This window comes from Oncorhynchus mykiss, chromosome 27 (assembly GCF_013265735.2).
Source record: "Oncorhynchus mykiss isolate Arlee chromosome 27, USDA_OmykA_1.1, whole genome shotgun sequence".
NCBI classification, from domain to species: domain Eukaryota; kingdom Metazoa; phylum Chordata; class Actinopteri; order Salmoniformes; family Salmonidae; genus Oncorhynchus; species Oncorhynchus mykiss.
The window spans coordinates 42,497,143-42,569,231 of NC_048591.1; the positions used below are offsets into that span (position 1 = coordinate 42,497,143).

A 72,089-nucleotide genomic window follows, 5' to 3' on the forward strand; every position below is an offset into this window, starting at 1 on the left:
GCGAACGGTTGAAAAGCATGCATTTGGTTTTACTAGCGTTTAAGAGCATTTGGAGGCCACTGAAGGAGTGTTGTATGGCATTGAAGCTTGTTTGGAGATGAGTTGAAACAGTGTCCAAAGAAGGGCCAGATGTAAATGAATGGTGTTGCCTGCGTGGAGGTGGATCAGGGAATCACCCGCAGCAAGAGCAACAACGTTGATATATACAGAGAAAAGAGTCGGCCTGAGAATTGAACCCTGTGGTACCCCCATAGAGTCTGCCAGAGGTCAGTGAACCAGGCAGGGCAGTCATTTGAGAAACTAAGGCTGTTGAGTCTGCCGATAAGAATACGGTGATTGACAGAGTCGAAAGCCTTGGCCAGGTCGATGAAGACGGCAGCACATTACTGTCTTTTCTATGGCGGTTATGATATTGTTTAGTACCTGCAACCGTGACCAGCTCGGAAACCGGATTGCACAGCGAAGAAGGTAAGGAGGGATTCGAAATGGTCAGTGATCTGTTTGTTAACTTTGCTTTCGAAGACTTTAGAAAGTTAGGGCAGGATGGATATAGATCTATAACAGTTTGGGTCTAGAGTGTCACCCCCTTTTAAGAGGGGGTGACACCGCGGCAGCTTTCCAATCTTTAGGGATCTCGGACGATACGAAAGAGGTTGAACAGACTGGTAATAGGGGTTGCAACAATGGCAGCGGATAATTTTAGAAAGAGAGGGTCCAGATTGTCTAGCCCAGCTGATTTGTACAGATCCAGGTTTTGCAGCTCTTTCAGAACATCTGCTATCTGGATTTGGGTGAAGGAGAAGCTGGGGAGGCTTGGGCAAGTAGCTGCGGGGGGTGCGGAGTTGTTGGCCGGGGTTGGGGTAGCCAGGAGGAAAGCATGGCCAGCCGTAGAGAAATACTTATTGAAATTCTCGAGTATCGTGGATTTATCGGTGGTGACAGTGTTTCCTAGCCTCAGTGCAGTGGGCAGCTGGGAGGAGGTGCTCTTATTCTCCGTGGACTTTACAGTGTCCCAAAACGTTTTGGAGCTAGAGCTACAGGATGCAAATTTCTGTTTAAAAAAGCTAGTCTTTGATTTCCTGAGTGCCTGCGGTATTGGTTCCTGACTTCCATGAAAAGTTGCATATCCCAGGGACTAGTGACAGTGATGAGGGGTGGTCGTTTGACCGCGGACCCATAGCGGATGCTCACTGAGATACTGATTGAAAACAGAAGAGGTGTATTTGGAGGGCAAGTTGGTCAGGATAATATCTATGAGGGTGCCCATGTTTACGGATTTAGGGTTGTACCTGGTGGGTTCCTTGATAATTTGTGTGAGATTGAGGCCATCTATCTTAGATTGTAGGACTGCCACGGTGTTAAGCATATCCCACTTTAGCTCACCTAACAGAATGAACTCTGAAGATAGATGGGGGACAATCAATTCACATATGGTGTCCAGGGCACTGCTGGGAGCTTACGGGGGTCTATAACAGGCGGCAACAGTGAGAGACTTATTTCTGGAGAGATACATTTTTTAATTAGAAGCTCAAACTGTTTGGGCATAGACCTGGAAAGTATGATAGAACTTTGCAGGCTATCTCTGGAGTAGATTGCAAGTCCTCCACCTTTTTGATGGAAAATGTTGCTGTTGGGTATGGAAATCTCAGAATTCTTGGTGGGCTTCCTAAGCCAGGATTCAGACACGGCAAGGACATCAGGGATGGCGGAGTGTGCTAAAGCAGTGAGTAAAACAAACTTAGGGAGGAGGCTTCTGATGTTAACGTGCATGAAACCAAGGCTTTTTCAGTTATGGAAGTCAACAAATGAGAGTTCCTGGGGACACGCAGGGCCTGGGTTAACCTACACGTCACCCGAGGAACAGAGGAGGAGTAGGATGAGGGTACGGCTAAAGGCTATCAAGACTGGTCGTCTAGTGCGTTGGGGACAGAGAAAAAAGGAGCAGATTTCTGGGCGTGGTAGAATAGATTCAGGGCATAATGAACAGGCTGATGATTTTATTTATTTATTTTTATTTTACCTTTATTTAACCAGGTAGGCAAGTTGAGAACAAGTTCTCATTTACAATTGCGACCTGGCCAAGATAAAGCAAAGCAGTTCGACAGATACAACAACACAGAGTTACACATGGAGTAAAACAAACATACAGTCAATAATAAAGTATAAACAAGTCTATATACAATGTGAGCAAATGAGGTGAGAAGGGAGGTAAAGGCAAAAAAGGCCTTGGTGGCAAGGTAAATACAATATAGCAAGTAAAACACTGGAATGGTAGTTTTGCAATGGAAGAATGTGCAAAGTAGAAATAAAAATAATGGGGTGCAGAGGAGCAAAATAAATAAATTAATTAAATACAGTTGGGAAAGAGGTAGTTGATAGGGCTAAATTATAGGTGGGCTATGTACAGGTGCAGTAATCTGTGAGCTGCTCTGACAGTTGGTGCTTAAAGCTAGTGAGGGAGATAAGTGTTTCGAGTTTCAGAGATTTTTGTAGTTCGTTCCAGTCATTGGCAGCAGAGAACTGGAAAGAGAGGCGGCCAAAGAAAGAATTGGTTTTGGGGGTGACTAGAGAGATATACCTGCTGGAGCGTGTGCTACAGGTGGGAGATTCTATGGTGACCAGCGAGCTGAGATAAGGGGGGACTTTACCTAGCAGGGTCTTGTAGATGACATGGAGCCAGTGGGTTTGGCGACGAGTATGAAGCGAGGGCCAGCCAACGAGAGCGTACAGGTCGCAATGGTGGGTAGTATATGGGGCTTTGGTGACAAAACGGATTGCACTGTGATAGACTGCATCCAATTTGTTGAGTAGGGTATTGGAGGCTATTTTGTAAATTACATCGCCAAAGTCGAGGATTGGTAGGATGGTCAGTTTTATAAGGGTATGTTTGGCAGCATGAGTGAAGGATGCTTTGTTGCGAAATAGGAAGCCAATTCTAGATTTAACTTTGAATTGGAGATGTTTGATATGGGTCTGGAAGGAGAGTTTACAGTCTAACCAGACACCTAAGTATTTGTAGTTGTCCACGTATTCTAAGTCAGAGCCGTCCAGAGTAGTGATGTTGGACAGGCGGGTAGGTGCAGGTAGCGATCGGTTGAAGAGCATGCATTTAGTTTTACTTGTATTTAAGAGCAATTGAAGGCCACGGAAGGAGAGTTGTATGGCATTGAAGCTTGCCTGGAGGGTTGTTAACACAGTGTCCAAAGAAAGGCCGGAAGTATACAGAATGGTGTCGTCTGCGTAGAGGTGGGTCAGAGACTCACCAGCAGCAAGAGCGACCTCATTGATGTATACAGAGAAGAGAGTCGGTCCAAGAATGGAACCCTGTGGCACCCCCATAGAGACTGCCAGAGGTCCGGACAACAGACCCTCCGATTTGACACACTGAACTCTATCAGAGAAGTAGTTGGTGAACCAGGCGAGGCAATCATTTGAGAAACCAAGGCTGTTGAGTCTGCCGATGAGGATGTGGTGATTGACAGAGTCGAAAGCCTTGGCCAGATCAATGAATACGGCTGCACAGTAATGTTTCTTATCGATGGCGGTTAAGATATCGTTTAGGACCTTGAGCGTGGCTGAGGTGCACCCATGACCAGCTCTGAAACCAGATTGCATAGCAGAGAAGGTATGGTGAGATTCAAAATGGTCGGTAATCTGTTTGTTGACTTGGCTTTCGAAGACCTTAGAAAGGCATGGTAGGATAGATATAGGTCTGTAGCAGTTTGGGTCAAGAGTGTCCCCCCCTTTGAAGAGGGGGATGACCGCAGCTGCTTTCCAATCTTTGGGAATCTCAGACGACACGAAAGAGAGGTTGAACAGGCTAGTAATAGAAAGAAAGGGTCCAGATTGTCTAGCCCGGCTGATTTGTAGGGGTCCAGATTTTGCAGCTCTTTCAGAACATCAGCTGAATGGATTTGGGAGAAGGAGAAATGGGGAAGGCTTGGGCGAGTTGCTGTTGGGGGTGCAGTGCTGTTGACAGGGGTAGGAGTAGCCAGGTGGAAAGCATGGCCAGCAGTAGAAAAATGCTTATTGAAATTTTCAATTATGGTGGATTTATCAGTGGTGACAGTGTTTCCTATCTTCAGTGCAGTGGGCAGCTGGGAGGAGGTGTTCTTATTCTCCATGGACTTTACAGTGTCCCAGATAAGAAAGGTTGCATCTCTGGACGTGCTAGTTATGCTGGGGGAGGTCCCCGCATGTGTGGGAGGTGGGACAAAGGAGGTGTCTGAGGCATGTTGAGTGGGACTAGGGGCTCCGCAGTAAACTAAAACAATGATAACTATTCTAAACAACAGTGTACAAGGCATATTGACATTTGAGAGAGACATAAAGCGAGGCATAAAGCAATCACAGGTGTTGATGGGGAGAGCCAGCTAAGACAACAACGGGTAAGACAACGACCACTAATTATCTTAGGCAACAACAACAGGTAAAATGGTGATGAATGGGCGGAGATGGTCAGTTAACTACACATAGAGCCTGAGTTCTAGGCTGGGGCTGAAAGATAAACAAAAAAATAAACAAAATGGAGTATTGTGACTAATGAACAGTCCAGCAGGTATCAGCTATGTAGCCAAGTGATCATAGGATCCAGTGAACAGCAACAGGTAGAACAGGGAAGCGTTACTACGCTAGCACGCGGGAGACACAGCGTTTAAAGTTTGCAGGCCGGGGTAAGTAGGAGCATCTGTTCCGACGTCCGGAATTGGCCGGTTGAGGGCACAGCAGATGGAGTTACATCGGTGGACCAGTCGTGGTGGTACAGGCCGGATGGCGAAAGAGGTATTGTAGTTGTAGTAATTTTGTTTTCTAGCCGGGAGATGCGCCTGGCTCGCGGCTAATTGGTGCTAGCGTTGGGGCAGGGACGTTAGCCAGCATAGCCACTCTGTAGCAGCTAGCTAGCAGCGATGATCCGATGCAAAGGTCTAGAGCTTATGACAAGGATCTGGTGGAGTAGTGGATTCTATCAGTGTTGGGGTAGAGTCCGGGAGGCATCGGCTGTGTAGCCGAGTGATCACAGAGTAGGCCAGGAGGTGGGCCTGGCTCAGGGCTAGCTTTGGGGCTGGGTCACTCTGTGGCAGCTAGCTAGCTTGTTATTGCTAACAAAAGCAATGCAAATCATGTTAAATGATGCAAGGTGATTCAAAGGTTTTCCTCAGTGTCTTCATTTTGCATGTTTTCGTATTGACTTAGGAAAGTCCTTGAATAAGTTCCTCATTTGGCAAACAATGGATTAGACTGAGATATTTCCATAACTTTTCTTCTCCCTTTTTTCAGATGCTACAATGACATCTAACCTGACATCCCCCCTGTTTCTTCTGGACTGTGGCTCTTTCAATTATCACGACCTAGATGTGGTTATCCCATGTCTGTACTTTGCAATGTTCCCACTTGCCTTGATGTTGAATGGGGTCGCGTCCTGGGTCTCCCTGCACCTGAGCTCAACCTCCACCTTCATGGTGTATCTGAAGAACCTTTTGGCCGCTGACCTTCTCATGACCCTGACCATGCCTATTGTGGCGGCCAGTAAACTTCCTACGTCATCTGTGGGGTTACGACTGTTCTCCTGTCGCTACTCAGGTGTCATCTTCTACACATGCATGTACACAAGCATCACTCTACTGGGCCTCATCAGTCTGGACCGCTTCTTCAAGATCGTCAGGCCCTGTGGCAGGTTGTTGGGTCAGAACCTGGTCTTCGGTAAGGTACTGTCTGTCTCTGTGTGGGTGGCGCTGTTTGGAGCCACTGCTCTCCCTACCATTATCCTGACCAATCAGGGTGCCAGCAACAAGACGGATGCCTCCTGTATGTCCATGAAGAGCCCAGCCGGGGTCAGACTTCACACAGTGGTGGTTGTGTTCATGGATGTCTTGTTCTGGGCCGTAAGCATACTGGTTGTAGTTTGCTACATGTGCATCACCAACAAGGTCCTCCAGTCCTTCAGAAATTCCGGCAGCGAAAACAGTCAGGGCAAGCAAAAGACAAAGGTCCGTGTCTTCCTGGTTCTGGTCGTGTTCTCTGTGTGCTTCATTCCATTCCACATCATGCGGATCCCACGGACCATTCAGCAGACCAACAATGTCAACGGCTGTTCTCAAGTCTCCATCAACATCGCTCAAAAGGTGACCCTGTGGCTGTCCACCGTCAACATCTGCCTGGACCCACTCCTCTACTTCTTCCTGTGCAGGGAGTTCAAAGAGAAACTTATGGGGATGCTGAAGAGAAAAGGGACACCTTCACAAATGACATCAGGCACCACATAGAACCGCTCAACATAGACAGGGAGGAGTATCATCCAATTAGACATTTCTCTAATTGAGACAAAAACACATTGTAGGCTAAATAGGGGATTTGAATAAAATGTCCTGAGGAAAACTAAATAACTTTGTCTTAGATTGGTTTTCTTTTGTTCTATACTTGTTAAAATGTTTCTACCCATAATTGTTGGAGAGCAAGTTGGATTACTGTGATGTGTGGTTGTCTCACCTAGCTACCTTAAGATGGATGCACTAACTGTAAGTCAATCTGATTAATGACTAAAATCTAAATGTAAAATGAATTAGGTCACACAAGCTGTTATTTCACCGTTACTTTAGCTTGTTATCACAGAGCATGTAAAACCACCCATTGGGTATAAACTGGTTGAATCAATGTTGTTTTAACGTAATGTGTCAACGTATTGTGATGTGGAATCTACGTGAACATTTTTACATTGGATTTGACGACCAGGTGCTTTCCCTCGCTGAGGCTGACTTGAGGAAAACTCTCAAAAGAGTGAATAATCACAAAGTCGCCATCCCAGATGACGTCCCCCGGGCCACGTCCTCAGTGTGTGTGCTGACCAACTGGCAGATGTCTTCTCAGATATATTCAACCTGTCCCTGTCCCAGGTTGTAGTCCCAATCTGCTTTAAATAGATCACCATTGTCCCAGTGCCCAAGACAAACAAGGTGACATGCCCAAATGAATATGGTGCTGTTGCCCTCACCTCAGTCCTTTTTTAAATGTACTTAACACTTATTTTACCAGGTAAGTTGACTGAGAACACATTTTAATTTACAGCAATGACCTGGGGAAGAGTTACAGGGGAAAGGAGGGCGGGTGAATGAGCCAATTGGAAGCTGGGGATCAAATCAAATCAAATGTTATTTGTCACATGCACATGGTTAGCAGATGTTAATGCGAGTGTAGCGAAATGCTCGTGCTTCTAGTTCCGACAATGCAGTAATAACCAACGAGTAATCTAGCTAACAATTCCAAAACTACTACCTTATACACATAAGTGTAAAGGGATAAAAAATATGTACATAAATATATATGAATGAGTGATGGTACAGAGCGGCATAGGCAAGATGCAGTAGATGGTATCGAGTACAGTAAATACATATGAGATGAGTATGTAAACAAAGTGGCATAGTTTAAAGTGGCATGTCTTACATAAAGATGCAGTAGATGATATAGAGTACAGTATATACGTAGACATATGAGATGAATAATGTAGGGTATGTAAACATTATATTAAGTAGCATTGTTTAAAGTGGCTAGTGATATATTTTACATCAATTCCCATTATTAAAGTGGCTGGAGTTGAGTCAGTGTGTTGGCAGCAGCCACTCAATGTTAGTGGTGGCTGTTTAACAGTCTGATGGCCTTGAGATAGAAGCTGTTTTTCAGTCTCTCGGTCCCAGCTTTGATGCACCTGTACTGACCTTGCCTTCTGGATGATTAGTTGACCATGACAATATGAGGGCCAGATTCGGAATTTAGCCAGGATACCGGGGTTAACACCCCTACTCTTACAATAAGTGCCATGGGATCTTTAGTGACCACAGAGTGGCAGGACACCTGTTTAACATCCCATCTGAAAGATGGCACCCTACACAGGGCAACGTCCTCAATCATTGCCCTGGGGTATTGGGATATTTATTTGAGGGACCAGAGGAATGGTTGCCTCCAACTGGTCCTCCAACACCACTTTCAACAGCATCTGGTCTCCCATCTAGGGACCAACCAGGACCAAACCAAGTTAGCTTCAGAAGCAAGCAAGCAGTGGGATGCAGGGTGGTATGCTGCTGGCGCAGGGCGGTCATGAAGTGCTTAGAGAGGCTGATCATGGCCCACATCAAGGCCAGCATACTGGGCACATAATTTTTCTACTGTCTAAAAGATCCATGGAAAACGTCATTTCCATCGCTATTCACACAGCCGTAAAACCTCTGGACAAGAGGAACACCTATGTGAGAATGATGTTCATTGACTATTGTTCAGCATTCAACACAATTGTTCCCTCCAAGCTCGACACCAAGCTCAGAGCCATGGGTCTGGACACCACCCTCTGCAAATGGATCCTGGACTTCCTGACGGGCAGACCATCACAGGCTGTGAGGATTGGCAAAAACACCTCCTCCCCACTGACTCTTAACACGGGGTTCCCCCAGGGGTGTGTCCTCAGCCCTCTGCTGTACTCCCGTAGGGTCCCCCCAGGGGTGTGTCCTCTGTCCTCTGCTGTACTCCCTGTTCACCCATGACAATGTTGCTTTGCACGACACCAACTCCACCAGTTTGCTGACGACACTACAGTTGTAGGCCTGATAACCGACGATAACAAGTCAGCCTATAGGGAGGGGGTAAGTGAACTGGCATTGTGGTGTCATGACAACAACCTTACCCTCAACGTCAGCAAAACAAAGTAGTTGATTGATGACTTCAGGAAGCAGAGGAAGGAACATGCCCTGATCCACATCAACGGGACTACAGTAGAGAGTCTCAAGTTTTAAGTTCCTCAGCGTCCACATCACCGAGGACCCGTCATGGACTAACAACACCACTCTTGTAAAGAGGGAGCAACAGCATCTCTACTTCCTGAGGCGGCTGAAGAAATTTGGCATGGCACGCCATGCCCTCTCCAAATACTACTGCTGCTTTACTTCTGTTTTTGTTCGTTGTCCTGTTGCATCACCCAACTTCTTTTGAGCTTCAATTGGCGGACAGATAGCCTTACATTCTCCTGAAAAATGTATTTATAGACTTGGGAATTCATTTCCCCGTCGATGATAGCAAGCTGTCCAGGACTTGAGGCAGCAAAGCAGCCCCAAACCACAATGCTCCCTCCACCATACTTTACAGTTGGGAAGAGGTTTTGATGTTGGTGTGCTGTGCCTTTTTTTCTCCACACATAGTGTTGTGTGTTCCTTCCAAACAACTCAATTGTAGTTAAATTGTTTTGCCAACAGCACTTTTGGACAGCAGTGGCTTCTTCCGTAGTGTCCTCCCATGAACATCATTCTTGTTTAGTGTTTCACGTATTGTAGGCTCGTCAACAGAGATGTTAGCATGTTCGGTAAGTCTTTAGCTGACACTCTTCTTAACCTCATTGAGTATTCTGTGCTGTGCTCTGGCAGTCATCTTTGCAGGACGGCCACTCCTAGGGAGAGTAGCAACAGTGCTGAACTGTCTCCATTGATTGACAATTTGTCTTACCGTGGACTAATGAACATCAAGGCTTTTAGAGATACTTTTGTAACCCTTTCCAGCTTTATGCAAGTCAACAATTAGGTCTTCTGAGATCTCTTTTGTTCGAGGCATGGTTCACATCAGGCAATGCTTCTTGTGAATAGCGAACTCAAATTTTGAGAGTGTTTTTTATAGGGCAGGGCAGCTCTAACCAACATCTCCAATCTCGTCTCATTGATTGGACTCCAGGTTAGCTGACTCCTGACTCCAATTAGCTTTCGGAGTCATTACCCTCGGGGGAATGCATGTTTCAAGATAGTGTGCAAAGGTCGCAGGTCTGTGAAGATCTTCCCAATCGCTGTAATAATCTGTGTAGAATATTGAACAGCGTTGATCACATCACACCATGTACTTTAATGTCATCTCATTCTCAACTGCAATCCAGGTTATTGGGTTATGCTATTAGATGAAACACAGTGATAACACATTGAGTTGATGTATAAATACAAAATATCTGACATTGTATTCCCATTTGAACTTTGTTGTGCTTTTAGATAGTTGAAAGCATAGTAGTAACACGTTGAAAATTCAACAAACTTTTGACTGTGTTTTTGAGTGGGTGATTATTATAAGGGCACAAGGCGAGACTCAAATGCAGACACAGGAGGCAGATGGTTGAGCTCCGATATTTAAACCAAAAGGGGGGAGGCAAAAGACAGGTCGGGGACAGGCGAGAGTTCATAAACCAGGTCAGAGTCCAAACAGTACCAGGGGATAGGCAGGCTCGAGGTCAAGACAGGCAGGTGGAGATGGTGTTAGGGCAGGCAAGGGTCAAAACCAGGAGGGTTTGGAAAAAACAGAGACTTGGGAAAAAAAAATAGGAGCTAGGAGAACAAGACAAACTGGCACAGAGACAGGAAACACAGGGATAAATACACCGGGGACTAATGGGGAAAAAAGGAGACACCTGGGGGTGGGAGGAGACAATCACAAAGACAGGTGAAACAGATCAGGGCGTGACCAACCTAAGAATGAGTCCATCAAAACAATGATAATAGTAGTGATAGTAAATGGTATTTCATATACAACACACACAACTGACCTTTTCAAGCACTTCTGTAAATAACCTTTAAACTTCAATGAAAGACCATAATAGAAGTGTGTCAGTTGGACTTTAATTTCATACAGGTTCCTCAGTGGTAGAGAAACTATTCTCATTATGGTTTTGCGTGGTTTGTAACAGTTGTTGGATATTTCGAAGGGAAGAAGTGTGTCACTCACTGCTGGTTCCATTACACATTCTGGCCTTCTTTAAAATTAAAAAAACTATTACACAGGAAGTCAGATATTTGATAACTAAACTGTGTAGCAAAATAAAGTGACAGTGGTGGAAAAAACGCAAGCTTCTGCAAGCACATTTCCCATTTCTCATAGCAGTGGTATGAAGTCCTTAAGTAAAAAAAATAAAAATTTAAAACTTTAAAGTACTAGTTAAGTAGTTTTTGGGCACTTTACTTTACTATTTATATATTTTACAACTTTTACTCCAAAAGAAAATAATGTACTTTTTACTCCTTACATTTTCCCTGACAACCAAAAGTACTCATTACATTTTGAATGCTTAGCAAGACAGGAAAATGGTCCAGTTCACGCACTTATCAAAAGAACATCCCTGGTCATCCCTACTGCCTCTGATCTGGCGTAGTCACTTAAACACAAATACTTTGTTTGTAAATGATGTCTAAGTTTACCAGTGGCTATTCGTGAATTTAAAAAACATAAAAACTTGTGCCGTCTGGTTTGCTTAATATAAGGAATTTGAAATGATTTATACTTTTTACTTTTGATACTTAAGTATATTTAAAAATACTTTTAGACTTTTACTCAAGTAATATTTTACTGGGTGACTTTCACGCATTCTTGAGTAATTTTCTATTAAGGTATCTTTACTTTTACTAAAGTATGACAATTGGGTACTTTTTCCACTAAAGATATCAGCCCTTAAACTCTCAGCCTCATGTTTCAGTTGCATGTTACACAGAGTTATGGTGGGTTTTAGAGATTACACAACAGAACAAACCCTCCAAGTCAAAGAAACACAGAAGCACTATAACACACAAACAACAAACAAATTATAATAGAGGACAACAAGGGCATTGAGATATCCTGCCTGCTGCATGCTTACTCCGACTCTGCATTGCGTGCATGTTGCCATGCACGCTACAACTCACACTACCATGCACACCACTACCATGCACACTACCATGCACATCACCGCCATGCACACCATTACCATGCACACTACCATGCACATCACCACCATGCACACCACTACCATGCACACTGCCATGCACACTACCATGCACATCACCACCATGCACACCACCATGCACACTACCATGCACATCACCACCATGCACACCACTACCATGCACACCACTACCATGCACATCACCACCATGCACACCACTACCATGCACACTACCATGCACATCACCACCATGCACACCACTACCATGCACACTGCCATGCACACTACCATGCACATCACCACCATGCACACTACCATGCACATCACCACCATGCACACGACTACCATGCACACTACCATGCACAATACCACCATGCACATAACCATGCACACTACCATGCACACTGCCATGCACACCACTACCATGCACACTACCATGCACAATACCATGCACAATACCACCATGCACACTACCATGCACACTACCATGCACACTACGCTGCACACTACCATGCACACCACTACCATGCACACTACCATGCACAATACCACCATGCACACCACTACCATGCACACTACCATGCACACCACTACCACGACCATGCACAGACTACCATGCACACTATCATGCACAATACCACCATGCACACCACCATGCACACTACCATGCACACTACCATGCACAATACCACCATGCACACTACCATGCACAATACCATGCACAATACCACCAAGCACATAACCATGCACACTACCATGCACACTGCCATGCATACCACTACCATGCACACTACCATGCACAATACCATGCACAATACCACCATGCACACTACCATGTACACTACCATGCACACTACCCTGCACACTACCATGCACACCACTACCATGCACACTACCATGCACACAACTACCATGCACACTACCATGCACACCACTACCACCACCATGCACAGACTACCATGCACACCACTACCATGCACAATACCACCATGCACACCACCATGCACACTACCATGCACAATACCACCATGCACACTACCATGCACACTACCATGCACAATACCACCATGCACACTACCATGCACACCACTACCATGCACACCACTACCATGCACACCACTACCATGCACACTTCCATGCACACTACCATGTACACCACTACCATGCACACCACTACCATGCACACCACTACCATGCACACCACTACCATGCACACTTCCATGCACACTACCATGTACACCACTACCATGCACACCACTACCATGCACACCACTACCATGCACACTTTCCTGCACACTACCATGTACACCACTACCATGCACACCACTACCATGCACACTTTCATGCACACTACCATGTACACCACTACCATGCACACCACTACCATGCACACCACTACCATGCACACTTTCATGCACACTACCATGTACACCACTACCATGCACACCACTACCATGCACACCACTACCATGCACACTTTCATGCACACTACCATGTACACCACTACCATGCACACCACTACCATGCACACCACTACCATGCACACTTTCATGCACACTACCATGTACACCACTACCATGCACACCACTACCATGCACACCACTACCATGCACACTACCATGCACACTACCATGCACACTACGCTGCACACTACCATGCACACCACTACCATGCACACTACCATGCACAATACAATGCAGCGTAGTAGACAGGGTGCTGAGGACTCTGGGCCCTATTCAATCAAAACCTGTCAGGAGATAAGAAGGCCCCACAGATACACAGTTGAAGACAGTAATCAATCAGCAGAGATGAATGATTTCTGCATGCTTGTCACTACACTGCCGCTTTGCTCTGGTTTGGCATCATTAAGACAGGGCTTTGAACATAGGAAAGAGAAATGGGTGGGAGGACTAGGCCAGGGAGAGTGAATGGGGTGTGGCCCTGGGGGGCCTCTTTAAGATCACAGTCAGGAAGTGTGTCCTGCCTGCTGCGTTCGCCGCTCGTTCACCAACTAGTGAAACTGACGCACACTGGCACTGGGAGACTGGCACCATGCCATACTAACCTCTCAGTGGACAATTAAACAGGAAGAGAGGAGGTACAGGCTCATTCACACAGGCAAAGTCACTCATTGGCAAAGTCATTGGGATTGTGACGAGACAGCCACACACAAGCTCTACGTAGAGACCCAGAGACCTCCTACAGAAAATACCATTACACGTGCATACAGTACGCTGAAATGGACCGGTTTGTTGGTCGGTGTGAAAGCCAATGTGACCCTTGAAAATAAAGAGAAATTGTTAAGTCTTGGAAAGATTGTAAGGAAAAAAACAGCTGAATTGGATATTTCACTTGTCCATATTGAGTGACGTTTGCTGAGTTTTTCTCTTCATATTGAGTGTTCCCTGTGAATTTCACATCTTCAACATTGAAACTTCAATCAAAGGAGGGTAAGGACATTTTAATTTATGCATTTAATGTAATTTATGATTATGTTTGACAGTGTATAACCATTCTGCATAACAATTGAATATTTTTTTATGTCACAGGGAAGAGTATACATTCAAGCATTTCAATGTAGTTTTTCGTTTAATGGCCTACTTCACAGCACATTCTTCGTGAGCTGTCCAAATCAAACTGAATGAATACAGATTCATGAAGGGACATCAAGTGTATTTTCAGGAATTTGGCTCAAATCTCTCATCAAGTTGTAGAAACATATTTTTAAAGGGATACATGTCTTCTGAGTATCAGCCTATAGACCCCTGAATGGATCCAACTTTGAAAATGTGCCTCGGTTGCCATAGCACCTGTTACTGCACTGAATGTGATTCTAAGCTGTTTAGACTTCTTATGTAAAGCGGAAGGCCAAGCGGATACAGAGACAGACGGACGGACGGACGGACGGACAGACAGACAGACAGGAGATTGTAAGAAACGACTGACACAGTAAATGTACTGTCTATCAACGGCATAAATTGAACCGCTCTGTACAGAGCACTAACCTACTTGATTTATTTATTATGTCCAAATAAATATTAAATACATTTTTAAACATACATTGTGAAGGGTCTTATGAAAAAGTGCATTCTAATTGTGCTGCATATTACACTGAATCTCTCTCTCTCTCTCTCTCTCTCTCTCTCTCTCTCTCTCTCTCTCTCTCTCTCTCTCTCTCTCTCTCTCTAAAGTACTTCTGGGCGTGAGGATGAACGGCAGCCAATCAAACCTGTCCCTGAAGTGTGTGCGTGACACCAGCGTGACGGCGGTGGTCTTCCCCTGTCTCTACAGCGCCCTCTTCCTGTTTGCGCTGGTACTCAACTGCCTGGCTGCATGGATCTTCTTCAACATCCGTAGCACCACCACCTTCGTGGTCTACCTGAAGAACGTAGTAAGGGAACCAGCATTTATTTTCTGTGATAAATCAATTTAGTTGTCTGACTGTCAATAATAGTTTAACAACATGACTGACGTGATGGCCTGTCCGTCAACAGGTGGTGGCAGACCTGCTGATGACCCTGTCCATTCCGTTGAAGGTCCTCGCGGACGCCGACGTGGGCTCCTGGCGTCTGCGTGCGTTCTACTGCCGCTACTCCGCCGTCCTCTTCTACACCACCATGTACATCAGCATCCTGCTCCTGGGGCTCATCAGCCTGGACCGCTACCTCAAGATAGTCAGGCCCTTTGGGAAGTGCGCCCTCCAGAGGGTCGGGGTGGGACAGGCCTTGAGTGCGGCCGTCTGGGCTGTGATGGTTTCTCTGGCTCTGCCCAATGCCATTCTGAGTGACCGCACACCGCTGTTCTCTGGTGGCCGGCTGAAGTGTACCTCTCTAAAGGGTCAGGCCGGCATGCTGTGGCACGAGGGCTTCAACTACTTCTGCCAAGTATGGGCAATATTCTTGTACACAACATGCAACCATTTCTAAGATTGTACTGAGTTCCAGTTCATATAAGAAATCAGTCAATTTATATAAATTCATTAGGCTCTAATCTATGGATTTCACATGACTGAGAATACAGATATGCATCAGTTGGTCACAGATACCTTAAAAAAATACAGTAGGGGCATCAGTATCTGATGTGACCACCACTTGCCTCATGCAGTGTGACACATCTCCTTCGCAGAGAGTTGATCAGGCTGTTTGTTGATTGTGGCCTGTGGAATGTTGTTCCACTCTTCTGCAAAGGCTGTGCGAAGTTGCTGGATATTGCAGGGAATTGGAACACGCTGTTGTACATGTCGATCCAGAGCATCCCAAACATGCTCAATGGGTGACATGTCTGGTGAGTATGCAGGCCATGGAAGAACAGACCTTTTCAGCTTCCAGGAATTGTGTACAGATCCTTGTCACATGGGGCCTTGCATTATCATGCTGAAACATGAGGTGATGGCGACGGATGAATGGCACAACAATGGGCCTCAGGATCTCGTCACCGTATTTCTGTGCATTCAAATTGCCATCAATAAATTGCATTTGTGTTCATTGTCCGTAGCTTACGCCTGCCCATACCATATCCACACCGCCACCATTAGGCACTCTCTTCACAATGTTGACATCAGCAAACCGCTCGCCCACACAACGCCATACACGCTGTCTGCCATCTGCCCGGTACAGTTGAAACCGGGATTCCTCCATGAAGAGCACACTTCTCCAGCGTGTCAGTGGACATCAACGGGGAGCATTTTCCCACTGAAGTCAGTTACTACCCTAAACTGCAGTCAAGTCAAGTCCCTGGTGAGGACGACGAGAATACAGATGAGCTTCCCTGAGACCGTTATCTTACAGTTTGTGCAGAAATTCTTCGGGTTGTACAAACCCACAGTTTCATCAGCTAGTGGCTTGTCTCAGACGATCCCGCAGGTGAAGAAGACGGATGTGGAAGTCTTGGGCTGGCATGGTTACATCTGGTCTGGGGTAGTGAGGCCAGTTGGATGGTGGAGGCGGCTTATGGTAGAGAAATTAACATTTAATTCTCAGGCTAAAGCTCAGCCCAGGACCTCCACATCTGGCGTCTTCACCTACGGGATTATCTGAGACCAGCCAACCGGACAGCTGAAGAAACTGAGGAGTATTTATGTCTGTAATAAAGCCCTTTTGTGGGGAAAAACTCATTCTGGTTGGCTAGGCCTGGCTTCTCAATAGGTCGGCCTGGCTCCCAAGTGGGTGGGCCTATGCCCTCCCAGGTTGTGCCCCTGCCCAGTCATGTGAAATCCATAGATTAGGGAAAATTTACTTATTTCAATTGACTGATTTCCTTACATGATATCAGTAAAATCATTGAAATTGTTGCATTTATACTGATTACATGTTGACACCCTGATGAAGGCGTTGGCCGGTAAGCGATAATAATGTATTTGAATAATGACTTAGCCAAACACATTAAAAGCTTTTTAACTTTCAAAAGCACACGAGTGCCTGGACTTAGCACCTATTTGTGATGAAAAATGTTGCTTTAGCTTTTCTGATGATGACGTTTGATGCCTTACGGGGTTTTCTCCTCCTCTTCCCAGGTGGTGTTTTGGGGAACACTGGCTCTGATGCTGCTGTGTTACACCTTCATCAGTCGGAAAGTCTACGAGTCTTACAAAGCCTCGCGTAGTGGTTCCAAAGCGGCCAGCCGCAGGACCAAGGCCAAAGTCTTTGTGGTGGTGGGGGTGTTTTTCGTTTGTTTCGCCCCTTTTCATTTCGCCAGGGTGCCCTACACTCTCACCCAGACCCGAAACATAGACAACCACTGTCGGGCGCAAAACGCACTCTACGTTGCCAAGGAGACCACTCTCTGGCTGTCTGCCACAAACGTGTGTCTGGACCCGCTGATCTATGTGTTCCTGTGCAGGGTGTTCCGGAAAAGATTGACTGCCACACTCAAACGCAAGCCCCTCCCCCAGGGCGGTTTGGAGTCGCCCACGGCAACCTCCACTCAGCTGGAGATGTCTCAGATAGTACATAACAGAATGTTGGATGTCAGTTCGGCCTAGAAGCACAACGGACATGTTTTTTTTTCCCAGCTCTATTAAATTGTAAATATATTTCGGCAAGATGTTAACCCCTGGACAGGTTGTGACCAGAGTAAAGCCATCAAATCATTTCTGGATAAGTGGCTCTGTTACTAAGACAGTGTTGCAGGTCTAATAGGCTATATAAACAGCAGTGTTCCCACATGACCTCTGTGATAGCCCATTGTGTGTGACGAGTATTTAGAAACAAAATGGCTGGTGTGACATCAGATAACTGCACCAGGGCTTTCTAAATATCATCACCAGACACAAGAGTCAACCCAGGCTAATGTGTCGGTCTCTAATGATCGCAAAGTCATCCTGTCTTTTTTTTCTCAGCGTAATTTACTGTCAGCTCTCACTTCCCTTTTCCTAATCTTCTCCAAAAATTACTTTCCTTCTTCTTAATTTCACCAGAAAGGAAAACAACTTGACTGAGTGCTTTTAGATAATGTGAGTGTGACGATGTAACATACACGCTTACGAAATGGTATGTTGTTTGTGTGTGTAGTATAGGGTGATGCAGTCTTTACATGTTGTTGGAAAGCAAGACAAAAGCACAGTTTCTCAGACATCTCATGCAAATACACTACATGTACAAAAATATGTGGACAGCCCTTCAAATTAATAGATTAAGCTATTTCAGCCACACCCGTTGCTGACAGCCATGCATTCTCCATAGACAAACATTGGCAGTGGGATGGCCTTACTGAAGAGCTCGGTGATTTTCAACGTGGCACCGTCATAGGACGCCACCTTTCCAACAAATCAGTTCGTCAAGTTTCTGCCCTGCTAGAGCTGCCCCGGTCTACTGTAAATGCTGTTATTGTGAAGTGGAAACGTCTAGGAGCAACAACGGCTCAGCTGCGAAATGGTAGGCCACACAAGCTCACAGAACGTGACCGCAGAGTGCTGAAGCACATAAAAATCATCTGTCCTCGGTTGCAACACCCACTACCGAGTTCCAAACTGGCCCTGGAAGCAACGTCAGCACAATAACTGTTCTTCAGGAGCTTCATGAAATGGGTTTCCATGGCCGAGCAGCCGCACAAAAGCCTAAGATCACCATGCGCATTGCCTAGTGTCGGCTGGAGTGATGTGAAGCTCGCCACAGTTGGACTCTTAAAGCAGTGGAAATTCCTTCTCTGGTGTGATGAATCACGCTTCACCATCTGGCAGTCCGACGGACGAACCTGGGTTTGGCGGATGCCAGCAGAAGGCAACCTGCCCAAATACATAGTGCCAACTGTAAAGTTTGGTGGAGAAGGAATAATGATCTGGGGCTGTTTTTCATGGTTCGGGCTAGGCCCCTTAGTTCCAGTGAAGGGAAAGCTTAATGCTACAGCATACAATGACATTCTAGACGATTCTGTGCTTCCAACTTTGTGGCAACAATTTTGGGAAAGCTATTTTCTGTTTCAGCATGACAATGTCCCCGTGCACAAAGGGAGGTCCATATAGAAATGGTTTGTCGAGATCGGTGTGGAAGAACTTGGCCTGCACGGAACCCTGACCTCAACCCCATCGAACACCTTTGGGATGAATTGGAACGTTGACTGCGAGCCAGGCCTAATCGCCCAACATCAGTGCCCAACCTCACTAATGCTCTTGTGGCTGTATGGAAGCAAGGCACCGCAGCAATGTTACAACATCTAGTGGAAAGCCTTCCCAGAAGAGTGGAGGCTGTTATGACAGCAAAGGGGAGACCAACTCCATTTTAATGGCCATGATTTTGGAATGAGATGTTCAACAAGCAGGTGTCCACATACTTTTGCTCATGTAGTGTACCAATCAGTACACAAATACTGCAGAGGAAGAATGGTTGGTTTAATAAAGAATGGTTGGTCTAATAAAGAATGGTTGGTTTAATAAAGAATGGTTGGTTTAATAAAGGATGGTTTGTTTAATAAAGAATGGTTGGTTTAATAAAGAATGGTTGGTTTAATAAAGAATGGTTGGTTTAAAAAAGAATGGTTGGTTTAATAAAGGATGGTTGGTGTAATAAAATATGGTTGGTTTAATAAAGAATGGTTGGTTTAATAAAGAATGGTTGGTTTAATAAAGGATGGTTGGTTTAAAAAAGAATGGTTGGTTTAATAAAGGATGGTTGGTGTAATAAAATATGGTTGGTTTAATAAAGGATGGTTTGTTTAATAAAGGATGGTTGGTTTAATAAAGAATGGTTGGTTTAATAAAGAATGGTTGGTTTAATAAAGGATGGTTGGTTTAAAAAAGAATGGTTGGTTTAATAAAGGATGGTTGGTGTAATAAAATATGGTTGGTTTAATAAAGAATGGTTGGTTTAATAAAGAATGGTTGGTTTAATAAAGGATTGTTGGTTTAATAAAGGATGGTTGGTTTAATAAAGAATGGTTGGTTTAATAAAGAATGGTTGGATTAATAAAGAATGGTTGGTTTAATAAAGAATGGTTGGTTTAATAAAGGATGGTTTGTTTAATAAAGAATGGTTGGTTTAATAAAGAATGGTTGGTTTAATAAAGAATGGTTGGTTTAATAAAGGATGGTTTGTTTAATAAAGGATGGTTGGTTTAATAAAGAATGGTTGGTTTAATAAAGAATGGTTGGTTTAATAAAGAATGGTTGGATTAATAAAGAATGGTTGGTTTAATAAAGAATGGTTGGTTTAATAAAGGATGGTTTGTTTAATAAAGAATGGTTGGTTTAATAAAGAATGGTTGGTTTAATAAAGAATGGTTGGTTTAATAAAGGATGGTTTGTTTAATAAAATATGGTTGGTTTAATAAAGAATGGTTGGTTTAATAAAGAATGGTTGGTTTAATAAAGAATGGTTGGTTTAATAAAGGATGGTTTGTTTAATAAAGGATGGTTGGTTTAATAAAGAATGGTTGGTTTAATAAAGAATGGTTGGTTTAATAAAGGATGGTTGGTTTAATAAAGAATGGTTGGTTTAATAAAGGATGGTTGGTTTAATAAAGGATGATTCAAAGTTATGTTTGTGAGCATCTAGTGGTGTTCTTGGTCGATTACAACAATCCAGCAGAAAATGCATTTCAAGTTATACAGATGTAGGCTCTTCATTTGATCACCCTTCTGCAGGATAACTTTCCTGCAATGCACGACATTTAAAACGTGCAGTGCATTTTAGGTTTAAAAATGATTATTTAGTTTGTCATTCCCACTTAGTAATTTCAGACTTGATTTTCCCTATATGAAAAATGTATCAACCCTTACAAAAATGTCCATTCATTATAATACACGTAATAATTCACATTTCCTTTTGCAGCAGGAGCAAACTGGCTCAAATTAAGATCCTACATCTGTAGGCTGCCCCTGGCTAATATTCAATAAATCGTGGCTACTACAGCAATGTTTCTGCATTATCGTGACACAACCACTACATGTAAACACACAGTATGTGCATTAAGTCGAGGGTTACTAGGCGTGGATGGACTAGATATCAGACAAAACAAATTCATCAGCAGACGTAAAACGTCAGAACTCTGTGGACCGCATTTAAATATGACTCTGTTGTACACTTTTTTCATGAGCTTCAGAAGGAAACGAGCAGAAAACACTAGGATTAACGGTTAATTAGCAGTTAGGAAACATTGCAAAGACCACATATATTCCTCGTCCTCCTCTTCCTCGCCTCTGGTCTCTCTTGCTTGCGTTGTGTTGTGTTGTGGAAGCTCTGTGTGTTGCTGGGTGGCTGTGTGTTGCTGGGTGACTGTGTGTTGCTGGGTGGCTGTGTGTTGCTGGGTGGCTGTGTGTTGCTGGGTGGCTGTGTGTTGCTGGGTGACTGTGTGTTGCTGGGTGGCTGTGTGTTGCTGAGTAGCTGTGTGTCGCTGCCTGACTTTGTGTTGCGTGGCAGGTTGTCAATGAGCTCGTAGAGGGTGAAGATGCTGAAGGAGATCTCATCATAAGCTGTGCTGGTGCCGCACTCAAACAGACAGGCGAAGGCCACGGCCGACGGGGCCCCAGCTGACGGCAGCTCCAGGTAGGCCAGGTCAGAGTAGGCACTGGGGCCCTCGTAGATCACCCACGGGCCAGACCAGCTGTCCGGGTCACGGGGGAACAGGCTGAGGTACACCCCCAGGTCCTTCCTCACGTTGGTCCACGTCGGGTGGGAGTACACCACCCAGGTGGGTGTAAGGAAATTCTGTGGGGAGCTGGGAGGGGGAGGGCCGGTGGGTGGGGAGGAGTCACCAGTCTTAGCCTCGAAGGATGTCCAGTGTCTGGCGTGGGTGGGTGGCCGAGGGCGGAGGTTGAGGTGTAGGGGGGCAGGGAACCCCACTACGCTACCGTGGCAGCCATTACGTGGCTCTGTGAGCCGCTGCACCAGCTGTCCATCCTGGAAGACAGCTCCATCATCCAGACTGAGGGCCTGGACCCTGCAGCCCAGAGGGCTCCGGGCGTTACAGTACAGCACGTTGGTGCCATCCTCCTGATCCACAGACACCATCTGGCACTCCACGCTCTCTGGCCCTGGCACCGCCTCCCCAAAACGCCACGTCCGCCCGTGGGTGTCGCTATGGAAACAGAAAGCGTGGGGTGTGGTCAGGCACAACTGGCCAAAGCACTCCTTGCAGTCGATGTGGTAGGCGTACGCTGGCACCAGCAGACGGCCTGACTTGAGCTGGATGCCGTGTCCCGGGCCCAGGGCGAAGGTTGCCCAGTCTGAGGAGGGGAAACACAACCAGAACCACAAACCACAAACAGAGAGATATGACACCATGTGAAATAAACACGTACTTCACCATAAAACATAGAACTTCATAACCTCGTGAGATCAACCTACCTGCTGTGACCGTGTCTCACCTTTGATGGTGTCTCCTATGACCCTCTTGGTGAGGTCAGTGGCAGGGCTCCAGGTGTTGCCCTGGTCGTTACTGGAGATGAAGCAGAGGCGCGTTACATTCTTACCCGTCACCAGCTGGTAGGACTCGGAGGTGTGGCCCAGCACAGCGATGAAGAACAGGAAGAGGGTGCCTGTGAACTCGTCATACAGAGGACACGGGTTCATCGACCGGTGGCCCGCCAACTGAGCCGTACCCAGAACACTCATGTCCTCCCACTGAGGAAGGAAGGGTAGAGACAGGGAGCGAGTTGGGGGGGGGGGGGGGGGGGGGTAGAGACCGGGAGGGAGTTGGGGGGGGTAGAGACCGGGAGGGAGTTGGGGGGGTGGAGACAGGGAGGGAGGGTAGGAGGGTAGAGACAGGGATGGAGGGTAGGAGGGTAGAGACAGGGATGGAGGGTAGGAGGGTAGAGACAGGGATGGAGGGAAGGAGGGTAGAGACAGCGATAGAGGGTAGGAGGGTACAGACAGCGATAGAGGGTAGAGACAGGGAGGAAGGGTAGAGACAGAGTAGGAGGGTAGAGACCGAGTATGAGGGTAGAGACAGAGTAGGAGGGTAGAGACAGGGAGGGAGGATAGAGACAGGGAGGGAGGATAGAGACAGGGAGGGAGGGTAGAGACAGGGATGGAGGGTAGAAACAGTTAGGGAGGGTAGAAACAGGGAGGGAACAGGGAGGGAGGGTAGGAGGGTAGAGACAGGGAGGGAGGGTAGAGACCGAGTATGAGGGTAGGAACAGGTAAGGAGGGTAGAGACAGGGAGGGAGGATAGAGACAGGGAGGGAGGGTAGAGACAGGGATGGAGGGTAGAGACAGTTAGGGAGGGTAGAAACAGGTAAGGAGGGTAGAGACAGGGAGGGAGAATAGAGACAGGGAGGGAGGGTAGAGACAGGGAGGGTAGGAGGGTAGAGACAGGGAGGGAGGGTAGGAGGGTACAGACAGGGAGGGAGGGTAGAGACAGGGAGGGAGGGTAGGAGGGTAGAGACAGGGAGGAAGGGTAGAGACAGGGAGGGAGGGTAGAGACAGGGAGGGAGGGTAGGAGGGTAGAGACAGTAATGGAGGGTAGAGACAGGGAGGGAGGGTAGAGACAGGGAGGGAGGGTAGAGACAGGGAGGGAGGTTAGGAGGGTACAGACAGGGAGGGAGGGTAGAGGCGGGGAGGGTAGAGACAGGGAGGGAGGGTAGAGACAGGGAGGGAGGGTAGAGACAGGGAGGGAGGGAGGGTAGGAGGGTACAGACAGGGAGGGAGGGTAGAGACAGGGAGGGAGGGTAGAGACAGGGAGGGAGGGAGGGTAGGAGGGTACAGACAAGGAGGGAGGGTAGAGACAGGGAGGGAGGGTGGGAGGGTACAGACAAGGAGGGTAGAGACGGGGAGGGAGGGTACAGACAGGGAGGGAGGGTAGGAGGGTACAGACAGGGAGAGTCGAGACAGGGAGGGAGGGTAGAGACAGGGAGTGAGGATTGAGACAGGGAGGGAGCAGGGAGGGAGGGTAGGAGTGTACAGACAGGGAGGGAGGGAGGGAGGGAGGGAGGGAGGGAGGGAGGGAGGGAGGGAGGGAGGGAGGGTAGAGACAGGGAGGGAGGATAAAGACAGGGAGGGAGGGTAGGAGGGTACAGACAGGGAGGGAGGGTAGAGACAGGGAGGGAGGGTAGAGACAGGGAGGGAGGGTAGGAGGGTACAGACAGGGAGGGAGGGTAGAGACAGGGAGGGAGCAGGGAGGGAGGGAGGGAGGATAGAGACAGGGAGGGTAGAGACAGGGAGGGAGGATAGAGACAGGGAGGGAGGGTAGGAGGGTACAGACAGGGAGGGAGGGTAGAGACAGGGAGGGAGGGTAGAGACAGGGAGGGAGGGTAGGAGGGTACAGACAGGGAGGGAGGGTAGAGACAGGGAGGGAGGGTAGAGATAGGGAGGGAGGGTAGAGACAGGGAGGGTAGGAGGGTAGAGACAGGGAGGGAGGGTAGGAGGGTACAGACAGGGAGGGAGGGTAGGAGGGTACAGACAGGGAGGGAGGGTAGAGACAGGGAGGGAGGGTAGAGACAGGGAGGGAGGGAGGGTAGGAGGGTACAGACAAGGAGGGAGGGTAGAGACAGGGAGGGAGGGTGGGAGGGTACAGACAAGGAGGGTAGAGACAGGGAGGGAGGGTAGGAGGGTACAGACAGGGAGAGTCGAGACAGGGAGGGAGGGTAGAGACAGGGAGTGAGGATAGAGACAGGGAGGGAGCAGGGAGGGAGGGTAGGAGTGTACAGACAGGGAGGAAGGGAGGGAGGGAGGGAGGGAGGGAGGGAGGGAGGGAGGGAGGGAGGGAGGGAGGGAGGGAGGGAGGGAGGGAGGGAGGGAGAGAGGGTAGAGACAGGGAGGGAGGATAAAGACAGGGAGGGAGGGTAGGAGGGTACAGACAGGGAGGGAGGGTAGAGACAGGGAGGGAGGGTAGAGACAGGGAGGGAGGGTAGGAGGGTACAGACAGGGAGGGAGGGTAGAGACAGGGAGGGAGCAGGGAGGGAGGGAGGGAGGGTAGAGACAGGGAGGGAGGATAGAGACAGGGAGGGAGGGTAGGAGGGTACAGACAGGGAGGGAGGGTAGAGACAGGGAGGGAGGGTAGAGACAGGGAGGGAGGGTAGGAGGGTACAGACAGGGAGGGAGGGTAGAGACAGGGAGGGAGGGTAGAGATAGGGAGGGAGGGTAGAGACAGGGAGGGTAGGAGGGTAGAGACAGGGAGGGAGGGTAGGAGGGTACAGACAGGGAGGGAGGGTAGAGACAGGGAGGGAGGGTAGGAGGGTACAGACAGGGAGGAAGGGTAGAGACAGGGAGGGAGGGTAGAGACAGGGAGGGAGGGTAGGAGGGTAGAGATAGGGAGGGAGGGTAGAGACAGGGAGGGAGGGTAGGAGGGTAGAGACAGGGAGGGAGGGTAGAGACAGGGAGGGAGGGTAGAGACAGGGAGGGAGGGTAGGAGGGTAGAGACAGGGAGGGAGGGTAGAGACAGGGAGGGAGGGTAGAGACAGGGAGGGAGGGTAGGAGGGTAGAGACAGGGAGGGAGGGTAGAGACAGGGAGGGAGGGTAGATGTTAATATTAAGTATTAGGACACCTGTAATGACTTTGACCTATTCTAAATCTGTGACCTGTACTGACCTCTACATAGTTCCTGTAGAATGTGCCCTTGTGTCCTAACCTAAATCTGTGACCTGTACTGACCTCTACATAGTTCCTGTAGAATGTGCCCTTGTGTCCTAACCTAAATCTGTGACCTGTACTGACCTCTACATAGTTCCTGTAGAATGTGCCCTTGCGCATGACCAGCAGGTGAGCCTGGGCGTCTGAGGGGCTGAGTCTCTCCTCACAAAAGGCCAGGAAGGAGTTGGACAGGGACAGGTAGAGCAGGGCAGGGACACGGTACGTCACTCCATTGGCCTCCTTACGGAACAGCGCGGATCGCGCTGGGAAATACGGCGATGAACTCATGTCCTGTGTGTGTGTGTGTGTGTGTGTGTGTGTGTGTGTGTGTGTGTGTGTGTGTGTGTGTGTGTGTGTGTGTGCGTGTGCGTGCGTGCGTGCGTGCGTGCGTGCGTGCGTGCGTGCGTGCGTGTGTGCGGTCCCAGAGAAGTCCACCCCAGAGAGAGTGACACAGTTGAATTTAGAGAAATTGATCCGATATGCAGAGAGAAAGAGTTGTCCTTCAAACGGCCAGCAGAAAGTATTTTGTGGTTCATTCATAAAGAGCTGCCCAGTCCCAGATTGTGTAACAGAGTAATCACTTTAGCAGGGAATGAAAAAATCCTGCGATCCATTGATAGTCCATCCTTTCTAAAATTATATTATCCAATGGAAGCAAGACAGCATGCTGCACCAATTTAGAATTGGACATGTATGGCTGCTACTGCTACTACAACCTCTACTACCACTACTACCTTCACTACTACTACCTTCACCACTACTACCTTCACTACTATAACCTCTACTACCACTACTACCACCACTACTATAACCTCTACTACCACTACTACCACCACTACTATAACCTCTACTACCACCACTACTATAACCTCTACTACCACTACTACCTTCACTACTACTACCACCACTACTATCACCACTACTATCACCACTACTATCACCACTACTACCACCACTACTACCACTACTACTACCACCACTACTATCACCACTACTACCACTACTACTGTCACTACTACCACCACTACTACCACTACTACTACCACCACTACTATCACCACTACTACCACTACTACTGTCACTACTACCACCACTACTACCACTACTACTACCACCACTACTATCACCACTACTGCCACTACTAATGTCACTACTACCACCACTACTATAACCTCTACTACCACTACTACCTTCACTACTACTACCACCACTACTACTGTCACCACTACTATAACCTCTACTACCACTACTACTACTACCTTCACTACTACTACCTTCACTACTACTACCACTACTACCACTACTACCTTCACTACTACTACCACTACTACTACCATTACTACCACTACTACCACTACTACCACTACTACCACTACTACTACTACTACCACCACTACTATAACCTCTACTACCACTACTACCTTCACTACTACTACTACAACTACTACCACCACTACTACTACTACCACTACTATCACCACTACTACCACCACTACTATCACCACTACTATCACCACTACTACCACCACTACTACCACTACTACCACTACTACCTTCACTACTACTATCACCACTACTACTACTACCACTACTACCACTACTATAACCTCTACTACAACTACTACCACTACTATAACCTATACTATCACTACTACTAACACTACCACCACTACTATCACCACTACTACTACCACTACTACTACTACCACTACTACCACTACTACCACTACTACCTTCACTACTACTACTACCACTACTACCACCACTACTACTACTACCACTACTACCTTCACTACTACTACTACCACTACTACCACCACTACTACTACTACCACTACTATCACCACTACTACCACCACTACTATCACCACTACTACCACCACTACTACCACTACTACCACTACTACCTTCACCACTACTATCACCACTACTACTACTACCACTACTATAACCTATACTATCACTACTACTACCACTAACACCACTACTATCACCACTACTACTACCACTACTACTACTACCACTACTACCACTACTACCACTACTACCTTCACTACTACTACCACCACTACTATCACCACTACTACCACCACTACTACCACTACTACTACCACCACTACTATCACCACTACTACCACTACTACTGTCACTACTACCACCACTACTACCACTACTACTACCACCACTACTATCACCACTACTACCACTACTACTGTCACTACTACCACCACTACTACCACTACTACTACCACCACTACTATCACCACTACTACCACTACTAATGTCACTACTACCACCACTACTATAACCTCTACTACCACTACTACCTTCACTACTACTACCACCACTACTACTGTCACCACTACTATAACCTCTACTACTACTACTACTACCTTCACTACTACTACCTTCACTACTACTACAACTACTACCACTACTACCTTCACTACTACTACCACTACTACTACCATTACTACCACTACTACCACTACTACCACTACTACCACTACTACTACTACTACCACCACTACTATAACCTCTACTACCACTACTACCTTCACTACTACTACTACAACTACTACCACCACTACTACTACTACCACTACTATCACCACTACTACCACCACTACTATCACCACTACTATCACCACTACTACCACCACTACTACCACTACTACCACTACTACCTTCACTACTACTATCACCACTACTACTACTACCACTACTACCACTACTATAACCTCTACTACAACTACTACCACTACTATAACCTATACTATCACTACTACTAACACTACCACCACTACTATCACCACTACTACTACCACTACTACTACTACCACTACTACCACTACTACCACTACTACCTTCACTACTACTACTACCACTACTACCACCACTACTACTACTACCACTACTACCTTCACTACTACTACTACCACTACTACCACCACTACTACTACTACCACTACTATCACCACTACTACCACCACTACTATCACCACTACTATCACCACTACTACCACCACTACTACCACTACTACCACTACTACCTTCACCACTACTATCACCACTACTACTACTACCACTACTATAACCTATACTATCACTACTACTACCACTACCACCACTACTATCACCACTACTACTACCACTACTAATACTACCACTACTACCACTACTACCACTACTACCTTCACTACTACCACCACTACTACTACCACTACTACTATCACCACTACTACCACCACTACTACCACCACTACTACCACTACTACCACTACTACCTTCACTACTACTATCACCACTACTACTACTACCACTACTACCACTACTATAACCTCTACTACAACTACTACCACTACTATAACCTATACTATCACTACTACTACCACTACCACCACTACTATCACCACTACTACTACCACTACTACTACTACCACTACTACCACTACTACCACTACTACCTTCACTACTACTACTACCACTACTACCACCACTACTACTACTACCACTACTACCTTCACTACTACTACTACCACTACTACCACCACTACTACTACTACCACTACTATCACCACTACTACCACCACTACTATCACCACTACTATCACCACTACTACCACCACTACTACCACTACTACCACTACTACCTTCACCACTACTATCACCACTACTACTACTACCACTACCATAACCTATACTATCACTACTACTACCACTACCACCACTACTATCACCACTACTACTACCACTACTACTACTACCACTACTACCACTACTACCACTACTACCTTCACTACTACCACCACTACTACTACCACTACTACTATCACCACTACTACCACCACTACTACCACCACTACTACCACTACTACCACTACTACCTTCACCACTACTATCACCACTACTACTACTACCACTACTACCACTACTACCACTACTACCACTACTACCTTCACTACTACCACCACTACTACTACCACTATTACTACTACCACTACTACCACCACTACTACTACCACTACTACCACTACTACCACTACTACCTTCACCACTACTATCACCACTACTACTACTACCACTACTACCACTACTACCACTACTACCACTACTACCTTCACTACTACTATCACCACTACTACTACCACTACTACTACTACCACTACTACCACTACTACCACTACTACCTTCACTACTACCACCACTACTACTACCACTACTACTACTACCACTACTACCACTACTACCACTACTACCTTCACTACTACTATCACCACTACTACTACCACTACTACTACTACCACTACTACCACTACTACCACTACTACCTTCACTACTACCACCACTACTACTACCACTACTACTACTACCACTACTACCACTACGACCACTACTACCACCACTACTATCACTACTACTATCACTACTACTACCACCACTACTACTACCACCACTACTATCACTACTACTATCACCACTACTACCACTACTACCACCACTACTACTACCACCACTACTATCACTACTACTATCACCACTACTACCACTACTACCACCACTACTACTACCACTACTATCACCCCTACTACTACCACCACTACTACCACCACTACTATCACTACTACTACCACCACCACTACTACCACCACTACTACTACCACCACTACTACTACCACCACTACTACCACCACTACTACTACCACCACTACTACTACTACTACTACTACCACTACTACTACCACTACCACCACTACTACTACTACTACCACTACTACAACTACCACCACTATCACCACTACTACCACCACTACTACCACCACTACTACCACCACTACTACTACCACCACTACTACTACTACTACCACTACTACTACTACTACTACTACTATCACCACTACTACCACCACTACTACTACCACTACTACTACTACTACTACTACTACCACCACTACTACTACTACTACTACCACCACTACTACCACCACTACTACCACTACTACTACTACCACCACTACTATCACCACTACTACCACCACTACTACCACCACTACTACCACTACTACCTTCACTACTACTATCAACACTACTATCACCACTACTATCACCACTAGTATCACCACTACTACCACCACTACTATCACCACTACTACCACCACTACTACCACCACTACTATCACCACTACTACCACCACTAGTATCACCACTACTATCACCACTACTATAACCTCTACAACCACTACTACTACCACCACTACTACCACTACTACCTTCACTACTACTATCACCACTAGTATCACCACTACTATCACCACTACTACCACCACTACTATCACCACTACTACCACCACTACTACCACCACTACTATCACCACTACTACCACCACTAGTATCACCACTACTATCACCACTACTATAACCTCTACAACCACTACTACTACCACCACTACTACCACTACTACCTTCACTACTACTATCACCACTAGTATCACCACTACTATCACCACTAGTATCACCACTACTACCACCACTACTACTACCACCACTACTACTACCACCACTACTACCACCACTACTACCACCACTACTACTACCACCACTACTACTACTACTACTACTACCACTACTACTACCACTACCACCACTACTACTACTACTACCACTACTACAACTACCACCACTACTATCACCACTACTACCACCACTACTACCACCACTACTACCACCACTACTACCACCACTACTACTACCACCACTACTACTACTACTACCACTACTACTACTACTACTACTACTACTACTATCACCACTACTACCACCACTACTACTACCACTACTACTACTACTACTACTACCACCACTACTACTACTACTACTACCACCACTACTACCACCACTACTACCACTACTACTACTACCACCACTACTATCACCACTACTACCACCACTACTACCACCACTACTACCACTACTACCTTCACTACTACTATCAACACTACTATCACCACTACTATCACCACTAGTATCACCACTACTACCTTCACCACTACTATCACCACTACTACTACTACCACTACCATAACCTATACTATCACTACTACTACCACTACCACCACTACTATCACCACTACTACTACCACTACTACTACTACCACTACTACCACTACTACCACTACTACCTTCACTACTACCACCACTACTACTACCACTACTACTATCACCACTACTACCACCACTACTACCACCACTACTACCACTACTACCACTACTACCTTCACCACTACTATCACCACTACTACTACTACCACTACTACCACTACTACCACTACTACCACTACTACCTTCACTACTACCACCACTACTACTACCACTATTACTACTACCACTACTACCACCACTACTACTACCACTACTACCACTACTACCACTACTACCTTCACCACTACTATCACCACTACTACTACTACCACTACTACCACTACTACCACTACTACCACTACTACCTTCACTACTACTATCACCACTACTACTACCACTACTACTACTACCACTACTACCACTACTACCACTACTACCTTCACTACTACCACCACTACTACTACCACTACTACTACTACCACTACTACCACTACTACCACTACTACCTTCACTACTACTATCACCACTACTACTACCACTACTACTACTACCACTACTACCACTACTACCACTACTACCTTCACTACTACCACCACTACTACTACCACTACTACTACTACCACTACTACCACTACGACCACTACTACCACCACTACTATCACTACTACTATCACTACTACTACCACCACTACTACTACCACCACTACTATCACTACTACTATCACCACTACTACCACTACTACCACCACTACTACTACCACCACTACTATCACTACTACTATCACCACTACTACCACTACTACCACCACTACTACTACCACTACTATCACCCCTACTACTACCACCACTACTACCACCACTACTATCACTACTACTACCACCACCACTACTACCACCACTACTACTACCACCACTACTACTACCACCACTACTACCACCACTACTACCACCACTACTACTACCACCACTACTACTACTACTACTACTACCACTACTACTACCACTACCACCACTACTACTACTACTACCACTACTACAACTACCACCACTATCACCACTACTACCACCACTACTACCACCACTACTACCACCACTACTACTACCACCACTACTACTACTACTACCACTACTACTACTACTACTACTACTATCACCACTACTACCACCACTACTACTACCACTACTACTACTACTACTACTACTACCACCACTACTACTACTACTACTACCACCACTACTACCACCACTACTACCACTACTACTACTACCACCACTACTATCACCACTACTACCACCACTACTACCACCACTACTACCACTACTACCTTCACTACTACTATCAACACTACTATCACCACTACTATCACCACTAGTATCACCACTACTACCACCACTACTATCACCACTACTACCACCACTACTACCACCACTACTATCACCACTACTACCACCACTACTATCACCACTACTATAACCTCTACAACCACTACTACTACCACCACTACTACCACTACTACCTTCACTACTACTATCACCACTAGTATCACCACTACTATCACCACTACTACCACCACTACTATCACCACTACTACCACCACTACTACCACCACTACTATCACCACTACTACCACCACTAGTATCACCACTACTATCACCACTACTATAACCTCTACAACCACTACTACTACCACCACTACTACCACTACTACCTTCACTACTACTATCACCACTAGTATCACCACTACTATCACCACTAGTATCACCACTACTACCACCACCACTACTACTACCACCACTACTACCACCACTACTACCACTACCACCACTACTACTACTACTACTACTACCACTACTACTACCACTACCACCACTACTACTACTACTACCACTACTACAACTACCACCACTACTATCACCACTACTACCACCACTACTACCACCACTACTACCACCACTACTACCACCACTACTACTACCACCACTACTACTACTACTACCACTACTACTACTACTACTACTACTATCACCACTACTACCACCACTACTACTACCACTACTACTACTACTACTACTACTACCACCACTACTACTACTACTACTACCACCACTACTACCACCACTACTACCACTACTACTACTACCACCACTACTATCACCACTACTACCACCACTACTACCACCACTACTACCACTACTACCTTCACTACTACTATCAACACTACTATCACCACTACTATCACCACTAGTATCACCACTACTACCACCACTACTATCACCACTACTACCACCACTACTACCACCACTACTATCACCACTACTACCACCACTAGTATCACCACTACTATCACCACTACTATAACCTCTACAACCACTACTACTACCACCACTACTACCACTACTACCTTCACTACTACTATCACCACTAGTATCACCACTACTATCACCACTAGTATCACCACTACTACCACCACTACTATCACCACTACTACCACCACTACTACCACCACTACTATCACCACTACTATCACCACTACTACCACCACTACTACCACCACTACTACCACTACTACCTTCACTACTATCACCACTACTACCACCACTACTACCACCACTACTACCACCACTACTACCACCACTACTACCACCACTACTACCACTACTACCTTCACTACTACTATCACCACTAGTATCACCACTACTATCACCACTAGTATCACCACTACTACCACCACTACTATCACCACTACTACCACCACTACTACCACCACTACTACCACCACTACTATCACCACTACTATCACCACTACTACCACCACTACTACAACCTCTACTACCACTACTACCTTCACTACTATCACCACTACTACCACCACTACTACCACCACTACTACCACCACTACTACCACCACCACTACTACCACCACTACTACCACCACTACTACCACCACTACTACCACCACTACCTTCACCACTACTACCACCACTACTATAACCTCTACTACCACTACTACCTTAACTACTACTACCACCACTACTATCACCACTACTATCACCACTACTATCACCACTACTATCACCACTACTATCACCACTACTATAACCACTACTATCACCACTACTATCACCACTACTATCACCACTACTGTAACTACTACTGTCACTACTACTATCACTACTACTGTTACACTACTATCACCACTACTATCACCACTACTGTCACCACTACTGTCACCACTACTGTAACTACTACTGTCACTACTAATATCACTACTACTGTCACCACTACTATCACCACTACTATCACCACTACTGTCACCACTACTGTCACCACTACTGTCACCACTACTGTCACCACTACTATCACCACTACTGTCACCACTACTATCACCACTACTATCACCACTACTGTCACCACTACTGTCACCACTACTGTCACTTCTACTACCACTACTACTGTCACCACTACTATCACCACTACTATCACCACTACTGTCACCACTACTGTCACCACTACTGTCACTTCTACTACCACTACTACAACCATTACTACTGTCACCACTACTATCACCACTACTATCACCACTACTGTCACCACTACTGTCACTACTACTACCACTACTACTGTCACCACTACTATCACTACTACTGTCACCACTACTGTCACCACTACTATCACCACTACTGTCACCACTACTATCACCACTACTGTCACCACTACTAGCACCACTACTATCACTACTACTGTCACCACTACTGTCACCACTACTATCACTACTACTATCACTACTACTGTCACCACTACTATCACTACTACTGTCACTACTACTGTCACCACTACTGTCACTACTACTACCACTACTACTGTCACCACTACTACTATCACCACTACTACTGTCACCACTACTACCACTACTACTGTCACCACTACTACTATCACCACTACTACTGTCACTACTACTATCACCTCTACTACCTTTTCTATAACCTCTACTAACACTACTACTATCACTACTACTATCACTACTACTGTCACCACTACTATCACCACTACTGTCACCACTACTACTACCACTACAACTGTCACCACTACTATCACTACTACTATCACTACTACTACCACTACAACTGTCACCACTACTATCACTACTACTATCACTACTACTGTCACCACTACTATCACCACTACTGTCACCACTACTACTACCACTACAACTGTCACCACTACTATCACTACTACTATCACTACTACTGTTACCACTACTATAACCTCTACTACCACTACTACTACCACTACTACTATCACCACTGCTATCACTACTACTACCACTACTACTATCACAACTACTACCACTACTACTATCACAACTACTACCACTACTACTATCACTACTACTACCACAACTACTACCACTACTACTATCAATACTACTACCACTACTACTATCACCACTACTATCACTACTACTATAACATCTAATACTGCTATTACTCCTGCTAGTAGTACTACCACTACTGTTACTACTACCACCACTACTGCAATTACTACTTCTACCAATACTACCAATACTACTATTACTATCACTATTACTACTACTACTGCCAATACTACTACTACCACTACTTCTACTACTACTACTACTATACCGACTACTACTACTACCACTGCTTCTACTACTACTACTATTACTACAACTACTACTACCAATACTGCTTTTACTACAACTACTACTACCACTAATACTACTATTGCTTCTACCACTACCACTACTACTACTATTATGACTTCTACTAATACTACTACTGCTAAACTACTATTACTACTGCTAATACAACTACCACTAACACTACTACTACTGCTGTTACTACTACTACTACTACTGCGGTTGCTAGGCCATCATTGAAAATATGAATTTGTTCTTAACTGACTTGCCCAGATAAATAAAGGTAAAATAAGAAGCAGAGACAGCTGTGATCACACAGATAGTAGCTAGAGGCAGAGACAGCTGTCCACAGACAGTAGCTAGAAGCAGAGACAGCTGTGATCACACAGACAGTAGCTATTGGCAGAGACAGCTGTCCACAGACAGTAGCTAGAAGCAGAGACAGCTGTCCACAGACAGTAGCTAGAAGCAGAGACAGCTGTGATCACACAGACAGTAGCTAGAAGCAGAGACAGCTGTGATCACACAGATAGTAGCTAGAAGCAGAGACAGCTGTCCACAGACAGTAGCTAGAAGCAGAGACAGCTGTCCACAGACAGTAGCTATTAGCAGAGACAGCTGTCCACAGACAGTAGCTAGAAGCAGAGACAGCTGTCCACAGACAGTAGCTATTAGCAGAGACAGCTGTCCACAGACAGTAGCTAGAAGCAGAGACAGCTGTCCACAGACAGTAGCTATTAGCAGAGACAGCTGTCCACAGACAGTAGCAATTAGCAGAGACAGCTGTCCACAGACAGTAGCTATTAGCAGAGACAGCTGTCCACATACAGTAGCTATTAGCAGAGACAGCTGTCCACAGACAGTAGCTATTAGCAGAGACAGCTATCCACAGACAGTAGCTATTAGCAGAGACAGCTATCCACAGACAGTAGCTATTAGCAGAGACAGCTGTCCACAGACAGTAGCTAGAAGCAGAGACAGCTGTCCACAGACAGTAGCTAGAAGCAGAGACAGCTGTCCACAGAGAGTAGCTATTAGCAGAGACAGCTGTCCACAGACAGTAGCTATTAGCAGAGACAGCTGTCCACAGACAGTAGCTATTAGCAGAGACAGCTATCCACAGACAGTAGCTATTAGCAGAGACAGCTGTCCACAGACAGTAGCTATTAGCAGAGACAGCTGTCCACAGACAGTAGCAATTAGCAGAGACAGCTGTCCACAGACAGTAGCTAGAAGCAGAGACAGCTGTCCACAGACAGTAGCTATTAGCAGAGACAGCTGTCCACAGACAGTAGCAATTAGCAGAGACAGCTGTCCACAGACAGTAGCTATTAGCAGAGACAGCTGTCCACATACAGTAGCTATTAGCAGAGACAGCTGTCCACAGACAGTAGCTATTAGCAGAGACAGCTATCCACAGACAGTAGCTATTAGCAGAGACAGCTATCCACAGACAGTAGCTATTAGCAGAGACAGCTGTCCACAGACAGTAGCTAGAAGCAGAGACAGCTGTCCACAGACAGTAGCTAGAAGCAGAGACAGCTGTCCACAGACAGTAGCTATTAGCAGAGACAGCTGTCCACAGACAGTAGCTATTAGCAGAGACAGCTGTCCACAGACAGTAGCTATTAGCAGAGACAGCTATCCACAGACAGTAGCTGTTAGCAGAGACAGCTGTCCACAGACAGTAGCTATTAGCAGAGACAGCTGTCCACAGACAGTAGCAATTAGCAGAGACAGCTGTCCACAGACAGTAGCTATTAGCAGAGACAGCTGTGATCACACAGACAGTAGCTAGAAGCAGAGACAGCTGTGATCACACAGACAGTAGCTAGAAGCAGAGACAGCTGTCCACAGACAGTAGCTATTAGCAGAGACAGCTGTCCAGAGACAATAGCTAGAAGCAGAGACAGCTGTCCACAGACAGTAGCTATTAGCAGAGACAGCTGTCCACAGACAGTAGCTAGAAGCAGAGACAGCTGTGATCACACAGACAGTAGCTAGAGGCAGAGACAGCTGTCCACAGACAGTAGCTAGAGGCAGAGACAGCTGTCCACAGACAGTAGCTAGAAGCAGAGACAGCTGTCCACAGACAGTAGCTATTAGCAGAGACAGCTGTGATCACACAGACAGTAGCTAGAAGCAGAGACAGCTGTCCACAGACAGTAGCTATTAGCAGAGACAGCTGTCCACAGACAGTAGCTAGAAGCAGAGACAGCTGTCCACAGACAGTAGCTAGAAGCAGAGACAGCTGTCCACAGACAGTAGCTAGAAGCAGAGACAGCTGTCCACAGACAGTAGCTATTAGCAGAGACAGCTGTCCACAGACAGTAGCTATTAGCAGAGACAGCTGTCCACAGACAGTAGCTATTAGCAGAGACAGCTGTCCACAGACAGTAGCAATTAGCAGAGACAGCTGTCCACAGACAGTAGCTAGAAGCAGAGACAGCTGTCCACAGACAGTAGCTATTAGCAGAGACAGCTGTCCACAGACAGTAGTTATTAGCAGAGACAGCTGTCCACAGACAGTAGCTATTAGCAGAGACAGCTGTACACAGACAGTAGCTAAAAGCAGAGACAGCTGTCCACAGACAGTAGCTATTAGCAGAGACAGCTATCCACAGACAGTAGCTATTAGCAGAGACAGCTGTCCACAGACAGTAGCTAGAAGCAGAGACAGCTGTGATCACACAGACAGTAGCTAGAGGCAGAGACAGCTGTCCACAGACAGTAGCTAGAAGCAGAGACAGCTTTCCACAGACAGTAGCTAGAAGCAGAGACAGCTGTCCACAGACAGTAGCTATTAGCAGAGACAGCTGTGATCACACAGACAGTAGCTAGAAGCAGAGACAGCTGTCCACAGACAGTAGCTATTAGCAGAGACAGTTGTCCACAGACAGTAGCTAGAAGCAGAGACAGCTGTCCACAGACAGTAGCTAGAAGCAGAGACAGCTGTCCACAGACAGTAGCTAGAAGCAGAGACAGCTGTCCACAGACAGTAGCTATTAGCAGAGACAGCTGTCCACAGACAGTAGCTAGAAGCAGAGACAGCTGTCCACAGACAGTAGCTATTAGCAGAGACAGCTGTCCACAGACAGTAGCAATTAGCAGAGACAGCTGTCCACAGACAGTAGCTAGAAGCAGAGACAGCTGTCCACAGACAGTAGCTATTAGCAGAGACAGCTGTCCACAGACAGTAGTTATTAGCAGAGACAGCTGTCCACAGACAGTAGCTATTAGCAGAGACAGCTGTCCACAGACAGTAGCTATTAGCAGAGACAGCTGTGATCACACAGACAGTAGCTAGAAGCAGAGACAGCTGTGATCACACAGACAGTAGCTAGAAGCAGAGACAGCTGTCCACAGACAGTAGCTATTAGCAGAGACAGCTGTGATCACACAAACAGTAGCTAGAAGCAGAGACAGCTGTCCACAGACAGTAGCTAGAAGCAGAGACAGCTGTGATCACACAGACAGTAGCTAGAAGCAGAGACAGCTGTGATCACACAGACAGTAGCTAGAAGCAGAGACAGCTGTCCAGAGACAGTAGCTAGAAGCAGAGACAGCTGTCCACAGACAGTAGCTATTAGCAGAGACAGCTGTCCACAGACAGTAGCTAGAAGCAGAGACAGCTGTGATCACACAGACAGTAGCTAGAAGCAGAGACAGCTGTCCACAGAGAGTAGCTAGAGGTAGAGATAGCTGTGATCACACAGACAGTAGCTATTAGCAGAGACAGCTGTCCACAGACAGTAGCAATTAGCAGAGACAGCTGTCCACAGACAGTAGCTAGAAGCAGAGACAGCTGTCCACAGACAGTAGCTATTAGCAGAGACAGCTGTCCACAGACAGTAGTTATTAGCAGAGACAGCTGTCCACAGACAGTAGCTATTAGCAGAGACAGCTGTCCACAGACAGTAGCTATTAGCAGAGACAGCTGTGATCACACAGACAGTAGCTAGAAGCAGAGACAGCTGTGATCACACAGACAGTAGCTAGAAGCAGAGACAGCTGTCCACAGACAGTAGCTATTAGCAGAGACAGCTGTGATCACACAAACAGTAGCTAGAAGCAGAGACAGCTGTCCACAGACAGTAGCTAGAAGCAGAGACAGCTGTGATCACACAGACAGTAGCTAGAGGCAGAGACAGCTGTCCACAGACAGTAGCTAGAAGCAGAGACAGCTTTCCACAGACAGTAGCTAGAAGCAGAGACAGCTGTCCACAGACAGTAGCTATTAGCAGAGACAGCTGTGATCACACAGACAGTAGCTAGAAGCAGAGACAGCTGTCCACAGACAGTAGCTATTAGCAGAGACAGTTGTCCACAGACAGTAGCTAGAAGCAGAGACAGCTGTCCACAGACAGTAGCTAGAAGCAGAGACAGCTGTCCACAGACAGTAGCTAGAAGCAGAGACAGCTGTCCACAGACAGTAGCTATTAGCAGAGACAGCTGTCCACAGACAGTAGCTAGAAGCAGAGACAGCTGTCCACAGACAGTAGCTATTAGCAGAGACAGCTGTCCACAGACAGTAGCAATTAGCAGAGACAGCTGTCCACAGACAGTAGCTAGAAGCAGAGACAGCTGTCCACAGACAGTAGCTATTAGCAGAGACAGCTGTCCACAGACAGTAGTTATTAGCAGAGACAGCTGTCCACAGACAGTAGCTATTAGCAGAGACAGCTGTCCACAGACAGTAGCTATTAGCAGAGACAGCTGTGATCACACAGACAGTAGCTAGAAGCAGAGACAGCTGTGATCACACAGACAGTAGCTAGAAGCAGAGACAGCTGTCCACAGACAGTAGCTATTAGCAGAGACAGCTGTGATCACACAAACAGTAGCTAGAAGCAGAGACAGCTGTCCACAGACAGTAGCTAGAAGCAGAGACAGCTGTGATCACACAGACAGTAGCTAGAAGCAGAGACAGCTGTGATCACACAGACAGTAGCTAGAAGCAGAGACAGCTGTCCAGAGACAGTAGCTAGAAGCAGAGACAGCTGTCCACAGACAGTAGCTATTAGCAGAGACAGCTGTCCACAGACAGTAGCTAGAAGCAGAGACAGCTGTGATCACACAGACAGTAGCTAGAAGCAGAGACAGCTGTCCACAGAGAGTAGCTAGAGGTAGAGATAGCTGTGATCACACAGACAGTAGCTATTAGCAGAGACAGCTGTCCACAGACAGTAGCAATTAGCAGAGACAGCTGTCCACAGACAGTAGCTAGAAGCAGAGACAGCTGTCCACAGACAGTAGCTATTAGCAGAGACAGCTGTCCACAGACAGTAGTTATTAGCAGAGACAGCTGTCCACAGACAGTAGCTATTAGCAGAGACAGCTGTCCACAGACAGTAGCTATTAGCAGAGACAGCTGTGATCACACAGACAGTAGCTAGAAGCAGAGACAGCTGTGATCACACAGACAGTAGCTAGAAGCAGAGACAGCTGTCCACAGACAGTAGCTATTAGCAGAGACAGCTGTGATCACACAAACAGTAGCTAGAAGCAGAGACAGCTGTCCACAGACAGTAGCTAGAAGCAGAGACAGCTGTGATCACACAGACAGTAGCTAGAAGCAGAGACAGCTGTGATCACACAGACAGTAGCTAGAAGCAGAGACAGCTGTCCAGAGACAGTAGCTAGAAGCAGAGACAGCTGTCCACAGACAGTAGCTATTAGCAGAGACAGCTGTCCACAGACAGTAGCTAGAAGCAGAGACAGCTGTGATCACACAGACAGTAGCTAGAAGCAGAGACAGCTGTCCACAGAGAGTAGCTAGAGGTAGAGATAGCTGTGATCACACAGACAGTAGCTAGAGGCAGAGACAGCTGTCCACAGACAGTAGCTAGAAGCAGAGACAACTGTCCACAGACAGTAGCTAGAAGCAGAGACACCTGTCCACAGACAGAAGCTATTAGACACATGCTTCAGCAGTAAAATTCCTTTCCCACTGTCAGCATTCTTTCAAAGCCACAGGCTTTAACTTCTCAATTAAGGCTTTGAATATAACAGTACAAAAACACATCATGTGGCCGAAGGGCCCTTACAACTGAGCCATGGAGCATCGTATACTGTAAATTCCAACATTTTAGCCACGCAAAAGTTTGTAGAACTATGTTAGAAAAGGAAGTTCCGTCACTTCGTTTAGGTAAAGTGTGTAACAGCCTTCAGCTAACATCTGAAGACAGCACAGCCTGCGACCGTTAGATTTTCCACACTGTTCAGCTCTTCACAACTTCACCATTTTACAGCAAGGCCATTTCTGACGTGTGGTACAGTACTAACAGTACAATTTTATTATTTATCATGTGAAAGAATTAAACATGTCTATTTGTACAAACAGTCAGTAAACGTTTAAAAAAAAAACAATAGATGCATAGTAGAGAGTAGGCTGTAAAGTAAACAAAAAATATACTTACAGTGAAATCTTTCGACGGGGAGTGTGAGTTTAGGTTTGTGAGAATCTGTGTCAGCATGTGAATGCACTTTTGGTTGAGAGCGTGAGTGCGTGTCTGTGCGTGTGTTTGTGCGTGCTTGCGTGCACGTGTGTGTGTATGTTTTATAGCCTCGGTGTGCCCTGTCTGTTCCCCATTCAGTGTGTCAGGTGCCATTTTGTTCACTGACCCAGAAATGGGCCACACTCATCAGAACTGCAGCTTTGGATGGATCAGCGGACCGCAACCATTGTGTACCCCGTTTTCAGCCTTACCGCTCTACAAAGAGAGAGAGAGAGAGAGAGAGAGAGAGAGAGAGAGGAGAGAGAGAGAGCGAGTGAGAGAGAGAGAGAGGAGTGGGAGAGAGGAGTGGGAGAGAGAGAATGAGAGAGAGAGAGAGAGAGAGAGAGAGGAGTGGGAGAGAGGAGTGGGAGAGAGAGAATGAGAGAGAGAGAGAGAGAGAGAGAGAGAGAGAGAGAGAGAAAGAAAGAGACCTATTTTAGCTCAAGTGTGCTCTCTCAAGCCCATCCCTTTGCACAAAAGGTTATAGAGTTTGAATGCCCGAGTATCTCCACTGTGTCCCTAATCTGCTGTTGAAGCCAAATGAATTATTTCTGCTGAATAGTCTTGTATTTAGTATGTAGAAGTTCATTAGTGTTTAGTTGTCTCAGGAGAAAAACAGAATTCCGCAGCATCGACCAACACAGACTTCTACCAGCTGAGCTGGACACAAAGTGTTTAGTTGAGCATGAAAAATAAAAAAATATATTACTTTCCATGTACATTTATCAGAAACAGGGAGGTTCTGTCAACTCTACTTTGTGCCTGCATGACCTTAGAAGTTCACTGTAGCTACATTTCATTTGTATAGGTAACCTAACCTGACAAAACCTGTCAGCAAGCATAGACAGATGTACTGTAAATACTGCTATAGGCATAATACCCATTACCCTAATTTAATATAAATCAGTTTGAGGATGATACTGGAGATAAAAATGTATTAAGCTAATACTGTCTACTAGAAATTATAGCATTTTGATAGAAAAATAGGCTTTATGGCTTTTTTCATGCAGATGGACCTGTCAGTTACCTCCCCTTTGATGTCATCAATGTGCGACTTTCAAACAAGGGAAACTAATGTGCTGTGAAGTCAAAGATTTTTTATAACTAAGATAGACCACAGCCTGTCATTTCCAATGGGAACAAATGAGTCATAGAGGGCAGAACAAGCAAGGAGGTGAGCAGAGCCAAGCACGAGCTAATGAGATTCCTAGTGGCGGGGTTCTAGCTAACATATACAATTAAAGTTAAAGACACTACATAAACAAGACACTAATATAAATGTTTATTATTAATATCATGACTTTAGTGTACTTGATAGGGCTATAAGTTACTGGTATTGTATCAAAACCTGTACGACATACTATTTATAGAACTACCAGTTACTGTAGTTACAGATCGTTAATGTGATTTAATATTTTTGGTATCCATTGCTGTGAATTACAGGTTAAGTACTGTTTTGTGTACACCAGATAATGTTATTTAACCAATATGTTTTGGTATCCATTAGACTGGGAGTTAGGTGAGATGGGTTGCCTGGAAACCCAACGTTGAAGTGGTGAAAGTTTCCTCTCACGACCTCGACAAATCAGAATTGTTAGGGGTATGTACTGGAGGTGTAGTCAGGTGCAGGAGAGCAGAGTGTAGTTAAAACATCCTATGGCTAGGGGGCAGTATTGAGTAGTTTGGATGAATAAGGTGCCCAGGTTAAAGTTAACAGGGGCACGTTTTATTCCGGTCCAAACGAAAGCACATAAGTACATAAATGTGCCCAAAACACAGAACATGAACCAAAGTCTGGCGCTTGACAATACCAACATAACATAAAACAACTCACACAAAGACATGGAGGGAAAACAGAGGACTAAATACATTTTGTGTTTATTAGGGAATGAAAACCAGGTGTGTAATGGAACAAGACAAAACCAATGGAACATGAGAAATGGAGTGGCGATGGCTAGAAAGCCGGTGACGTCGATCGCCGAACGAACAAGGAGAGGAACCGACTTCGGCGTAAGTCGTGACAAGAATGTTGAACACAATTATATTTTAACGTTCTTTACCGGTTGTCCGTGCGGTTGGTCCTTTTGGAGGTAGGAATGTGAGACAATATATATCAATATATCCACAGGAAAGTATAATTACATTTAAATTACACAGATTTCTAGCACAAGACGCATGCTTACTAGCCGAGCTCGTACAGGTGTTTACGTAATAGACGAGCTCGTACAGGTGTTTACGTAATAGACGAGCTCGTACAGATGTTTACATACTAGACGAGCTCGTACAGGTGTTTACATACTAGATGAGCTCGTACAGGTGTTTACATACTAGACGAGCTCGTACAGGTGTTTACGTAATAGACGAGCTCGTACAGATGTTTACATACTAGATGAGCTCGTACAGGTGTTTACATACTAGACGAGCTCGTACAGGTGTTTACATAATAGATGAGCTCGTAGAGGTGTTTACATACTAGACGAGCTCGTACAGGTGTTTACATACTAGACGAGCTCGTACAGGTGTTTACATAATAGATGAGCTCGTAGAGGTGTTTACATACTAGACGAGCTCGTACAGGTGTTTACATACTAGACAAGCTCGTACAGGTGTTTACATAATAGATGAGCTCGTGCAGGTGTTTACATACTAGACGAGCTCGTACATGTGTTTACATACTAGACGAGCTCGTACAGGTGTTTACATACTAGACGAGCTCGTACAGGTGTTTACATACTAGACGAGCTCGTACAGGTGTTTACATAATAGACGAGCTCGTACAGGTGTTTACATACTAGACGATCTCGTACGGGTGTTTACATAATAGACAAGCTCGTACAGGTGTTTACATAATAGACGAGCTCATACAGGTGTTTACATACTAGACGAGCTCGTACAGGTGTTTACATAATAGACCAGCTCGTACAGGTATTTACATACTAGATGAGCTCGGACAGGTGTTCACATACTAGATGAGCTCGTACAGGTGTTTACATAATAGACGAGCTCGCACAGGTGTTTACATACTAGATGAGCTCGTACAGGTGTTTACATAATAGACGAGCTCGCACAGGTGTTTACATACTAGATGAGCTCGTACAGGTGTTTACATAATAGACGAGCTCGTACAGGTATTTACATACTAGATGAGCTCGTACAGGTGTTTACATAATAGACGAGCTCGTACAGGTGTTTACATACTAGACGAGCTCGCACAGGTGTTTACATACTAGATGAGCTCGTACAGGTGTTTACATAATAGACGAGCTCGTACAGGTATTTACATACTAGATGAGCTCGTACAGGTGTTTACATACTAGATGAGCTCGTACAGGTGTTTACATACGAGCCAAACTCGTACAGGTGTTTACATGGTTCTGAGAATTTAGTCACATTTTATATTTTGTGTCCTGTTTCCTAGAAACAAGGGTGGTTCAATTTACCCTTTAGCTCAACTTACCGCACTCTCCTCTATCTTCCAGTCATGGCTACTGAAAATCCATAGGTAAATCGTATTATCTGGTGTAATAATGTGTATCTAACAGTATCAAAACTGTCTGCACTGTTGTATATATTTTTTTTTTTTATTTAACTAGACAAGTCGAACAAATTCTTATTGATAACGATGGCCTAGGAACAGTGGGTTAACTGCCTTGTCAGCTCGGGATTCTAGCAACCTTTCGGTTACTGGCCCAACGCTCTAACCGCTAGGCTACCTGCCGTCCCTCCATCTAACCGCTAGGCTACCTGCCGTCCCTCCACTCTAACCGCTAGGCTACCTGCCGTCCCTCCACTCTAACCGCTAGGCTACCTGCCGTCCCTTCACTCTAACCGCTAGGATACCTGCCGTCCCTCCACTCTAACCGCTAGGCTACCTGCCGTCCCTCCACTCTAACCACTAGGCTACCTGCCGTCCCTCCACTCAAACCGCTAGGCTACCTGCCGTCCCTCCACTCTAACCACTAGGCTACCTGCCGTCCCCTCCACTCTATCCACTAGGCTACCTGCCGTCCCCCCACTCTAATCACTAGGCTACCTGCCGTCCCTCCACTCTAACCGCTAGGCTACCTGCCGTCACTCCACCCTAACCGCTAGGCTACCTGCCAACCCTTCACTCTAACCGCTAGGGTACCTGCCATCACTCCACTCTAACCTCTAGGCTACCTGCCGACCCTCCACTCTAACCACTAGGCTACCTGCCGTCCCTCCACTCAAACCGCTAGGCTACCTGCCGTCCCTCCACTCTAACCACTAGACTACCTGCCGTCCCCTCCAATCTAACCACTGGGCTACCTGCCGTCACCCCACTCTAACCGCTAGGCTACCTGTCGTCCCTCCACTCTAACCGCTAGGCTACCTGCCGTCCCTTCACTCTAACCGCTAGGGTACCTGCCGCCCCTTCACTCTAACCTCTAGGCTACCTGCCGTCCCTCCACTCTAACCACCAGGCTACCTGCCGTCCCTCCACTCAAACCGCTAGGCTACCTGCCGTCCCTCCACTCTAACCACTAGGCTACCTGCCGTCCCTCCACTCTAACCTCTAGGCTACCTGCCGTCCCTCCACTCTAACCGCTAGGCTACCTGCCGTCCACTCCACTCTAACCGCTAGGCTACCTGCCGTCCCCCCACTCTAACCGCTAGGCTACCTGCCGTCCCTCCACTCTAACCGCTAGGCTACCTGCCGTCCCTCCACTCTAACCGCTAGGCTACCTGCCGTCCCTTCACTCTAACCGCTAGGCTACCTGCCGTCCCTCCACTCTAACCACTAGGCTACCTGCCGTCCCTCCACTCTAACCTCTAGGCTACCTGCCGTCCCTCCACTCTAACTACTAGGCTACCTGCCGTCCCCTCCACTCTATCCACTAGGCTACCTGCCGTCCCCCAACTCTAACCGCTAGGCTACCTGCCGTCCCTCCACTCTAACCGCTAGGCTACCTGCCGTCCCTCCACTCTAACCGCTAGGCTACCTGCGGCCCCTTCACTCTAACCGCTAGGGTACCTGCCATCACTCCATTCTAACCTCTAGGGAACCTGCCGTCCCTCCACTCTAACCTCTAGGTTACCTGCCGTCCCTCCACTCTAACCACTAGGCTACCTGCCGTCCCCTCCACTCTATCCACTAGGCTACCTAACGTCCCCCCACTCTAACCGCTAGGCTACCTGCCGTCCCTACACTCTAACCGCTAGGCTACCTGCTGTCCCTCCACCCTAACCGCTAGGCTACCTGCCGTCCCTTCACTCTAACCGCTAGGGTACCTGCCATCACTCCACTCTAACCTCTAGGCTACCTGCCGTCCCTCCACTCTAACCACTAGGCTACCTGCCGTCCCTCCACTCAAACCGCTAGGCTACCTGCCGTCCCTCCACTCTAACCAATAGACTACCTGCTGTCCCCTCCAATCTAACCACTAGGCTACCTGCCGTCCCTTCACTCTAACCGCTAGGGTACCTGCCATCACTCCACTCTAACCTCTAGGCTACCTGCCGTCCCTCCACTCTAACCACTAGGCTACCTGCCGTCCCTCCACTCAAACCGCTAGGCTACCTGTCGTCCCTCCACTCTAACCGCTAGGCTACCTGCCGTCCCTTCACTCTAACCGCTAGGGTACCTGCCGTCCCTCCACACTAACCTCTAGGCTACCTGCCGTCCCTCCACTCTAACCACTAGGCTACCTGCCGTCCCTCCACTCTAACCTCTAGGCTACCTGCCGTCCCTCCACTCTAACTACTAGGCTACCTGCAGTCCCCTCCACTCTATCCACTAGGCTACCTGCCTTCCCCCCACTCTAACCGCTAGGCTACCTGCCGTCCCTCCACTCTAACCGCTAGGCTACCTGCCGTCCCTCCACTCTAACCGCTAGGCTACCTGCCGTCCCTTCACTCTAACCGCTAGGGTACCTGCCGTCCCTCCACTCTAACCGCTAGGCTACCTGCCGTCCCTTCACTCTAACCGCTAGGCTACCTGCCGTCCCCCCACTCTAACCACTAGGCTACCTGCCGTCCCTCCACTCTAACCTCTAGGCTACCTGCCGTCCCTCCACTCTAACCGCTAGGCTACCTGCCGTCCCTTCACTCTAACCGCTAGGGTACCTGCCGTCACTCCATTCTAACCTCTAGGCTACCTGCCGTCCCTCCACTCTAACCACTAGGCTACCTTGCGTCCCTCCACTCAAACCGGTAGGCTACCTGCCGTCCCTCCACTCAAACCGCTAGGCTACCTGCCGTCCCTCCACTCTAACCACTAGGCTACCTGCCGTCCCTCCACTCTAACCGCTAGGGTACCTGCCGTCCCTCCACTCTAACCGCTAGGCTACCTGCCGTCCCTTCACTCTAACCGCTAGGCTACCTGCCGTCCCTCCACTCTAACCACTAGGCTACCTGCCGTCCCTCCACTCTAACCTCTAGGCTACCTGCCGTCCCTCCACTCTAACTACTAGGCTACCTGCCGTCCCCTCCACTCTATCCACTAGGCTACCTGCCGTCCCCCCACTCTAACCGCTAGGCTACCTGCCGTCCCTCCACTCTAACCTCTAGGCTACCTGCCGTCCCTCCACTCAAACCGCTAGGCTACCTGCCGTCCCTCCACTCTAACCACTAGGCTACCTGCCGTCCCTCCACTCTAACCTCTAGGCTACCTGCCGTCCCTCCACTCTAACCGCTAGGCTACCTGCCGTCCCCTCCACTCTAACCACTAGGCAACCTGCCGTCCCTCCACTCTAACCACTAGGCTACCTGCCGTCCCTCCACTCTAACCACTAGGCTACCTGCCGTCCCTCCACTCTAACCACTAGGCTACCTGCAGTCCCTCCACTCTAACCTCTAGGCTACCTGCCGTCCCTCCACTCTAACCGCTAGGCTACCTGCTGTCCCTCCATCTAACCACTAGGCTACCTGCCGTCCCTCCACTCTAACCGCTAGGCTACCCGCCGTCCCTCCACTCTAACCGCTAGGCTACCCGCCGTCCCTCCACTCTAACCGCTAGGCTACCTGCCGTCCCTCCACTCTAACCGCTAGGCTACCTGCCGTCCCTGCACTCTAACCGCTAGGCTACCTGCCGTCCCTCCATCTAACCACTAGGCTACCTGCCGTCCCTCCACTCTAACCTCTAGGCTACCTGCCGTCCCTCCACTCTAACCGCTAGGCTACCTGCCGTCCCTTCACTCTAACCGCTAGGGTACCTGCCGTCACTCCATTCTAACCTCTAGGCTACCTGCCGTCCCTCCACTCTAACCACTAGGCTACCTTGCGTCCCTCCACTCAAACCGGTAGGCTACCTGCCGTCCCTCCACTCAAACCGCTAGGCTACCTGCCGTCCCTCCACTCTAACCACTAGGCTACCTGCCGTCCCTCCACTCTAACCGCTAGGGTACCTGCCGTCCCTCCACTCTAACCGCTAGGCTACCTGCCGTCCCTTCACTCTAACCGCTAGGCTACCTGCCGTCCCTCCACTCTAACCACTAGGCTACCTGCCGTCCCTCCACTCTAACCTCTAGGCTACCTGCCGTCCCTCCACTCTAACTACTAGGCTACCTGCCGTCCCCTCCACTCTATCCACTAGGCTACCTGCCGTCCCCCCACTCTAACCGCTAGGCTACCTGCCGTCCCTCCACTCTAACCTCTAGGCTACCTGCCGTCCCTCCACTCAAACCGCTAGGCTACCTGCCGTCCCTCCACTCTAACCACTAGGCTACCTGCCGTCCCTCCACTCTAACCTCTAGGCTACCTGCCGTCCCTCCACTCTAACCGCTAGGCTACCTGCCGTCCCCTCCACTCTAACCACTAGGCAACCTGCCGTCCCTCCACTCTAACCACTAGGCTACCTGCCGTCCCTCCACTCTAACCACTAGGCTACCTGCCGTCCCTCCACTCTAACCACTAGGCTACCTGCAGTCCCTCCACTCTAACCTCTAGGCTACCTGCCGTCCCTCCACTCTAACCGCTAGGCTACCTGCTGTCCCTCCATCTAACCACTAGGCTACCTGCCGTCCCTCCACTCTAACCGCTAGGCTACCCGCCGTCCCTCCACTCTAACCGCTAGGCTACCCGCCGTCCCTCCACTCTAACCGCTAGGCTACCTGCCGTCCCTCCACTCTAACCGCTAGGCTACCTGCCGTCCCTGCACTCTAACCGCTAGGCTACCTGCCGTCCCTCCATCTAACCACTAGGCTACCTGCCGTCCCTCCACTCTAACCACTAGGCTACCTGCCGTCACCCCACTCTAACCGCTAGGCTACCTGTCGTCCCTCCACTCTAACCTCTAGGGAACCTGCCGTCCCTCCACTCTAACCTCTAGGTTACCTGCCGTCCCTCCACTCTAACCACTAGGCTACCTGCCGTCCCCTCCACTCTATCCACTAGGCTACCTAACGTCCCCCCACTCTAACCGCTAGGCTACCTGCCGTCCCTACACTCTAACCGCTAGGCTACCTGCTGTCCCTCCACCCTAACCGCTAGGCTACCTGCCGTCCCTTCACTCTAACCGCTAGGCTACCTGCCGTCCCTCCACTCTAACCACTAGGCTACCTGCCGTCCCTCCACTCTAACCTCTAGGCTACCTGCCGTCCCTCCACTCTAACTACTAGGCTACCTGCCGTCCCCTCCACTCTATCCACTAGGCTACCTGCCGTCCCCCCACTCTAACCGCTAGGCTACCTGCCGTCCCTCCACTCTAACCTCTAGGCTACCTGCCGTCCCTCCACTCAAACCGCTAGGCTACCTGCCGTCCCTCCACTCTAACCACTAGGCTACCTGCCGTCCCTCCACTCTAACCTCTAGGCTACCTGCCGTCCCTCCACTCTAACCGCTAGGCTACCTGCCGTCCCCTCCACTCTAACCACTAGGCAACCTGCCGTCCCTCCACTCTAACCACTAGGCTACCTGCCGTCCCTCCACTCTAACCACTAGGCTACCTGCCGTCCCTCCACTCTAACCACTAGGCTACCTGCAGTCCCTCCACTCTAACCTCTAGGCTACCTGCCGTCCCTCCACTCTAACCGCTAGGCTACCTGCTGTCCCTCCATCTAACCACTAGGCTACCTGCCGTCCCTCCACTCTAACCGCTAGGCTACCCGCCGTCCCTCCACTCTAACCGCTAGGCTACCCGCCGTCCCTCCACTCTAACCGCTAGGCTACCTGCCGTCCCTCCACTCTAACCGCTAGGCTACCTGCCGTCCCTGCACTCTAACCGCTAGGCTACCTGCCGTCCCTCCATCTAACCACTAGGCTACCTGCCGTCCCTCCACTCTAACCACTAGGCTACCTGCCGTCACCCCACTCTAACCGCTAGGCTACCTGTCGTCCCTCCACTCTAACCTCTAGGGAACCTGCCGTCCCTCCACTCTAACCTCTAGGTTACCTGCCGTCCCTCCACTCTAACCACTAGGCTACCTGCCGTCCCCTCCACTCTATCCACTAGGCTACCTAACGTCCCCCCACTCTAACCGCTAGGCTACCTGCCGTCCCTACACTCTAACCGCTAGGCTACCTGCTGTCCCTCCACCCTAACCGCTAGGCTACCTGCCGTCCCTTCACTCTAACCGCTAGGGTACCTGCCATCACTCCACTCTAACCTCTAGGCTACCTGCCGTCCCTCCACTCTAACCACTAGGCTACCTGCCGTCCCTCCACTCAAACCGCTAGGCTACCTGCCGTCCCTCCACTCTAACCAATAGACTACCTGCTGTCCCCTCCAATCTAACCACTAGGCTACCTGCCGTCCCTTCACTCTAACCGCTAGGGTACCTGCCATCACTCCACTCTAACCTCTAGGCTACCTGCCGTCCCTCCACTCTAACCACTAGGCTACCTGCCGTCCCTCCACTCAAACCGCTAGGCTACCTGTCGTCCCTCCACTCTAACCGCTAGGCTACCTGCCGTCCCTTCACTCTAACCGCTAGGGTACCTGCCGTCCCTCCACACTAACCTCTAGGCTACCTGCCGTCCCTCCACTCTAACCACTAGGCTACCTGCCGTCCCTCCACTCTAACCTCTAGGCTACCTGCCGTCCCTCCACTCTAACTACTAGGCTACCTGCAGTCCCCTCCACTCTATCCACTAGGCTACCTGCCTTCCCCCCACTCTAACCGCTAGGCTACCTGCCGTCCCTCCACTCTAACCGCTAGGCTACCTGCCGTCCCTCCACTCTAACCGCTAGGCTACCTGCCGTCCCTTCACTCTAACCGCTAGGGTACCTGCCGTCCCTCCACTCTAACCGCTAGGCTACCTGCCGTCCCTTCACTCTAACCGCTAGGCTACCTGCCGTCCCCCCACTCTAACCACTAGGCTACCTGCCGTCCCTCCACTCTAACCTCTAGGCTACCTGCCGTCCCTCCACTCTAACCGCTAGGCTACCTGCCGTCCCTTCACTCTAACCGCTAGGGTACCTGCCATCACTCCATTCTAACCTCTAGGCTACCTGCCGTCCCTCCACTCTAACCTCTAGGCTACCTTGCGTCCCTCCACTCAAACCGGTAGGCTACCTGCCGTCCCTCCACTCAAACCGCTAGGCTACCTGCCGTCCCTCCACTCTAACCACTAGGCTACCTGCCGTCCCTCCACTCTAACCGCTAGGGTACCTGCCGTCCCTCCACTCTAACCGCTAGGCTACCTGCCGTCCCTTCACTCTAACCGCTAGGCTACCTGCCGTCCCTCCACTCTAACCACTAGGCTACCTGCCGTCCCTCCACTCTAACCTCTAGGCTACCTGCCGTCCCTCCACTCTAACTACTAGGCTACCTGCCGTCCCCTCCACTCTATCCACTAGGCTACCTGCCGTCCCCCCACTCTAACCGCTAGGCTACCTGCCGTCCCTCCACTCTAACCTCTAGGCTACCTGCCGTCCCTCCACTCAAACCGCTAGGCTACCTGCCGTCCCTCCACTCTAACCACTAGGCTACCTGCCGTCCCTCCACTCTAACCTCTAGGCTACCTGCCGTCCCTACACTCTAACCGCTAGGCTACCTGCTGTCCCTCCACCCTAACCGCTAGGCTACCTGCCGTCCCTTCACTCTAACCGCTAGGGTACCTGCCATCACTCCACTCTAACCTCTAGGCTACCTGCCGTCCCTCCACTCTAACCACTAGGCTACCTGCCGTCCCTCCACTCAAACCGCTAGGCTACCTGCCGTCCCTCCACTCTAACCAATAGACTACCTGCTGTCCCCTCCAATCTAACCACTAGGCTACCTGCCGTCCCTTCACTCTCACCGCTAGGGTACCTGCCATCACTCCACTCTAACCTCTAGGCTACCTGCCGTCCCTCCACTCTAACCACTAGGCTACCTGCCGTCCCTCCACTCAAACCGCTAGGCTACCTGTCGTCCCTCCACTCTAACCGCTAGGCTACCTGCCGTCCCTTCACTCTAACCGCTAGGGTACCTGCCGTCCCTCCACACTAACCTCTAGGCTACCTGCCGTCCCTCCACTCTAACCACTAGGCTACCTGCCGTCCCTCCACTCTAACCTCTAGGCTACCTGCCGTCCCTCCACTCTAACTACTAGGCTACCTGCAGTCCCCTCCACTCTATCCACTAGGCTACCTGCCTTCCCCCCACTCTAACCGCTAGGCTACCTGCCGTCCCTCCACTCTAACCGCTAGGCTACCTGCCGTCCCTCCACTCTAACCGCTAGGCTACCTGCCGTCCCTTCACTCTAACCGCTAGGGTACCTGCCGTCCCTCCACTCTAACCGCTAGGCTACCTGCCGTCCCTTCACTCTAACCGCTAGGCTACCTGCCGTCCCCCCACTCTAACCACTAGGCTACCTGCCGTCCCTCCACTCTAACCTCTAGGCTACCTGCCGTCCCTCCACTCTAACCGCTAGGCTACCTGCCGTCCCTTCACTCTAACCGCTAGGGTACCTGCCATCACTCCATTCTAACCTCTAGGCTACCTGCCGTCCCTCCACTCTAACCTCTAGGCTACCTTGCGTCCCTCCACTCAAACCGGTAGGCTACCTGCCGTCCCTCCACTCAAACCGCTAGGCTACCTGCCGTCCCTCCACTCTAACCACTAGGCTACCTGCCGTCCCTCCACTCTAACCGCTAGGGTACCTGCCGTCCCTCCACTCTAACCGCTAGGCTACCTGCCGTCCCTTCACTCTAACCGCTAGGCTACCTGCCGTCCCTCCACTCTAACCACTAGGCTACCTGCCGTCCCTCCACTCTAACCTCTAGGCTACCTGCCGTCCCTCCACTCTAACTACTAGGCTACCTGCCGTCCCCTCCACTCTATCCACTAGGCTACCTGCCGTCCCCCCACTCTAACCGCTAGGCTACCTGCCGTCCCTCCACTCTAACCTCTAGGCTACCTGCCGTCCCTCCACTCAAACCGCTAGGCTACCTGCCGTCCCTCCACTCTAACCACTAGGCTACCTGCCGTCCCTCCACTCTAACCTCTAGGCTACCTGCCGTCCCTCCACTCTAACCGCTAGGCTACCTGCCGTCCCCTCCACTCTAACCACTAGGCAACCTGCCGTCCCTCCACTCTAACCACTAGGCTACCTGCCGTCCCTCCACTCTAACCACTAGGCTACCTGCCGTCCCTCCACTCTAACCACTAGGCTACCTGCAGTCCCTCCACTCTAACCTCTAGGCTACCTGCCGTCCCTCCACTCTAACCGCTAGGCTACCTGCTGTCCCTCCATCTAACCACTAGGCTACCTGCCGTCCCTCCACTCTAACCGCTAGGCTACCCGCCGTCCCTCCACTCTAACCGCTAGGCTACCCGCCGTCCCTCCACTCTAACCGCTAGGCTACCTGCCGTCCCTCCACTCTAACCGCTAGGCTACCTGCCGTCCCTGCACTCTAACCGCTAGGCTACCTGCCGTCCCTCCATCTAACCACTAGGCTACCTGCCGTCCCTCCACTCTAACCACTAGGCTACCTGCCGTCACCCCACTCTAACCGCTAGGCTACCTGTCGTCCCTCCACTCTAACCACTAGGCTACCTGCCGTCCCTCCACTCTAACCGCTAGGCTACCTGCCGTCCCTCCACTCTAACCGCTAGGCTACCTGCCGTCCCCTCCACTCTAACCACTAGGCAACCTGCCGTCCCTCCACTCTAACCACTAGGCTACCTGCCGTCCCTCCACTCTAACCACTAGGCTACCTGCCGTCCCTCCACTCTAACCACTAGGCTACCTGCAGTCCCTCCACTCTAACCTCTAGGCTACCTGCCGTCCCTCCACTCTAACCGCTAGGCTACCTGCTGTCCCTCCATCTAACCACTAGGCTACCTGCCGTCCCTCCACTCTAACCGCTAGGCTACCCGCCGTCCCTCCACTCTAACCGCTAGGCTACCTGCCGTCCCTCCACTCTAACCGCTAGGCTACCTGCCGTCCCTGCACTCTAACCGCTAGGCTACCTGCCGTCCCTCCATCTAACCACTAGGCTACCTGCCGTCCCTCCACTCTAACCACTAGGCTACCTGCAGTCACCCCACTCTAACCGCTAGGCTACCTGTCGTCCCTCCACTCTAACCGCTAGGCTACCTGCCGTCCCTCCATCTAACCTCTAGGCTACCTGCCGTCCCTCCACTCTAACCGCTAGGCTACCTGCCGTCCCTCCACTCTAACCTCTAGGCTACCTGCCGTCCCTCCACTCAAACCGCTAGGCTACCTGCCGTCCCTCCACTCTAACCACTAGGCTACCTGCCGTCCCTCCACTCTAACCTCTAGGCTACCTGCCGTCCCTCCACTCTAACCGCTAGGCTACCTGCCGTCCCCTCCACTCTAACCACTAGGCAACCTGCCGTCCCTCCACTCTAACCACTAGGCTACCTGCCGTCCCTCCACTCTACCCACTAGGCTACCTGCCGTCCCTCCACTCTAACCACTAGGCTACCTGCCGTCCCTCCACTCTAACCTCTAGGCTACCTGCCGTCCCTCCACTCTAACCGCTAGGCTACCTGCCGTCACCCCACTCTAACCGCTAGGCTACCTGTCGTCCCTCCACTCTAACCGCTAGGCTACCTGCCGTCCCTCCATCTAACCTCTAGGCTACCTGCCGTCCCTCCACTCTAACCGCTAGGCTACCTGCCGTCCCTCCACTCTAACCTCTAGGCTACCTGCCGTCCCTCCACTCAAACCGCTAGGCTACCTGCCGTCCCTCCACTCTAACCACTAGGCTACCTGCCGTCCCTCCACTCTAACCTTTAGGCTACCTGCCGTCCCTCCACTCTAACCGCTAGGCTACCTGCCGTCCCCTCCACTCTAACCACTAGGCAACCTGCCGTCCCTCCACTCTAACCACTAGGCTACCTGCCGTCCCTCCACTCTACCCACTAGGCTACCTGCCGTCCCTCCACTCTAACCTCTAGGCTACCTGCCGTCCCTCCACTCTAACCGCTAGGCTACCTGTCGTCCCTCCATCTAACCACTAGGCTACCTGCCGTCCCTCCACTCTAACCGCTAGGCTACCTGCCGTCCCTCCACTCTAACCGCTAGGCTACCTGCCGTCCCTCCACACTAACGGCTAGGCTACCTGCCTTCCCTGCACTCTAACCGCTAGGCTACCTGCCGTCCCTCCATCTAACCGCTAGGCTACCTGCCGTCCCTCCACTCTAACCGCTAGGCTACCTGCCGTCCCTTCATCTAACCGCTAGGCTACCTGCCGTCCCTCCACTCTAACCGCTAGGCTACCTGCCGTCCCTTCATCTAACCGCTAGGCTACCTGCCGTCCCTCCACTCTAACCGCTAGGCTACCTGCCGTCCCTGCACTCTAACCGCTAGGCTACCTGCCGTCCCTTCATCTAACCGCTAGGCTACCTGCCGTCCCTGCACTCTAACCGCTAGGCTACCTGCCGTCCCTTCATCTAACCGCTAGGCTACCTGCCATCCCTTCATCTAACCGCTAGGCTACCTGCCGTCCCTCCACTCTAACCGCTAGGCTACCTGCCGTCCCTCCACTCTAACCTCTAGGCTACCTGCCGTCCCTCCACTCTAACCGCTAGGCTACCTGCCGTCCCTGCACTCTAACCGCTAGGCTACCTGCCGTCCCTCCATCTAACCGCTAGGCTACCTGCCGTCCCTCCACTCTAACCACTAGCCTACCTGCCGTCCCTCCATCTAACCGCTAGGCTACCTGCCGTCCCTCCACTCTAACCACTAGCCTACCTGCCGTCCCTCCATCTAACCGCTAGGCTACCTGCCGTCCCTCCATCTAACCGCTAGGCTACCTGCCGTCCCTCCACTCTAACCACTAGCCTACCTGCCGTCCCTCCACTCTAACCACTAGGCTACCTGCCGTCCCTCCACTCTAACCACTAGGCTACCTGCCGTCCCTCCACTCTAACCACTAGGCTACCTGCCGTCCCTCCATCTAACCGCTAGGCTACCTGCCGTCCCTCCACTCTAACCACTAGGCTACCTGCCGTCCCTCCACTCTAACCACTAGGCTACCTGCCGTCCCTCCACTCTAACCGCTAGCCTACCTGCCGTCCCTCCATCTAACCACTAGGCTACCTGCCGTCCCTCCATCTAACCACTAGGCTACCTGCCGTCCCTCCACTCTAACCACTAGGCTACCTGCCGCCCGTTGTAGCTGTATTCCTTTACAGCTAACTATGTATAGGATCATGTCACTGTTAGCAAAAGATACCAGCTTGACTAAAACTCACTTATGTAGTATGTATTCTGCTTTAGCCCAGATGTGCCAATGTGATCATGTCCAGCAGGCAGTGGTGTGAGGGCCAGGCCTGTTGTCTGTGTCCCACAGGGAGATGGTGAGCGTACTGGACCCCAGGAGCCTGAAGGGGGCGGTAGAGGAGCTGCAGGGTGGGGGAGTGGAGGAGATTAACTCAATTAAATTAAATTCAAGGGGCTTTATTGGCTTGGGAAGCATATTTTTATTTATTTTTATTTTTATTTCACCTTTATTTAACCAGGTAGGCTAGTTGAGAACAAGTTCTCATTTGCAACTGCGACCTGGCCAAGATAAAGCGTAGAGTTACACATGGAATAAACTAAACGTACAGTCAATAATACAGTAGAACAAAAGAAAACAAAAAGTCTATATACAGTGAGTGCAAATGAGGTAAGTTAAGGAAATAAATAGGCCATGGTGGCGAAGTAATTACAATATAGCAGTTAAACACTGGAATGGTAGATATGTTAACATTGCCAAAGCAAGTGAAGTAGATAATATACAAAAGTGAAATAAACAATAAAAATGAACAGTAAACATTACACTCACAGAAGTTAAAAACAATACAAATGTCGTATTATGAATATATATACAGTGTTGTAATGATGTGCCAACTCTCTGGCTCTGAATAAGACAGGCTCAACTCTGGCTGATGCCTCGGGGGCTGTGAGGGTGCTAGAGCTGCCGCAGGGCACAGTAAACAGGACTCTCCACAGATACACCAACATCGTCTCATCTGTGGCTTCCCGTCCTCTCAGGCCCAACAACCTGGTCTCAGCCGGGCTCAACATGCAGGTGAGACGACTGGAGAAACAGATGGCTTGAGGCCCTCTGTAAGCATGTTTAGACCCCTTCCGTCCCCAACCCCTTGCAGGTGGGCTCCTGAGTGGCACAGCGGTCTAAGGCACTGCATCTCATAGCAAAAAGCATCACTACAGTCCCTGGTTCAAATCCAGGCTGTAACACATCCAGCTGTGGTTGGGAGTCCCATAGGGCGGCGTACAATTGGCTCAGCAGTGTCCAGATTTGGCCGGGGTAGGCTGTCATTGTAAAAAAAAAAAAATTGTTCTTAACTGATTTGCCTAGTTAAATTGAACCTACTGGAAGAGGAGGGGCATCAGCAGAAGGCCGGGCAGCTCTTCAAACCGCCTGGTGGCCCTCTAGGACCCTACGGTCGAGGATAAGGATTAAGCTAGCCCACCGCAGGAGACCCAAGCTCAATTTTAACGCCTGGCTACGCTGACGCAGGTGTGGGTGCAATGACTGAATAAGCTGTACAACTGAAGTCGTAAGTTTACATACACTTAGTTTGGAGTCATTAAAACTAGTTTTTCAACCACTTAGTTTGGAGTCATTAAAACTAGTTTACATACACTTAGTTTGGAGTCATTAAAACTAGTTTTTCAACCACTTAGTTTGGAGTCATTAAAACTAGTTTTTCAACCACTCCACAAATTTCTTGTTAACAAACTATAGTTTTGGCAAGTCAGTTAGGACATTTACTTTGTGCATGACACAAGTCATTTTTCCAACAATTATTTACAGACAGATTGTTTCACTTATAATTAATTCACTGTGTCATAATTCCAGTGGGTCAGAAGTTTACATACACTAAGGTGACTGTGCGTTTAAACAGCTTGGACAACTCCAGAAAATTGTGTCATGGCTTTAGAAGCTTTTCCAAAGCAATTTCCAAACACCTGAAGGTACCACGTTCATCTGTGCAAACAATAGTATGCAAGTATAAACACCATGGGACCACGCAGCCGTCATACCGCTCAGGAAGGAGACGCGTTCTATCTCCTAGAGATTAATGTACTTTGGTGTGAAAAGTGAAAATTAATCCCAGAACAACAACAAAGGACCTTGTGAAGATGCTGAAGGAAACAGGTACAAAAGTATCTATATCCACAGTAAAACGAGTCCTATATCGCCATAACCTGAAAGGCCACTCAGCAAGGAAGAAGCCACTGCTCCAAAACCGCCATAAAAAAAGCCAGACTATGGTTTGCAACTGCACATGGGGAAATGTCCTATGGTCTAATGAAACAAAAATAGAACTGTTTGGCCATAATGACCATTGTTCTGTTTGGAAGGAAAAAGGGGGAGGATTGCAAGCCGAAGAGCACCACCCCAACCGTGAAGCACGGGGGTGGCAGCATCATGTTGTGGGGGTGCTTTGCTGCAGGAGGGACTGGTGCACTTCACAAAATACATGACATCATGAGGGGGGAAAATTATATGGATATATTGAAGCAACTTCTCAAGACATCAGTCAGGTTAAAGTTAAAGCTTGGTCGCAAATGGGTCTTCCAAATGGACAATGACCCAAAGCTTACTTTCAAAGTTGTTGCAAAATGGCTTGAGGACAACAAAGTCAAGGTATTGGAGTGGCCATCACAAAGCTATATCCTCAATCTTATAGACAATTTGTGGGCAGAACTGAAAAAGTGTGTGCAAGCAAAGAGGCCTACAAACCTGACTCAGTTACACCAGCTCTGTCATGAGGAATGGGCCATAATTCACCCAACCTATTGTGGGAAGCTTGTGGAAGTCAACCCAAAACTTTTGACCCAAGTTAAACAATTTAAAGGCAATGCTACCAAATTCTAATTGATTGTATGTAAACTTCTGACCCACTGGGAATATGATGAAAGAAATTAAAGCTGAAATAAATCACTCTCTACTATTATTCTGATATTTTACATTCTTAAAATTAAGTGGTGATCCTAACTGACCTAAGACAGGGAATTTTTACTAGGATGAAATGTCAGGAATTGTGAAGAGGTGAGTTTAAATGTATTTGGCTAAGGTGTATGTACACTTCCGACTTCAACTGTATGTGTACATTTATTTTGCAACGCTCGAGCACGCAACGCGGGTGGTGTGGTTCGTATGTAAGGCCCAGACTAAAGCCCAGCACGCAACGCGGGTGGTGTGGTGGGTATGTAAGGCCCAGACTAAAGCCCAGCACGCAACGAGGGTGGTGTGGTTCATATGTAAGGCCCAGACTAAAGCCCAGCAGGCAACGCGGGTGGTGAGGTCCGTATGTAAGGCCCAGACTAAAGCCCAGCACACAACGCGGGTGGTGTGGTCCGTATGTAAGGCCCAGACTAAAGCCCAGCACGCAACGAGGGTGGTGTGGTTCATATGTAAGGCCCAGACTAAAGCCCAGCACGCAACGAGGGTGGTGTGGTTCGTATGTAAGGCCCAGACTAAAGCCCAGCAGGCAATGCGGGTGGTGTGGTCCGTATGTAAGGCCCAGACTAAAGCCCAGCAGGCAACGCGGGTGGTGTGGTCCGTATGTAAGGCCCAGACTAAAGCCCAGCAGGCAAAAGAGGAGACTAGGAAGGAGAGGGAGGAGGAAGAGAAGGGGGGGCAGGCAGCAGTGCAGATCAGTCACCAGGCAGCAGTGCAGATCAGTCACCAGGCAACAGTGAAGATCAGTCACCAGGCAGCAGTGCAGATCAGTCACCAGGCAGCATGGCTGATCAGTCACCAGGCAGCAGTGCAGATCAGTCACCAGGCAGCAGTGCACATCAGGCACAGAGGAAGCTCTGAAGATCAGGAGCTAAACTCAAATTCAGCCATGGGGACAAAGTGAAGTAGGTGTGTCCCACTCTGCTGAGAGGGGAGACCAACCTGGTGGTGGCTGACCAGAGCCCTAACCTGTCTGTCTACTGTCTGGCTGACCAGAGCCCTAACCTGTCTGTCTACTGTCTGGTTGACCAGAGCCCTAACCTGTCTGTCTACTGTCTGGTTGACCAGAGCCCTAACCTGTCTGTCTACTGTCTGGATAACCAGAGCCCTAACCTGTCTGTCTACTGTCTGGCTGACCAGAGCCCTAACCTGTCTGTCTACTGTCTGGTTGACCAGAGCCCTAACCTGTCTGTCTACTGTCTGGTTGACCAGAGCCCTAACCTGTCTGTCTACTGTCTGGATAACCAGAGCCCTAACCTGTCTGTCTACTGTCTGGCTGACCAGAGCCCTAACCTGTCTGTCTACTGTCTGGTTGACCAGAGCCCTAACCTGTCTGTCTACTGTCTGGATGACCAGAGCCCTAACCTGTCTGTCTACTGTCTGGTCTATAGTCCTAACCTGTCTGTCTACTGTCTGGTCTATAGTCCTAATCTGTCTGTGTACTCTCTGGTCTATAGTCCTAACCTGTCTGTCTACTGTCTGGTCTATAGTCCTAATCTGTCTGTCTACTGTCTGGTCTATAGTCCTAACCTGTCTGTCTGTCTACTGTCTGGTCTATAGTCCTAATCTGTCTGTCCTACTGTCTGGTCTATAGTCCTAACCTGTCTGTATACTGTCTGGTCTATAGTCCTAACCTGTCTGTCTACTGTCTGGTCTATAGTCCTAACCTGTCTGTCTACTGTCTGGTCTATAGTCCTAATCTGTCTGTCTACTGTCTGGTCTATAGTCCTAATCTGTCTGTGTACTCTCTGGTCTATAGTCCTAACCTGTCTGTCTGTCTACTGTCTGGTCTATAGTCCTAATCTGTCTGTGTACTCTCTGGTCTATAGTCCTAACCTGTCTGTCTACTGTCTGGTCTACAGTCCTGTCTGGTCTATAGTCCTAACCTGTCTGTCTACTGTCTGGTCTATAGTCCTAACCTGTCTGTCTACTGTCTGGTCTATAGTCCTAATCTGTCTGTGTACTCTCTGGTCTATAGTCCTAACCTGTCTGTCTACTGTCTGGTCTATAGTCCTAATCTGTCTGTGTACTCTCTGGTCTATAGTCCTAACCGGTCTGTCTACTGTCTGGTCTATAGTCCTAACCTCTCTGTCTACTGTCTGGTCTATAGTCCTAACCTGTCTGTGTACTCTCTGGTCTATAGTCCTAACCTGTCTGTGTACTCTCTGGCTGTAGCAGTATGCAGACTGCTTTACATTGTATTAATTGGTCGTTTCAGGGGCCATCTTTCCACTGAGTTTGCTCACTGAGGGATAGTATCATCAGCCTGTCTGTGTACTCTCCAGCTGGGCTATAGATACAGTGCATTCGGAAAGTATTCAGACCCCTTCCCCTTTTCCATATTTTGTTACAGCCTTATTCTAAAATTGATTAAAAAATGGTAAAACATCCTAATCAATCTTACCCCATAATGACAAAGCAAAAAACAGGTTTAGGAATTTTTGCCCCCAATTTATTTTTATTTTTTAAGATTACATAAGTATTTAGACCCGTTGCTACGAGACTCGAAATGTAACTGGAAATTTAACTGGATACTGTTTCCATTGATGTTTCCATTGATCAACCTTCAGATGTTTCTACAACTTGACTGGAGGCCACCTGTGGTAAATTCAGTTGATTGGACATGATTTGGAAAGGCACACACCTGTGCAGTTGACAATGCATGTCAGAGCAAAAACCAAGCCATGAGGTCGAAGGAATTGTCAGTAGAGCTCCGAGACAGGATTGTGTTGAGGCACAGATCTGGGGAAGGGTACCAAAACATTTCTGCAGCATTGAAGGTCCCAAAGAACACAGTGGCCTCCATCATTCTTAAATGGAAGAAGTTTGGAACCACCAAGACTCTTCCTAGCTCTGGCCGCCCGACCAAACTGGGTAATCGGGGGAGAAGGGCCTTGGTCAGGGATGTGACCAAGAACCCGATGGTGAGTTATAACAGGTAAAAAAAAATAAACGAAATTCTTGATTTTTGCCCATTAAAGTTGCCATGTATATGACTCAAACTTGTCAGTAGGCTATTCTTCTACAGCTTTGGTGTCACAATGGGTAGCATGATGTTGCACTCACCAACCACCACAAATATCCCCATATCTGTAAAGACATTTTATTTACAAGCTGAATAACATAACATTCCTATTTGTCTTAACACAGTGGTACAGATTCACGGTTTCCCCTCAAATGTTAATACACTGGATAACTATACAAACTGATGAACATTCAACTAAACTGTTCCAGAAAGGAACTAAGCTGATTTTGGAATACAAACAGTTGTAATCTATTAGAGGTGAGTCAGTAAATATCTCACACCACATTAACATTTGTGTCTCAAAAAGGGTGGTTTTAAGTGCTAGACGTCTGACAAAGCTAATTTAACACATAATACAAGTAGGCAGATGTTCACACTGTTTCATAGGAGTAGGTGAGTATGAAACTATGAAAGGGACGGGTCATCTGCCAGAAACGCTGTTTTTCCGCCTAAGATTTTTTTTCAGCAGCGATGGCAAAGTTTCCTGCAATTCTACTCATTTTGCCATCCGAGTGACTCAAACATCACATCAACACCATTTTGCCAGCCGAGTGACTCAAACATCACATCAACGCCATTTTGGAAATGTTATGTTCTCCCTTACTGTTTTTATTTAGGTGATTGTTAGTTCTCAAATATCTCCTTAAAAAATAAAAAAAAGCCATTATCTTTCCTACATATGTTGTGGTTTTAATAATTTACATTAACACTAAAAAAACGTTTTACTATACAGGTTTTATTGTTATAATTTTTTTATTTATTTATTTATATATATATATATATATATATATATATTTAATTTATAGATTTTTTGGGGGGGGAATATAGTGGAAACACTGAAACGTATAGCAACAACACCTGCTGGAGAAAAGCAAACACTTTATTTTCATTATCAGAATTTTTTTTTGCAAATTGGCATTCACTACATCACATGACCTTGTGATGTCAGCACATGACCTTGTGATGTCAGCACAAGAAGTTATTCACTTCATCATAGTATAGTGATTTGAGTCTGGAGTCTTGAGAGACTGTTGAGACACATCTGATATGCTGAGAGTCCTCAGGAAAATATCCTAAGAAAGCCCGTTCACAATAACGCACCTAAGAGCAAAGGGCTCTTAGCCAAAGTAGTGACCTATATGGGAACCAGATGGTCAATAACAAGACCCAGCCATCTCACAGGTTGGCCAGGCTCTTCTCGAGGCTGCCGATATCTGCCTGCCCGTTCTCCCCTTTGCTGCCGCGGGCACTGCACTCCAGGAACTCCACCTTCATGGGCAGCTGGCTGAACTCGAAGTCCTTGCCCTTCTTCCCCAGGTACACGCTGGACCCCGCTGACCCGTCCTGGGTGCCCAGAGCCGCAGACCGTGTCACTCTCAATGTGTTCCTGTGGAAAACGGGAAAAGGTTGGGATTCAATCCAGTCCATTCTGTAGAATCACACCCTTTCTATGTCGTTGTTGGTAACATGAGGACTACTTACATCTCTTTCTCCAGCTGCTGCTGAATCAGCTTAGCAGATTTTGCCATGGTGATATCTACAGGGAAAATATCATTAGCAAGCATTAACATCATGATGGGGAGGTATTAGTGGAGGGAGTGGGAAGGTTGAAAAGGGTGTCACGTCACCTTGCTTGTTGCAGGCCACTATCAGATAGGGGACATTCCTGGACACTGCACTGTCAGTCAACAGGAAGTACAGGAACTCAGCCACGTCTCTCACTTCCTTCTGGAAGATGGCACTGTCCACCACAAAGACTATGGCCCTGCAGTTAGAGAGAGGAGATAATAAAATAAAGTTAAAGGGTGTCTTTCAGAATCTTGTTCTTCGGTCAACCACAGTGCTTTTCATATTATAGACCTTCCCTGAATACAAACACCCTTATCTTTACTCGCCTGGCTGCTGACTTGAACTTCTCCACATACTGCGGACGAAGACTGTCATGTCCAGGGAGGTCGATCAGGGTCCAGCTGCTGCCCTGCACACAGTGAAGAAGGAAAAAGGGACGGACAAGCCAGTGTTTGACAGTTGACAAATGCATTTGTCATATAATTTAAAAACAATCGCTTCAGATCCTACTCCCTCACCACCATACCGTAGTTGCCTCCTTACCTTCTCGTTCTTGGCTTTGTAGGGGGCACTGCTGTCTGTGATGGAGGTCTGGGTCTTCTTGAACTTTCCTGACAACAACTGGAAATAAAGATCATCAGTGTCGTACAACTTCTGCCATCTGTAAACGTAAAGTTGGAATAGGCATGCTAGATGTTATACTGATGATGCACTCACTCGACTAAAGAGGAGGGTCTTTCCAGAATCGCAGAGACCAACCAGCAGCACAGCACTTTGGACAGTTTTGCTACTCAGGAAGTACTTCAACAACACTAAAATGTAAACCAATCATAGATGTTTCAGTTTGGTTTTTAGCTATCATACAAAGTTAACAACATGGAACAGAGGAGCACCTGATAAACAGCGTAGTACAGTAACGTTAGATAGATAGACTGCTACTATGCTAGTGACAGCTGTTGGTAACTAGCAAGCTAATTTACCCAGCTAGTTTATCTTTAGATTGCTAACATTAGCTAGCAGGCTTTTTTTTTGTCTTGATAAAAGACAACAACAAAAAAATCTCACAGCACAGAAAGCCAGCAGGCTGAAGCCAGGCTAGTGACAACTCAAATACAGGTTTACATTCACTCTGTTCCTGAAGATGAGGCTAGCTAACGTGAACTGGAAGTATATTACAATAGTTAGCTTACCAAAACTAATGACAACAACAGCCAAAGAAATTATAATTCCGATAATAAATATGGGGTCTTGGTGTTCTAACTCCTTCCGTAGAGCGTCTAAATAAGGTTGAAATGGATTTTCTCCAGCTTCCACGTCTCTGTTGTCCTCCATATTTTAGCTTTCACTTAACTTCACCAGCTGCTGAGTACAGACAGTCAGAACAACGAGACAGATATATAACCGGATGTATAAATGTGAAGTATCCGGTTAGCGTTTCCACTCACTACCAAATATGGTAGTGAGAGGATCCCAGAGGTCGGCAGTGGGAGAAGACGGAAAGAGATTGATGTTGTTGTTTTTTTAAATGGAGTTGTTTAGAATAAGTGCAAATGCGAATTGAGTTATTGCACATGCGCACTTCACAACGGAAATATGCTAATATATGCTAGGACGCACCAATAGCAACTCGCTAGCTCGTTCTTGGCTCTGCCCATCCCTTTGCCTGTTCTGCCCACTATGGCTCTTTTGTTCTCATTTGAAATGACAAGATGTGGTCTATCTTGGTTTAGTAATAAACATCTTTACACGTACTTTCTTTAAACAGACATGCGCAGTAACTGATTTTAGATGTTCTTCTTCGTCTGTCTTTCCGACAGACTAGACCCTTTGTTTCGTTTTGCTGCCATTCACAGTTTGGAGAGTGCATGGACAAAAAAAATGAAAAGTGCGGGTTAAGGGAAATTGAACCGCCATCTGACTCTAGTGCCCTTAGGAAAGTATTCACACACCCTTTCCTTGACTTTACCACATTTCGTTGTGTTACAGCCTGAATGTAAAATGGGTTATGTTTAGATTGTGTTGTCACCGGCCTTAACACAATACCCCATAATGTCAAACTGGAATTCTGTTTATCCACATTTTTACAAATAAATAAAAAATTAAACGCTGAAACATCTTGAGTAAATAAGTATTTAACCCCTAAATAAGTTCAGGAGTAACAAGTCACATAATAAGTTGCATGGACTCACTCTTTGCAATAATAAGGTGTACCATGATTTTTGAATGACTACCTCATCATCTGTAAGGTCAATATTGAATGTTCCCGAGTGGCCTAGTTACAGTTTTGCCTTAAATTGGGCTTGTATTAAAATGTATTGACTCAGGAGGTTGAATACTTATCTAACCATGGTGTTTAATTTTTCATAATAATAATAAAAATGTTGGAATTTCTCTTCCACTTTGGCATTTTGTGTAGATCGTTGACAAAATTACAATTAAACCAATTTCAATCCCACTTTGTAACACAACAAAATGTGGAAAAAGTCGAGGGGTGTTTAAACTTTCTGAAACCACTGCACACACCACTATCCCAAACACACCTCATCACCCCTTCCCACTACTTTGTCCCCAACAGATCCTACACCAGGCCGTCTGCATGGGAGGCTGGAACCCCCATCTCTCAAAACCCCCTGTAGATCTTCTACACTAAAATCTCTGATACCCAAAAACTTTACTGCTACTGACAATTCAATATTCTGAGATTTTATTTCCATCTGTGCGGTACAATTAATGACCGTAGCAATAAATGTCAAGATGCCACCCTTACTAAAGGACAAACTATTTGGGTCACTCTGTACTGACTCACAGGGATCCTCTCAGGATCCCTTTCCCTTTGTCCACTATCCTCTACTTTCCTCACTGCATCAGCATATGACACTGCTCTTGTAACAGAGACGCAGGGAGTCAGGAAGCAGGTACAGTCAGTGAGTTCAATAGGAACGAACATGGAGTAAAAACAAAAACAGGAGAAGTGTCAAAACAGGAAGCAATACTACCTAACCGAGCGCTAGATAAAGGGGAAGTAATCTGGGTAGTGATGAAGTTCAGGTGTGCCTCATTATGGAGCGCAGGTGTCCGTATGGATGGGTTGCCAGGACTGGAGCGGCGGAGCGTGATTAGACATGACAGCTCTCACCCTGGAAACTTCAATCTGACTCACTCGCACAGGACATTTCTGATCCCCAGCAACATGGCCTCGCCCACAATTGAAACGCTCCACTTTTTCCAACGAAGCTACACAGTCTTTTGTCCCATGGCCTCCTGCACACTTCTCACACCTCGGAATCTCCCTCCTACATACTGCTGCAACATGACTATAAGCTTGGCACCTGAAGCACTGTAGTGGGTTCGGAACAAAAGCTCTCATGGAACAACTTATATACCCTAGCATGACTTTATGCGTCAAACACTCAAAACTCAGAAGGACAGACAGGGTCTCCTCAATCTCGCGCTCGCCATCAAACGGCGTGCATCACAGACACCAAGGATCCCCAACTTCAGTTGATCCACCTTAACACACAGTTATCACTTCTTTCAGCTGCACTCTGCACCTGAGAGCAAATAAATAAATAAATGTTTTAACAATTTTTAGATTTTGTCAGTAGGGGGCAATCTATCCAGATCAATCATCATACAATGTATCCAGATACCATCAAAGATATTAGCTAGCAAAGATAAGTCTAAAATGCTTATAGTAAATTAAAAAGAAAAGTGCTTTTATTTCATACTGGTAGGCATGTGTTTTTCATAAAGCTAGATAAGTCTAACAATTGTCTTTTATTTTCTGTTTAAACAGAATTTAAACTTTTTTAGTAGCCAAATATGATGAAACTGTTCAGACAATTTAGGCAAAAAAAATAGCACATAGACTTATAAAATAAATGCTAATGTAAAGGAAAGATCGACATTTACACGATAGTTATCATTAAGGAAAATGGGAGAGGGTTTAGTATTTATTTTATTTAGTCCAGGGTCATGTCATTTGTTATCCATTTAAATGTCATATTGCTCAGGGTTGGGAAATTAGTTGCTTATTATAGTACAGTGTCTCATGTGTGCATCATGATGCCCCTCATCCCTGATTCTTTGCTGGGCGCTCCATATCAAATGTGCCTAGTGTGGTCTCAGTAAAATTACCTATAGTCTATAAACCTAGGCTGGGGGCGGCAGGTAGCAAGATCAAACCCCTGAGCTGACGAGGTAAAAATCTGTCGTTCTGCCCCTGAACAAGGCAGTTAACCCGCTGTTCCTAGGCCATCATTGAAAATAAGAATTTGTTCTTAACTGACTTGCCTAATTAAATAAAGGTAAAATAAAATAAATAAAATAATTCCGTATCCCGATTAGCTGTTGCCAAGGCAGCTAATGGGGGTCCTAAGCTTGCTACTGATATAATGGATTTTTAATACAAATTAAATGGAGCTGATTATATAAAACAGTCTGACTGGAGCATGGAGCGAGATTCCCGAAGGCTGGAGCATCGGCCAAGGCCGCTCCAATTTCACTACAATAGCGCTCACTCCACCAGGTCAGGGCATGCCCGTCCCAGAATGCATCTGTCGTCTACTTGTGTGCTGCTATAGCTCCTTGCTTTAGCTACTGTCATGAAGTTCCCAAAATATTTTCATAAAGAAAACACACAGAAGGTAACTTACAAAGATGAGGACCAAGAGCAAGAGAGGGAGTGTAGGGATGTAGTGTCCACAACTAAAGAAGAGAGGGAGTGTAGGGATGTAGTGTCCACAACTAAAGAAGAGAGGGAGTGTAGGGATGTAGTGTCCACAACTAAAGAAGAGAGGGAGTGTAGGGATGTAGTGTCCACAACTAAAGAAGAGAGGGAGTGTAGGGATGTAGTGTCCACAACTAAAGAAGAGAAGGAGTGTAGTGATGAAGTGTCCACAACTAAAGAAGAGAGGGAGTGTGGTGATGTAGTGTCCACAACTAAAGAAGAGAAGGAGTGTAGTGATGAAGTGTCCACAACTAAAGAAGAGAAGGAGTGTAGTGATGAAGTGTCCACAACTAAAGAAGAGAGGGAGTGTGGTGATGTAGTGTCCACTACTAAAGAGAGGGAGTGTGGTGATGTAGTGTCCACAACTAAAGAAGAGAGGGAGTGTAGTGATGTAGTGTCCACAACTAAAGAAGAGAGGGAGTGTAGTGATGTAGTGTCCACAACTAAAGAAGAGAGGGAGTGTGGTGATGTAGTGTCCACAACTAAAGAAGAGAGGGAGTGTAGTGATGAAGTGTCCACAACTAAAGAAGAGAGGGAGTGTGGTGATGTAGTGTCCACAACTAAAGAAGAGAGGGAGTGTAGTGATGAAGTGTCCACAACTAAAGAAGAGAGGGAGTGTGGTGATGTAGTGTCCACTACTAAAGAGAGGGAGTGTGGTGATGTAGTGTCCACAACTAAAGAAGAGAGGGAGTGTAGTGATGAAGTGTCCACAACTAAAGAAGAGAGGGAGTGTGGTGATGTAGTGTCCACTACTAAAGAGAGGGAGTGTGGTGATGTAGTGTCCACAACTAAAGAAGAGAGGGAGTGTAGTGATGAAGTGTCCACAACTAAAGAAGAGAGGGAGTGTAGTGATGAAGTGTCCACAACTAAAGAAGAGAGGGAGTGTAGTGATGAAGTGTCCACAACTAAAGAAGAGAGGGAGTGTAGTGATGTAGTGTCCACAACTAAAGAAGAGAGGGAGTGTAGTGATGAAGTGTCCACAACTAAAGAAGAGAGGGAGTGTGGTGATGTAGTGTCCACAACTAAAGAAGAGAGGGAGTGTAGTGATGAAGTGTCCACAACTGAAGAAGAGAGGGAGTGTAGTGATGAAGTGTCCACAACTGAAGAAGAGAGGGAGTGTAGTGATGTAGTGTCCACAACTGAAGAAGAGAGGGAGTGTAGTGATGTAGTGTCCACTACTAAAGAGAGGGAGTGTGGTGATGTAGTGTCCACAACTAAAGAAGAGAGGGAGTGTAGTGATGTAGTGTCCACAACTGAAGAAGAGAGGGAGTGTAGTGATGTAGTGTCCACTACTAAAGAGAGGGAGTGTGGTGATGTAGTGTCCACAACTAAAGAAGAGAGGGAGTGTAGTGATGTAGTGTCCACAACTGAAGAAGAGAGGGAGTGTAGTGATGTAGTGTCCACTACTAAAGAGAGGGAGTGTGGTGA

At 47.7% G+C, this 72,089-nt stretch overlaps 4 protein-coding genes across 4 annotated transcripts; 2 read left to right on the plus strand and 2 right to left on the minus strand.

Annotated features, from left to right (window-relative positions):
• The first annotated feature begins 5,399 nt into the window (after nt 1–5,399).
• On the plus strand, nt 5,400–6,331 carry LOC110507283 (P2Y purinoceptor 13-like). The gene has a single exon (XM_021587166.2). The coding sequence runs from the start codon at nt 5,400–5,402 to the stop codon at nt 6,261–6,263; it is 864 nt and encodes a 287-aa protein (XP_021442841.2). The 3' UTR covers nt 6,264–6,331.
• A 7,345-nt stretch (nt 6,332–13,676) lies between these two features.
• Nucleotides 13,677–18,421, plus strand: LOC110508059 (P2Y purinoceptor 13). The gene is made up of 4 exons (XM_021588508.2): nt 13,677–14,154; nt 14,896–15,095; nt 15,199–15,588; nt 17,217–18,421. The coding sequence occupies exons 2-4, from the start codon at nt 14,913–14,915 to the stop codon at nt 17,682–17,684; spliced, it is 1,041 nt and encodes a 346-aa protein (XP_021444183.2). The 5' UTR covers nt 13,677–14,154; nt 14,896–14,912; the 3' UTR covers nt 17,685–18,421.
• A 963-nt stretch (nt 18,422–19,384) lies between these two features.
• Nucleotides 19,385–43,198, minus strand: neu4 (sialidase 4). Its single transcript, XM_036965653.1, has 4 exons — nt 42,924–43,198; nt 25,790–25,996; nt 22,503–22,758; nt 19,385–22,361 (listed from the first exon to the last, which is right to left on the minus strand). Exons 1-4 carry the CDS (start codon nt 43,113–43,115, stop codon nt 21,283–21,285), a joined length of 1,734 nt encoding a protein of 577 aa, XP_036821548.1. The 5' UTR covers nt 43,116–43,198; the 3' UTR covers nt 19,385–21,282.
• A 21,229-nt stretch (nt 43,199–64,427) lies between these two features.
• On the minus strand, nt 64,428–67,438 carry LOC110508058 (SRP receptor subunit beta). The gene is made up of 7 exons (XM_021588507.2): nt 67,123–67,438; nt 66,650–66,744; nt 66,476–66,553; nt 66,259–66,341; nt 65,992–66,128; nt 65,846–65,900; nt 64,428–65,750 (listed from the first exon to the last, which is right to left on the minus strand). Exons 1-7 carry the CDS (start codon nt 67,262–67,264, stop codon nt 65,540–65,542), a joined length of 801 nt encoding a protein of 266 aa, XP_021444182.2. The 5' UTR covers nt 67,265–67,438; the 3' UTR covers nt 64,428–65,539.
• Between the last annotated feature and the right edge of the window lie 4,651 nt (nt 67,439–72,089).

Coding starts and splice junctions, on each gene's coding strand:
- LOC110508059 (XM_021588508.2), top strand. CDS start 14,913: ATGAACGGCAGCCAATCAAACCTGTCCCTGAAGTGTGTGCGTGACACC. Junction 15,096..15,198: donor TGGTCTACCTGAAGAACGTA/GTAAGGGAACCA, acceptor GTCCGTCAACAG/GTGGTGGCAGACCTGCTGAT. Junction 15,589..17,216: donor GCTTCAACTACTTCTGCCAA/GTATGGGCAATA, acceptor TCCTCTTCCCAG/GTGGTGTTTTGGGGAACACT.
- neu4 (XM_036965653.1), bottom strand. CDS start 43,115: ATGGCACCTGACACACTGAATGGGGAACAGACAGGGCACACCGAGGCT. Junction 22,759..25,789: donor TCTACAGGAACTATGTAGAG/GTCAGTACAGGT, acceptor TTCCTTCCTCAG/TGGGAGGACATGAGTGTTCT. Junction 22,362..22,502: donor CATAGGAGACACCATCAAAG/GTGAGACACGGT, acceptor TCCCCTCCTCAG/ACTGGGCAACCTTCGCCCTG.
- LOC110508058 (XM_021588507.2), bottom strand. CDS start 67,264: ATGGAGGACAACAGAGACGTGGAAGCTGGAGAAAATCCATTTCAACCT. Junction 66,554..66,649: donor AGACCCTCCTCTTTAGTCGA/GTGAGTGCATCA, acceptor CTTTATTTCCAG/TTGTTGTCAGGAAAGTTCAA. Junction 66,342..66,475: donor ACAAAGCCAAGAACGAGAAG/GTAAGGAGGCAA, acceptor CACTGTGTGCAG/GGCAGCAGCTGGACCCTGAT.
- LOC110507283 (XM_021587166.2), top strand. CDS start 5,400: ATGTTGAATGGGGTCGCGTCCTGGGTCTCCCTGCACCTGAGCTCAACC.